Raw genomic sequence first — 72,089 nt, 5'->3', positions numbered from 1 at the left:
TTAAATAATAAAAATTTATTTTAGTTAATAGTAAATAGTAAATAATAAAAATTATTTTAGTTAATAAATTGTATTCTTTGAATTTCCTAATTCCTTCTAGTTTTGTAAGTATAGTCGACCACATACCAAGTTACACATAGAAAATACAATAACAACACAACAGGTAACTGGTATTCAGGGTACAATACAAGGTATAGGTAGGTACGTTTGATTTTTGGTACAAAGGTAGGTACCTAACTAAGGTTTGTTGTTTAGAGAGGTAACAGGTAAGTCTGTTAAAGAACACGGCAAAGTGCGCGTGAAGTCGTTACACTTGGTATGTGGTAGATCTATACATACTGACTTTTTAGAAGTATTAGGATTTCAAAGTAATTTTCCTAGTTTTTAGTATTAGTTATTTTAATAAGGAACTAACCTTAAAGAAATTTATTTCAGCATAAAGTAAAGTATATAAAAACCATGCCTTTTTGTACGGCTTGTTCAGCACGTGTAGACAATACGCATTGGGTAGGGCATTTGCGGAGTAACGCGCATAAGAACAAATGCGCAGCTCCGGTAGAGGACGGCGTAGTTAAGATCTCCTCTGCCTTCAGAGGCCGTATCGCTTCGTATAGGATACTAGCGAACGCGGGAAACGAGTCGACTTTACCTGAGATATTCTTAAATAGTATACGTTCTAAGTTGCTCGTTCTTATAGAAAAATCTTTAAAGCAATACATTAGTTTAAAAATTAATTTAGAGTATTTTGGTAATTTTATTTTGTTAAAAAGCGATACGCAAGATATAAAATCATTCGCGACTAAGAATATGATTATTCATCGCAACTTTAATTACGACCAAGTATTTAACTCCGTCGTCCGTACATTGTGTAAAAAAGTCGAAGAGTTTCAGGATCGTGACAGTGGCTGGGGATTTTTAAATAACATATATGTTGAAATCAATATTAACAAGTTTGATCCGTTAAGTGGAGCAGGTTCAACCTATGTGGATTTACCACTTCATTTAAAAAGGAAAAAAGCTTGTATCAACGTTAAAAACGCTGATAACTTTTGCTTTTTGTGGAGCATCATTGCAGCGCTTTATCCAGCTAAACGCAATACTGATCGTACAGGTTCGTACCCTCCTTTTGAAGACGTGTTAAACGTGCATGGGTTAAACTTTCCTGTCACTTTTACAGATATTAAAACATTTGAAAATAATAATAGATTTTTAAGCATCAATGTATATTCCGTAAAGAATAAGCGCATTGTGGGGCCAATTTATAGATCAGAATTTAAAAGGAAAACTAGGATTAATTTATTACTTCTTGAAAATGGAAACAAATCACACTATGTTTTGATAAAGAATTTGTCACGTCTTGTACGAGCTCAAATAACAAAACACCATAATAAGATATACTTCTGTGACGATTGTTTACTTTTCTTTGCATCTGAAGAAAAACTTGATGGTCACGTTTGTAGCGGCGTAACCACTGTGCTACCGGAACAAGGTAGTTATCTTAATTTTAAAAATTTTAATCGGAAACAAGATATTCCTTTCGTTGTGTATGCTGATTTTGAAACTCTTCTTAAACCGATAGCAACTTGTGAACCGAGTCCCTCTTGTAGTTTTACTTTAAATCAAAAACAACACATTCCAGCGGCGTTTGCTTATAACGTAGTGTGCTCGTTTGACGAAAATCTTAATAGTTTTGTTTCGTATCGCGGACTTGACTGTGTTCATAAATTTCTTAAAAGTCTTTACAAAGATATAGAAAAGATTTATGACATTTTGAGTGTCGATGTGCCAATGGTGTTCGATGAAAACGATGCTAAAATACATGCTGAAGCTGATGTGTGTCACATTTGTAATGGTTTAATACTGTTTGATAAAGTAAGGGACCACTGTCACTTGACAGGCCGCTACCGGGGTGCCGCTCACCAACACTGTAATTTACAGTACAGCCTGCCTAAATTAATTCCCGTCTTTTTTCATAACCTAGCGGGCTATGACTGTCATCTATTCATTAAAGAATTGGCTGAAAGTTCGGGTCCCATAAAAGTAATACCGAAGAACAAAGAGAATTACATTTCTTTTACAAAATTTTTAAAGATGTCTGATAGTAAATTTGCCCAAATAAGATTTGTAGACTCTTTTAAGTTTTTAGGGACAAGCTTAGAAAAATTGGGAAACGGTCTACACAAATCCGATTTTGTTCACTTAAAACGTTGTTTTACCGAAGATAGAGAATTTGAATTATTAACCCGTAAGGGTGTTTATCCTTACGATTATATGAAATCTTGGAAATCGTATTCTAAGAAACATCTGCCCTCTAAGGAAAGTTTTTATAATACTTTGACTGATGAGGGCATTAGCGATGAAGATTACATGCACGCGAAATTGGTCTGGAATACTTTTAATATTTCTAATTTGGGAGAATATACTGATCTTTATCTTAAAACCGATGTTTATTTGTTGACAGATATCTTTGAAAATTTTAGAGCGGTATGTAAAAGAAATTATCATCTAGATCCAGCTTTTTACTTAACAGCACCAAGTTTATCATTTGACGCGATGTTATTGAAAACGGGCGTAGAGTTGGAGCTACTGTCTGACTTAGAAATTATACGCCTCGTACAGAAAGGCGTGCGGGGTGGGATTTGTCTTTGTTCTACCAGGCTAGCTAGCGCGAACAACATTTACATGGATAATTACGATGAAACTAAACCAGATTCTTTTCTCTTATACATCGACTGTAATAATCTATACGGTTACAGCATGTGTCAGTCCTTGCCAGTAGCTAATTTTAAATTTCTTGAACAACACGAAATTGATAGATTACATATTACAAACGTTTCAGACGATGCAGAATATGGATTTATACTAGAAGTTGATTTGTTGTACCCCGAAGAGTTGCACTGTACTCATAACGACTATCCATTTTGCGCGGAGAAATTTATACCTCCAGGAGGTACAACTTCTAAATTAGTGCCGAATTTATACTCAAAATACAATTATGTAATTCATTACGTACATTTAAAAACGTGTTTAAATCATGGTTTGATTTTGAAAAAAATACATCGGGTAGTTACATTCAAGCAAAGTAAATTCTTAGCGGAATATATTAATCTTAACACCGAATTGAGAAAGAAAGCAGAAACACCATTTCAACAAGACTTATTTAAGCTCATGAATAATTCTGTCTTTGGAAAAACCTTAGAAGATACTGAGCGTAGAGTAAACGTAAAATTAGTGAATCAATGGCAGGACGATACCAATCGAACGAATCGATCTATCTCTGCGGCAAAGTTAATTTCACGACCAAATTTTCACAGCGCTACCATTTTTACTGAAAACTTAGTAGCCGTTCAAATGAAACCGGAAAGAATTATACTCGACAAGCCGATTTACGTAGGTTTTGCTGTTTTAGAGCTTTCAAAAAGCCATATGTATCAGTTTCATTACTCTGTCATAAAGCCTCACTACGGTCATAAAGTGCAATTATGTTACACGGACACTGATAGTTTTATCTATGAAATACAGACTAAAGATGTATACAGAGACATAAAACAAAATTTCTTGCGATATTTCGACACCAGTAATTACGCTTCGCAAAACCAGCACGATCTTCCGATTATGAACAAAAAAGTACCGGGTTTGTTCAAAGATGAACTTGGCGGACGTATTATGACTGAATTTGTAGGGCTAAGATCAAAACTGTACTGCATTAAAACTGAAACTGATGTAATCAAAAAGGCAAAAGGCATTAGAAAGAATGTTATCAAACATTTGAACGCATCCGATTACAATGATGTATTACTCAATGATAAAATAGTGCGCAGAAAAAATATTCTGTTTAAATGTATTAAGCATAATATTTTCACCCAGACAGTAAATAAAATTGCTTTATCAAATGCTGATGACAAACGTTTCATAATGCCCGACAAAGTTTCCACAAAGGCATGGGGTCATAGTTCCTTAATTTAATGCTTTACATTATGCTGAAATATATTATAATAATCATTTAGGCTAAACTAACTAACTATAGGTGTAAGGTTAATTTTAATTTATTTCATAAATATTGTAATTATTTATAAGTTAATAGAAATAAACATTTAATAATTTACACAATTTATGGTTTTATTTAAACTCATAAAAATCGTCAAATAAGCGTAATCACGCAATATTGTAATTTGCAATACGCTGATACAATACATCCGTTCAGTTTTGCAAATTCAGCGATTTCGTAATAAAGTATCTGTACTAAACATAATTTTTAATAAATATTTCAACACCACGAGAGCTCATTCACTCCATATTATTCCACACCTCCAGACAAGCGAGAGAATACATTTTCGGTAAGTATACAATTTCTAAGGTTTATTGGTATAGGTATTATTGTATTATAATACGAACACTAACAATTGTTTTACTTTTCAGATCATGGAAAACTCTGATGACACCAACATCATGCTGTCCCAGTACACCTGTGATCCCTGGGAAGGGCTCACTCAAGCCTGTCAGGAACTAATGGACAGGCCTGAGACGACCGAGCCCCAAGCCTTGCGGGAAAAGAAGGTTCGGCGGAAGGCTGAGGCCAAGAAAAAGCGACGTAGTTCTGCAAAGTCCTACGTTATCAACAGGGAACGCTCGAGAGGCATTCGGCTCATACAAATACGGGTGAGTGACCTAACCAGCGAGCCTTCCTGTTCGACGGCGCGGGACCCGGAGCACAGTGACAGTGAGGACAATGTGGTGCTGAGTGCGCAGTATGTGGTGACAGAACACAATGACGAAATAATGGATATGACTGATAGTGTTATAAGAAAAATTTCAAAAAAGTTGTGTAGTGATAATCTTTAGTTTTAAGTATAAATATGTACTTAGGTTAAATAATAGTTTTATAAGAAAGTAGCAATAAAGTCTAGAAACTAAACGTGTTTATTTTTTCACCACCTCAAATAGGAAACAATTACTTTTACTATTTAGACTTAATTATTTTTTACTTGAAGGATCGATAAATTAAAGACGGTAATGCCTTTTAATAAGTATAGTTTATTTAAAAATCATAAATTAACTTTATTTTCAACACACCATTTCTTTATGCATACTACATTTTTTAATGCACAAATTTTCTTATGATAAATACAATTATATAATGCAGTATTATCTGAACAATACATTTTATGAAGAGTATTTAAGTTAGGAGCACTTAAATTACTTATATCTACAATATTATTTTCTTTTCCACATAGATCCTGCACCCAATTGATCTTTTCGTCTCCTTTTACAAAAATCTTTTTGTCTTTTAAGTAAGGTTTAATAATTCTTTGAAATTCTCTATAGTCTACATATCCTTCACTCCAGCGGTAGCCTCTGTTTCTTTCGATCCAGCGAACCTGCTTTTTCTCTTCAGCGGTTAATGAATTGAACGGATATGGTGGTTTTACCAAAAATATGTAAGTATGCTCTTGGGTAGCCATAGCAAGTTCTTTAACTATAAATTCATTAACACTATTTTTGAACCCTTGAATATCCACAATTGCTGTGTTGATATTCATGATAATTTCTTTACTATATTGCTCAAAGGTTTGTACTCAAATATACAATCGTTTAAAATCAAACAGTAAGCAGCGGTCTGATCGGGTATTTCTTGATCTGTTTCGATTTCAACTCTTACATCGATCGATCCTTTCAAAGTTTCGTGTTGCCTCGAACAGTCGATAACAAATAAGGGAGCCACGTCTCTGAATTCCTTCAAGCTCATCAACGGCTCTGGTCGACGTCCGTGATACGACTGTTGAAATCTTGTGTACTGCTCATATAATAAAGTAATCTTGTCTTCGGAAAAACTAACATTTAGTCCTTCGTATGGGTAATATGACGAATTTAGAAAGACTCTTACATCACGTACATGACAGTGGTCAAACTCAGCCATTGACGAGTGAGCGTTATGTTTGCGGTTAGTTTGTAACGCGATTACAACAAATCGTGGTTTCTCTATTTGCGATGAAGTTTTAATAGACCACGTATGTTTACGAGTTTTAGGTAGTAGTGGATATTCATATAGGTCCCAATTACGATATGCTAATGGAATAGGTCGATCTTTTTCTAAATGTTTTAATAGATTAATTCTTTCTCTATCTGATACTTTAATGTGTGGAACTCGCCAAACTATTTTATTAATTATAATGTCATCTACTATTTCACCTGTATTAAGTTTGATTGCATTGAGATTAGTATTGCTTCTCAGCAATACTAACTCGTGTTTACAGTTAATGATAATTTTATCATAATCTTCTGCAAATCCTAATATCTTGTTTAGCGGAATAGATGCGGAAAATGATCCACCAGCTGCATTGTTTGTGCCCGTGGGCGACCAACCCCAAACTTTTGCACACTTAGACTCATTATCATTTAAGGATAGATAAGATTTTATTGTCGTCGTAATACCTGCATTCTTAACTTTATCTATTTCTACCCCATTTAGTTCGTATCGTATGTCTTGAAATAGAAACAACGCTGGATTATTGACAAAATGTACATTTGATACTTTTTCTTTAGTCGTGCTATTAAAGACGTTCACTTTACCCTCGATGTATAAACTACTGAGTGAAGGCAGCACGTACAGGTCCTGTTGATTGATAGGTATCCGTATTTCATCGTTCTTGTTGAAACTGGTTACGTATGGTTTGTATGAATGGTATTCAAAACTTTCAATACTATTATCGTATGGTGTTTGTTGAGATATATTTAAAATATTCATTTTATTAAACCAACTAGCTTAAGAAATGCTTTATTATTCTTGGTTAGCTTCTTTTTTACTTGAAGGGATGTGTCTTTATGAGGTGTTCTTTTAGAACTGACTTGAGTACTCGAGGTGATTGGGTTTTTATTGAAATTCAACATTTTTTTCTGAAGTGTAAGTACAGTTGAACTTCTTCTCCACGTAAATTTATTTCTTTATTTTCAGCGTCCAACAATCTTATGTTAATAGCACTTATGGAATCTTTGTTAACAGGAAAATAAATTAAGTTTTTAGGTATTTCAATTATTCGATAACCAGGTGGTACATTAGGTACAAACTCGTAAATAATATGACTTGCTTTCCCATTTACAAAAGAACCACTAACTACATCGCATTCGATCCGCACGATGGTTGTTGATACAATGCTGACGGGATACTCAGACTCAGTACTTATATTAGCATTTATCGTCCCCATACCAAATCCTAATATTTTACCAATTGATTCTTTCTTATTGAAGTGAACATCTTTGGAACAACATATATTTGTCTTCAAGGTATTGTTGTTGCAGGTTAGTTTTAATACGGTGTTCTTTATGTTACTTTTTAAATAATCACATATATCCTGAAGCTCGTAAGACCCTTCAGGAATTTTAATGACTTCGCTATCACCATAATAAAATTTATTGTTTCTTTCATCTATGTTAGGAATAGAATTGAAAGTTGAAAAATATATAAGACCGCATTCGTAGTCTCCTCGTAATTCCAACGTTGGTGAATAGTTTGTAATTAAACAGGCTCCTACCCCGGTTATGGACACAGTGAAAGACATTTTTATACTGACAATTTTATTTATTACATTTGTTATATAAATGCTTTATCCAATAGTTTCTTAAAAATTTTAGACATAAGTGACCACAGTTTGTGGTTCCAAACCTTTGATGTTGTACATAATTATAGTTTATTGGTAAGTTATGTAAATACTTAACTAATTCCAACGGCGGTTTTAAATTTCCAAAACTATCATAATATTCTGCGTAATCGTTTTGCTTTACAAAGGCTACCCAATGCGTTCCAGGATTTTTGCTGCTATCCAAATTTAGTATACCACACTCAATCTTTTTAGCCTTCAAAGGTAATTTATCTCTCATAAATACACCGCGAAAGAATGGTATATCACTAGCGTGTTCTAATATATCAAAATTTGTGAGAGCACGTCTGGGTAGCCGTTTGATTAGTTTTTTGAAGGATTTAAGTATAAACCAGCTCCTTTTTTATGCGGTTTTATATACAATCCTTTTCCAAGAGCTACCGCTTCCATCATTCTATTATGGCGTTCAGACTCCTGAAGACTCTTCTGTGCAGCTTTAGAATCATTAACAGCTTTCGCAATACCTGCTGCACCTCCCGCTAGAGAACCCAAGGCTGATAATCCCGCAAATATGGGAATGAGAGGTAAGAGTCCGCCATATTTTGGAATGGGAATACACCGTGGTAATTTTATTCCTTTTTTATTTGAAAATAGTTTTTTTGCAGCAGCATATGCATATTGTATAGTAGAATGTTTGTCCTTCGATTTTAGTTTTTTAATTTGTGTTCGTATTTTTTTAATACCCGACATAAATGATTTTACACCAGAGCCCGCCCTAATTTTAGCCTTCATTGCATTTTTTACTATCCACGATGCTATCTTTTCTCCGGTTCTGGCATCCTTCGATTTCATTCTCTTCTTAGCCATGTTTAAAAGTTCTACGTCAGCGTTGTGTCGAGCACTAGAATCTTTATTGTTGTAAGCAATATCGTGATACATGCAAGCTTCATCCAATTTGTTTACTCCTCTTTCGCCTCTAAGTAACCGTTTCTGAAGTTTTGTTCCAGGACCACAAAATTGATATCCAGGTAAATGTAACTCGAACGGTAAATTATCTATCAAAGTATTAATAATACCACTGCCTTCCTTCATCGATAAGCACAGAGTGATATGAGATAATAATTATCATCAGGTTTTATATACCTAGACTACTAATTCACTTTTGTCCACCCAGCTGTTCTCCTCATCACTTAAACCTAACCATTTTACCAATAGCTTATTTCCTTTCTTTTTTATTACCTTTTCAATGAGATAAATATCTGGAAACTTGGTTTTCTGTAATTCAAATCCGTAAAAAGAACCCAGAATATTTAGATTGTGTTTGTCTTCTATTTGATAAGTTTGAGGATTGGTTTTATTTACTTTAATAATGCGAAATATTTCGGTAGACCAATTAGGGGTATAACCTTTATAAAAATCTCCTTTGAATTTACTTATACGAACATAATCACCGACTTGAAACGATGACCTTTGACGTACATTCCGCTTTTGGGATTTAACAATGTTACACCTGACTAATGTCTCATTATTATTGTTAACATCAACCGGCTTGAATTTCGTGATTCGATGTAAAGTATTGTTATAGTAATGCACAGCTGAATTTAAATTATTATGGAACCATTCATATCGTCCGCACAAACTAAACATCTTGTAAAGGTGTGATTTTAAAGTTCTTATTACTCGTTCTACAATAGAAGCTTTTTTAACAGAGTATGTGGAATAATGATTTACGCCATGTTTTTTCATTAACTGCTTAAAAGAAGTATTATAAAACTCTGTCCCCAGGTCTGTTTGCAAGTTTGTAGGCTTTCTTGTCGATTTAGATAATATATTTTGCATTGCACTCGTAACACAATTTTTTGATTTGGATTTCAAAGGTCTAACCCATACATATTTTGAAAAAGCGTCAATAACTACTAAAACATATTTATATCCTTTATTAAATGACGAATATTTCTGTAAATCAATAAGATCAGCTTGCCATAAGTCGTCTATTCCTTTTATAATCGTGTGTCTACGAGAGAAATTTCTTCGTGCTGCTTTGTGAATCTCGTTTACTATATCTTGTTTACTCATTCTTATCAGGTTTAGCTCCAACCATGACATCAATTTCTTGTTTTGTGTAATACAATGTACTTAAATGGTTAGTAGTCAGTTTTTCCAAATTGTTTAAGTACTTTTTGACATTATTTTGTATTGTTTTCATTTCATTTTTCAGTTCTTGAACACACTTATCAACATAATCTTTATTCACAGCTTCATCGCTTTTTTCAGGAGATTGTACACCCAGTAATCTTGATGATTTTAAATCAAAATCACCAGAATTTGTTCTTACTAATGTATCGGTAAGAATGTCAGTAAATTCAGTTAGTCGTAAACGCTTATGAACGTGATGCCCGAATTTATCAATATTCATTGCCGTCTTGTCGGCTTCTGCAATGTAATGGTACTGCTCAATTTTCCTAAGGGAAGCTTATTATATTTGATGTCTTTTATGATACCAGCTTCGTGCAACTCTTCGATAATTGCATAAATTTCATTATGTACTCCAGTGTTACCAGCAGCCCATGATCCAAGTAGCAGTTTCAATCGTTCTACTAACTCATTTGGATCGTTCCAGTAAACTAAATCAGTATCCGTCTTCACTTTTTTTAGAATATCAATACCTTCTCCCTGATGAAGACTTTCTACACTACTTGTATGATTTCTTGAGAACTTAAATAGTGGTTTAATCACTCGCATATATTTTAATCCCTTGTTACTATTGATTGGTTTTGTTGGGTCGAAATTACGTTTATGTGCATTGGTATCGATAAGTAATAATTTATAATGTTGTAAGTCTTCCTGCGTAATAACATCTAAATCTGGTGTCTTGTTATACAATAATTGTTTTAAGCCTGGAGTTTTTTTCAAGGTCCGGTTTCCAATTTTCAGAATCCTATCGTCGTCATAAACACGGGTATTGCCTAGCAAAAGTTTTTTATTAACATGTCTTACACCGTAAGGTACATCTTTTATTGCTTCAGACGATACGGACCATGATAATGAATCGTTGGCAACACTTGGAGAAGACTGCAGAGATTTGAATGAGTTTTCGTGAACATCTTGAACATCAGATGGTAACGAAACGAGGGTTTCGTTAGGTGTTTTGCGATCATCATCATCTGAGACTGCTTCACTATCAATAGGTTCTTCGTAATCTCCAATAGACGTATTTGATGACTCGCTTTCACTGTATTTAGCTCTTTTTACTGTTTCAGTTTGCCTTGATTCATCATTTATTTGACGTTTTTTGTCTGATTCACTGGTTAACAACTTCAGTGGGTTAACGATAGGTTTAAATATAGTTTCTAATGCCATATCATTTTCATTTCTGAAATCTTTTATCATTTCTACTTTTCTTTTCACAGCCGCTGCAGATTTAATAATTTGCTCCTTGAGGTTTCGTTCCATTGTAAAGGATTCCACTCAGTTTGGCTTCCCTGGTGTGATTAATTCGTAAGTAACTCAACAGCTACTTTTATAAAAACTTAGTCCATTATTATGAATGTATCAAACTTCATTCTATAACAACCGTTGTTACGTTCACAGTCCTTATTAATAATAACATAATTATACGGCTTACTCCAAACAGTAGAACACATTTCACGGAACTGAGACCACGTCATGTCAGACCCTACATGTTCTTCGTAAACGTGTTTTAGATTAATGTCGTCTTGCTTAAACAATATTATAAGGTTCGCATTATCTCTTACAAGTTGTTTGGGTATTTTAGTGTAAGTTTGATTGATATAAAAACAATCAATATTCTTATGTCGACCCATCGCAAAATAGTCACGTATATTGTTTTGATTTTCACAAGCAACATCGTCAAATATAATAATCGAGTTAGGCAAAGCCTCTTGTGGACTTAGAACTTCACTATTATGGTTATACTTGTTATAGGTAGTGCCAGCAACGTTTTCTAATACCTTTTCTAAAAAAACGTATTTAGGTTGATATAATGACTTTGAATACACATACAAGTTGCGAAAACGCGGTCCCTTCTGGTGTAGCAGCAGGCTGATAACTAAGTTGGTCTTCCCGCAGTTCGAGGGACCGCAAACAATACTACGTATAGTATTTGGCAACAAGTTTCCATGACGCTTAACCATGTTCGGTGATGTTGGGCAGACACATTCTAATTTCAGAGATTCTTTTTGTTTAAGAAATTTCATATCAGATTTGAACTTGACCGCTGTGGTTGATGTATTACAACTAAATGACGATAATTCTGTCGTTCGATTAAATTAAAAGCTCAAAAATATTTCCTTATGGAATTGGGCCGTTCTAGATCATCTGGAGCGAGCAGCGCTAGCTGCGACGAGCGACGGATGATCTAGAATGCCCAATTCCATACTACTGACATTCCATACTGTGAAATTTCAACATTGTAAGGTACAGTCAAGCTCGTTTTTTTAATGTAAGGGACATGCTATCTTTTAAACTACCCATTTTTCGAAAATTTGGCGTTTATATTATGAAAGAACAGAAAATTCTAAGAAACTTTGCCATAGAAACTATTTAAATCGTAACATCACATAAAAAGATATTGAGGTATAAAGAAAAAAAAAATCGTTTTTTGGCTCTCCTGAAAAGTCGTGTTTTGTCCCTTACAGTAATTGATATTTCCACTATCGATATGTATTTCTACCTTTTTTAAGGTATATTCTAAGCACTAATGCACATTATACAGGGTGTTTCTTGTAAGGTGTCAAGCCGAAGGCAGGTGATAGGTGAGGACTAGACCTATCGATTTCACCCCCATGTATGTTCTACGATTTTTCATAGTTTAGAAGTTATCGTTAATTTTGTGATTTTTTCAAATTGTATGACCCAGTAGGCTTTAAATTTTTATATCTTTTTTTTGGGTCGACTTTTCTCAGATTTCTTTTTTTTGACAGATTCCCTATTAATTGCAGATTTTTGAAAAAAATTATCAACTTCCTACCTTTGATGCAAGATACAAAATTTTTGCTAGAAACATAAAAAAATATGCTTTTAGCGGAACATCCTAAAATTTTCAACTTAAAAGTTTAAAAAAAAAAAGAAATTCCGTAGGTCCAAAATAATTTTAAAAACTGCGCAGTTTTCTGAACTTTCATAATAACACAAAAAAACATGTACTTAATAGGCCATTATTTTCTGTAATCGCTCCACTAAAGTGGTAAGTCGGAGATTCCGTTACATGTTTTTGACTTTCTTAGGACTAACTAATGTTTGCAATTCTCTAAGTTTACGTTACGTAGAACACATTTAAAGACAATAACTGAACAGAACATTTTTTTATCCACAACGAGGAATCTCTTGCCATTCATCTGACCTGATGGAAACTGATGGATGATCAGCGAGCTTCACTCGGAATCCTAAACCACAGATGAATTGGCTGTCCTAAATAGGTGGCCTTACCACTAGACCACAGTGGTGGTTGTTACTTTACGATTAAATTCGATATACCTACATATTAGTGTGAGAGAAAGGGAAAGAGTTTGTGTGTGTGTGTGTGTGTGTGTGTGTGTGTGTGTGTGTGTGTGTGTGTGTGTGTGTGTGTGTGTGAGAGAGCAAAAATGGGTGTAATAATTTAATTTTTAAGTAAATGTTCAAAATGTCCGCCGTTGACCTGAATGCACATTCGACAACGACGCAAAAAAATTCTTCGTAAAACCTTCTTCATTTTAATTTGGTTTTGTGCTTCAGTCAGCTTTGTCCGCAGTTCATCAATATTTTCATATTCCCTATTGTATACCAGAAGAAGGGCAAGAGCTTCCTCGTTGTGGATAAAAAATGTTCTTTTCAGATATTGTCTCTAAATGTGTTCTACATAACGTAAACTTAAGGGATTGCAAATATTACTTAGTCCTAAGAAAGTCAAAAACATGTAACGGAATCTCCAACTTGCCACTTGAGTGGAGCGATTACAGAAAATAATGGCCTATTAAGTACATGTTTTTTTGTGTTATTATGAAAGTTCAGAAAACTGCGCAGTTTTTAAAATTATTTTGGACCTATGGAAGTTCTTTTTTTTTTCAAACCTTTAAGTTGAAAATTTTAGAATGTTCCGCTAAAAGCATATTTTTTATGTTTCTAGCAAAAATTTTGTATCTTGCATCAAAGATAGGAAGTTGATCATTTTTTTCAAAAATCTGCAATTAATAGGGAATCTGTCAAAAAAAAGAAATCTGAGAAAAGTCGACCCAAAAAAAAGATAAAAAAATTTAAAGCCTACTGGGTCATACAATTTGAAAAAATCACAAAATTAACGATAACTTCTAAACTATGAAAAATCGTAGAACATACATGGGGGTGAAATCGATAGGTCTAGTCCTCACCTATCACCTGCCTTCGGCTTGACACCTTACAAGAAACACCCTGTATGTTACTCCAGAAAAAATAACGCATCGTTTGATATACAAACCATTTGGATACGCCTCGTAGTTTAGTTAATATTCAAAAATTTCACTAAATCTCTTCTCCTGTAAAATTGTGTTTTGTCGATTGTGGCTTTATTCCCGGCACCCATCGAAATGATAAATCATCAAATCAGTATTTATTTCAATTAATGTCTCACCATACTTTGGACACAATTAGGAAAAAAAATATTATAAACAAAATAATTCTTAAAAATTAATCTCTTCATACCTATTAGGTTGTGATACCGGTGATATGGATTCATCAATCGGCAAATCGATTAAAACATCTGCTCTTTTGGTAAATGTTTCTACATTCACATTATTAATCTTGTCGTCCAAATCAAGTCCAACTTTTAGTATTCCAAGTGCCATCGCCGTCGTTTTTCTGAGCAAGTTCTTTGTCCCATTTGCCAAAACATAGAATGTAGCTTTATCTGCTTTTTTACCAACTTGTATAGATGCTTCGAAGGATCCTTTTACTACTAAAGGTTTGTTACTGCCGTATGCTATAAAGGTCACATCCGGGTTTTTGATTTGATTATACACGGTTGCATTGTTCTTTTTCATAATCTCCCAGCTATCTTCAGTAATAAGATTCTGTTTACAACCAGAATTTACTAACAATTTTGACTCCTCCAATCGTACAATCAAACTCCACGTCATCATCAATGTGAAAAACGTAATAGTTATTATTTGTTTTTTTTCTTCCTGTATATTTTCACGGTTTCGGTTTTCATTATTTCCCTTTTATCTTTCTCTTCAGGTGCATTATTTTTTCTTTCCCATTTCCTTTTATTTATATTTCTAGTTCGGCAGAATTGAGAATGTTACTAGGTATGCAAAATCACTTGAAACCTTTGTTACAGTTAAGCTTTTACATATACAAATACATTTGTTTTTATTTCATTCAAAAATACCAAGTAATTATAATTTTATAGGCATTCAAAGTTGACATCTGTTATGTAACAATTTAATTCAATAAAATTCATTTATTTTTGCAAATAGGCTTTTAAAAAGCACTTTTACACGTCCCAATATTAACCCTACCACTGCTTCGGGACAATAAATGGGATAGTGCTGAGAAGAAGCAGCGCAAGAAACTCAGTCACTATTGTCAGCCTCCTTTTCAAGGGTTTACAGTCTTTAAAATATACAAATTATAGTCATAAGCATCGATGCGAGCTAGTAGTAGTTAAACATTCCAATTTTTTTTATCTTTTATACAGTGTGTCCGGGCTTGTAGTGATCAAACTTTAAGGGCGTAATCTATGGACAATTTTATCAGTGAAAATACTTTAAATTTGGGGCTTGACCCATTTCTCGCATATTTACAAGGATTTAAGTTTTTAATTTTAACTTTTCACCTCTTCCTTCAAAAACAAGTGATAGCGTGGGTAACTTAACATTAATAACCAAATATTTTATATCATGTGATAGCCAATAAAATTATCTTTTAGTAGAAGTAGAAAACAGACACAAGTTTCATACATTTTAAGGGAGTAAGAATGGATTTAATTAGAAATAAACATGATTTTTTTCACACCTTTTTCAGTTATTTCCCAACACAAGAAAAACCAGGTCGTTAAGGTATGTTTTATTTGCATTGTATTATTAGTATTTGAGCTATTCTACAAAACGAATGTAAATTTATTAGTCTACGTCTATTAGTTTCGACGTAATTGTTGAACAAAGATACCCCTTCCCAGCGGTTTCCATAGCGCACGCGACATGCGAAAATGCACTGCCTGAAAGAATCACACAACCTATTCCGATTACTATGGAAACCGCTGGGAATGGGTATCTCTGTTCAACAATTACGTTGTGACAACCGGCTAGCCAGTCACTATCACAGAAGTAGGTCGTGAGTAAAAAGAGTGTATAAGATTACAAGATGTTTATTCTGTCTTATTCCTGGCACATAGCTGACCGAGAGATAGTCTAATGTGAGGGAGGACACTGGCCTGAGGATGATCCGCGAAGCTTCCGAGGGTCACAGCAGAGATACTATGTCGGGTAGTGTCTGAGGGTAGTTCTTGACAGCAGGGGTAGGTAGGTAACACGTTACTTCCCGTAGGTCTTCAGTCTTCTGAACTGGTAACGGTTGGGGTCAATCAGGTAGCTCTGATCCTGGAATCCGTAAGACAAGCGTTAGCGAGCTTGACTTGACATCTGCCTTGGCGAGCCCTAGGCCACGTCCAATACCTCACAACTATTACAATTTACGCGAAGCAGGTTTCGGTTAGGCAGCACTAAAAACTATAAAAACACTACAAATAAGCATGGTAATAAGAACTCACCCTAGCGGGATCCAAAAGTTATATAGATTATAGTGTTTAACTTCCAACGTATTTAAACGAGACGCGGAGGGCGCGTACGTAACGGTTTCGCTTAGGAGAACGGCACAGGTGTTGCGTAGTATAGCAAATTGCGGTCTGGCGCGGAGAAAACCGAGCGACTGCCAGTTCGTGTGATCGGCTGTTGTCGGAACCCATCGGCTCGTCGCGCGGGTTAGACACTCCCACCTTAGGGATGCGTGTGCGCTCCGCGCAGATTTAAAAACCAATTATGTGTGAGATTAAATTTAGGGTTCATTATATTAGTTAATTTAATTCTCTTGTAGCATTAAGATTTAGTTTTAAGTAAATTAGTATTAAGAGTTATTGTTAAGTTTTATATTATTAAATTAAGTATATTTTTAATTTATTACGTAGTTTTATTTTATTATGCTAATTTTATTTCTAATTTAAGATTAACGTTAGGACACGTCTCTGCGTAGTCCATAACGTTACAATACTCCGCCGCAAACGGTAGGATTTTGCGTATCTGACGAAAAATCCGTCTACTAAATCTAAACTAAGGTTGGTCTTAATTTGTTTCATTAACTAACTATTGTGCATAATTTATCAACTTTAAGTCTTTTATGTGCCAACATCCTATATTATTACCCACTTCATCAGACAGTTCATAGACGAGGGGGGATCTTTTACTAATAACTTTACATTTTATAAATTTTGGTGCTAGTTTCTTACTAAATCGTTTGTCTTTATCACTTTGATAAAACGTCCTCTTCCATACTACATCCCCTACATTAAACTCAGCAGGCAATCGTCGTAAATTATATGTTGTACTATTTCTGGAATGTGCCTGCAATAACAGAGACTGGACTTTGTTAAATATCCCCGAGAGGCAACCCAAATTTTCTGCGTAAGAATCGCGCGGCTGAAAAACTATATCGTCGCACTCGGCGTCAATGTAGTGTGACCCGCATGTGACTAGTTCACGCCCGTGCACGAGGAATGAAGGAGTGTAACCGGTTACTTCGTTCACCGAACTATTTATTGCGAATTGAATTTGGGGTATCAACTGATCCCAACTACGATGGTCATTGTTTTCAACAAACGTTGATACAGCAGTCATAATAGTTTTATTGTATCGTTCTACAGTGTTGACGTGAGGTGAATATTTTGGAGTAAAATGTAAGTTAGGTATATTATATTTATTAAGCATGTTTTTAAGAGTAACACTAACAAATTGTTTGCCATTATCTGAAATAACGGTAGACGGAATTCCGTGGACTAAAAATACACGTTCTTCTAGTAACTTAGTGACGATTTCAGCTGAAGCGCGTCTAATAGGAAATATTAGGCAGTACTTGCTAAAACAGCATGTCACCACAAATATGTGAGTGTTTTGCATTCTTGTAGGAGGCAAGGGTCCAACGAGGTCAATACTTATGGTTTGAAATGGTCTAGAACATACCTTAGGTCTACCCATTTCTCCTAAAGTGGCATGATTTTGATGCTTATGTGAAATACAGGTGTCGCAAGACGAAACATACTTAACGACATCCGAATGCATCCCTGGCCAAAAGTATCGTAGTGTTAGTCGTTTGTAAGTTTTATATATTCCTAAATGACCTGCTATTGGCTCAGCATGATTTTTGTCAATCACTAAGAGTCTATCTTCTTCCGGAACTACTTCCTTCCACTCAAATTCTTTACGAAGGGAGCATTTGCTTTTCATCAGTCTATAAAGGGTGTTATTTTTTATAGTATAATTTGGAAATGATGAAGGAGACGTTTGGCAATTTTTGTAAATGTTGAGATACCATTCATCAGTTGTATTTAGGGGATTGGTAACGTTAGAGTTGTTACCAATTGCAGAAATCGGACAAGCCCTAGATAATGCATCAGGAACTACATTATCCTTACCACGGCGATGTTTAATTTCGAAGTTGTAGCCTGATAGACGGACACCCCAACGAGCTAGACGTCCGGTAGGATTATTTAAATTCAAAAACCACTTTAAGGCAGAGTGATCTGTATGGACAGTGAACTTAAGGCCGTTGTCTAAGTAGCATCGCCAATGCTCGATAGCGACCAAAACAGCTAAAGCTTCTCTCTCCGTTATACTATAATTTCTTTCAGCTGCAGACAAGGACTTACTCATGTACGCTATAGGACGTTCAACACTATCAACGGTTTGAGTGAGCAGGGCTCCTATACCATAGTCACTCGCATCAGTGTGAACCTCAAATGGCTTGTCGAACTCTGGGCAAGATAAAGTTGGAGCAGATGTAAGACATTTCTTAAGTTTGTTAAAGGCCTCGTCTGCGTCTTTCGTCCAAACAAAAGAGGTGGCTTTCTTTTTACAAGTGGATGTTAACTTGTTCAGCGGGTCAGCGATGGAGCTGAAATTAGGCACAAATCGCCTGTACCATGAAGCAGTACCGAGGAACCTTTTAACTTCCTTTTTATTCGTTGGAGTTGGAAAGTTAAGGATTGCTTCTACTTTGCCTGGATCGACGTGTAATCCTTTTGAATTAACTATATAGCCCAAATATTTAAGTTCGTTCCGAAAGAATACTGACTTTTCTAGATTTATAGTTAGATTAGCTGATTTTAATTTATTATATACTTTTTCTAAAAGAGATATGTGGCTTTCGAATTCGCCAGAGACCAAAATAATATCGTCTAGGAATGCGAAGACAGAATTCTCGAATTCAGGTCCGTAAAACAGTTGGTCGACTAATCTTTGCTGTGTAGCTGGTGCATTAGTCAACCCGAATGGCATAGTAACAAATCTGAATGTTCCACGGGTGGGTACGTAGAATGCCGTCTTGTCCCGGTCACATTCAGCAATAGGAGTTTGCCAGAAAGCTTTTGAAAGGTCGACGCTACTCAAATATTTTGCGTTTTTTAAGTTATCTAATATTTCAGAAACATACGGTAGTTTGTACGCATCTTTTCGCGTGACGGAATTAAGTTTGCGGCTGTCTAAGCAAAACCGTAATTTACCATTCTTTTTTGGTGTTAATAGGACTGGAGATGACCAGGGACTCTCACATGGTTCCACGACCCCGAGTTGGACCATTTCATCCAGTTCTTGGCATATTATGCGTAGCTTTTCTGGGGGTAGCCTATAATATCGTTGACGTATAGGTGGTGAGTCTCCGGTATCGATACGATGTTCTGTCAAATGCGTTCGACCCAGACCAGCAACTTCCGAAGATATTGATTTATACTTATCAATGACGTCATTCGCGATTGTTTGTTGTGTATTTGATAGTTCATTAAAAGAATGTAACATAATCGTAGAATTCTCGACACTTGATATCTGTTGTGTAGAAAAATTGGTTAGAGATATAGATTTAGAAAATTTAGAAAGCAGTTGAAATTTCTTCCAAAAATCCACACCAAAAATCAGAGATGACGTCACCGATGGCATAATGTACATTTTTAATGTTTTAGTTTGGTTTTCAAATGAAATTGGTAGATTTACATAACCAGTAGTTTTAAGTTTATGACCACCGGCAGTTACAAAAGTTTCGTTGTCGCTTTCATGAATAGGTAGGCCAGTAGAGGCAATAACACTCAAATGAGAATTATTTCCCAATATGGAGACAGCAGATCCAGAGTCTAACAGTCCACACAGGTTCATGGAGCCCACTTTTACCGTGACATAAGGGCGAAGGTCACCTTCAGGTTTTTTGTCAAAGATTGTTGCAATAGAGTAACTAGAGAAATACATTTTAACTGTATTTAACCAGTTTAGCCAGTCATTTTTATCAAAGTTACTTGAATTTTTATTTTTGCAACAATCTTTGCTTATTAGTTTTTTGAACTAGAATTAGGGTGGCATCTAGGGCAGTTAGGGAAGATAAAATCCTTAAGACCACATTTAAAACAAATTGGATAGCGTTCCTTCTTGCATTGGTGCAATGAGTGACTATTAATGCGGCAGCGTGGACAAAAAATATGCTTGTTTACGGCATCGATAGGCGTAGCTTTTACCGCTGCTACAGTAGACCCATTTGAATAATTATTTTTAGAATTATTGTGGTTATTATACGATTTCGAGTAGTTTTCATAATTATTCTTATAAAATTGTGGTTTATATTCAGTTCTGACATATGCGAGGTCGGGAGCTAAAGTGCTGTTATTTATTTTAGGAGGGTCTCGAAACTGCGAAGATAGACATTGAATTTTTTCATAATTAAGGCATAATTTACGGAGCATAGAAATGGATTCAATCCCGGTGATACAAGAAGCCAAAACTGTTGAGTAACATGGGCGGATGTTATGTAATAGAATTTCTAACTGATCTTGTTCACTTAATTTTTTCGTTAAGCGTGAAAAAAGTTCTGACATTATAGCTAAATAGATGATAATATTTTCTTGATCACCCTGAGTCCTATTTCGTATTTCTGACATAAGCCTGTAGTCGTAGTCAACCGGGCTAAAATCCTCTATAAGCTGGGCTATTAACTCATCCCAATCATTAACAGAGTCACGCACACTGCGATACCAGTGAAGTGCATTTCCAGTAAAAATATCAGCTGCGTACATTAATAATTTATTTGAGGGTAGGTTACGAACGGTTTTATACTCATTCATTCTCTGCACAAACGCGTGAACGCAACTTTTACCGTCGTATTTAATTTTCAGATCTGTTGTGTTAGAATGATCGCAATGTACAGTAATAGTGGATGAATTGTCGCCTGATGAAGAAGGACTTGGCTCTGAAGTGGCACTTTGTGGTGAAACAGATTTGTTCATGGTCATTAATTTACCAGAAAGTAAATCAAATTCTTTGTTTAAAGATTTTATTTGAGAAGCAAATGATGAATCTGATTTATCGAGCCGCTTCAGCCGATAGTAAATGTGATTATGCAAATTCGTAGCTCTTTGAAACAAATTAAAATCATATTTTTCATGTAAACTATTCACTTTTGAACCTAATTCTTTAATAGAAGTAAAAACACCCTCACAGTCCTCAGAAATAGGTAAACCAGAATCTATGATTTCATCGTCTGGTACCGATAATATAATTTTATTTATTTGTTTACGCAACCCTAGAACAGTGCTAGCTGGTTCCTCTCCTCTAATAAGAACCTCGTATGATAATTCGTTTTTGTTAAGTAAGAAATATTTGATAGGGTGAGTTCCCATTTTACCTTTTAAAGCAGCTAAAGCAACCTACAAAATAATTCTAGTAACTACGATTAGGATGTCTACGTTGTGGGGTAATTAATTATATAACTACCTACGCTAGAAATAAAAATAAATCAGAAATAAAATGCAAAATCAACACTTTCAAATTGCGAACTGTTACGTACTCACTTAACAATAGTACTATGTATTACTAGATTTAAAATAGCACCCACAATACTGCACATTAAATTTACAATAGTATACGTAACAGTTAACACTATAATTGGTAAGGAATGAGACGTACCAGTTCACTGCTGTAGACACCTTCTCGTTCACAATTTGGAGACTGCCAACCTGAGACTGCTAGAAAAAAAAAGCTGACGTACTCGGAATAAGACAGACCACGTTAAAGGGCGCCACTGTGACAACCGGCTAGCCAGTCACTATCACAGAAGTAGGTCGTGAGTAAAAAGAGTGTATAAGATTACAAGATGTTTATTCTGTCTTATTCCTGGCACATAGCTGACCGAGAGATAGTCTAATGTGAGGGAGGACACTGGCCTGAGGATGATCCGCGAAGCTTCCGAGGGTCACAGCAGAGATACTATGTCGGGTAGTGTCTGAGGGTAGTTCTTGACAGCAGGGGTAGGTAGGTAACACGTTACTTCCCGTAGGTCTTCAGTCTTCTGAACTGGTAACGGTTGGGGTCAATCAGGTAGCTCTGATCCTGGAATCCGTAAGACAAGCGTTAGCGAGCTTGACTTGACATCTGCCTTGGCGAGCCCTAGGCCACGTCCAATACCTCACAACTATTACAATTTACGCGAAGCAGGTTTCGGTTAGGCAGCACTAAAAACTATAAAAACACTACAAATAAGCATGGTAATAAGAACTCACCCTAGCGGGATCCAAAAGTTATATAGATTATAGTGTTTAACTTCCAACGTATTTAAACGAGACGCGGAGGGCGCGTACGTAACGGTTTCGCTTAGGAGAACGGCACAGGTGTTGCGTAGTATAGCAAATTGCGGTCTGGCGCGGAGAAAACCGAGCGACTGCCAGTTCGTGTGATCGGCTGTTGTCGGAACCCATCGGCTCGTCGCGCGGGTTAGACACTCCCACCTTAGGGATGCGTGTGCGCTCCGCGCAGATTTAAAAACCAATTATGTGTGAGATTAAATTTAGGGTTCATTATATTAGTTAATTTAATTCTCTTGTAGCATTAAGATTTAGTTTTAAGTAAATTAGTATTAAGAGTTATTGTTAAGTTTTATATTATTAAATTAAGTATATTTTTAATTTATTACGTAGTTTTATTTTATTATGCTAATTTTATTTCTAATTTAAGATTAACGTTAGGACACGTCTCTGCGTAGTCCATAACGTTACAACGTCGAAACTAATAGACGTAGACTAATAAATTTACATTCGTTTTGTAGAATGGCTCAAATACTAATAATACAATGCAAATAAAACATACCTTAACGACCTGGTTTTTCTTGTGTTGGGAAATAACTGAAAAAGGTGTGAAAAAAATCATGTTTATTTCTAACTAGCGGCCGCCCGCGACTTCGTACGCGTGGATCCCGTTTTACCCCCTTCATCTATCTTACGCGGTTTAGATTTTTTCATACAAATGTTTTTTCCCGCTAACTCCCGTTCCCGTTGGAATTTCGCAATATCCTGTTGTAACTAAGCTTTAAGTTTACTAAGGTACCTGCATGCCAAATTTTAAGCGTCTAACTTACGCGGTTTAGATTTTTTCATACAAATGTTTTTTCCCGCTAACTCCCGTTCCCGTGAGAATTTTGCAATATCCTGTTGTAACTAAGCTTTAAGTTTACTAAGGTACCTGCATGCCAAATTTCACGCGTCTATCTTACGTGGCTTAGATTTTTTCATACAAATGTTTTTTCTCGCTAATTCCCGTTCCCGTAGGAATTTTGCAATATCCTGTTATAACTAAGCTTTAAGTTTACTAAGGTACCTGCTTGCCAAATTTCAAGCGTCTAACTTAAGCGGTTTAGATTTTTCATACAAAAGGATTTTCCCGCTAATGCCCGTTCCCGTAAGAATTTTGCAATATCCTGTTGTAACTAAGCTTTAAGTTTACTAAGGTACCTGCATGCCAAATTTCACGCGTCTATCTTACGTGGCTTAGATTTTTTCATACAAATGTTTTTTCTCGCTAATTCCCGTTCCCGTAGGAATTTTGCAATATCCTGTTATAACTAAGCTTTAAGTTTACTAAGGTACCTGCTTGCCAAATTTCAAGCGTCTAACTTAAGCAGTTTAGATTTTTCATACAAAAGGATTTTCCCGCTAATGCCCGTTCCCGTGGGAATTCCTAAGTATCCTATAACCTGCCCAGGAGTATGAAGAATAATTGTACCAAGTTTCGTTAAAATCCGTCGAGTAGTTTTTGTTTCTATAAGGAACATACAGACAGACAGACAGACAGACAGACAGACAGACAGACAGACAAAAATTTTACTGATTGCATTTTTGGCATCAGTATAGATCACTAATCACCCCCTGATAGTTATTTTGAAAATATATTTCATGTACAGAATTGACCTCTCTACAGATTTATTATAAGTATAGATTAAATCCATTCTTACTCCCTTAAAATGTATGAAACTTGTGTCTGTTTTCTACTTCTACTAAAAGATAATTTTATTGGCTATCACATGATATAAAATATTTGGTTATTAATGTTAAGTTACCCACGCTATCACTTGTTTTTGAAGGAAGAGGTGAAAACTTAAAATTAAAAACTTAAATCCTTGTAAATATGCGAGAAATGGGTCAAGCCCCAAATTTTAAGTATTTTCACCGATAAAATTGTCCACAGATTACGCCCTTAAAGTTTGGTCACTACATGCCCGGACACACTGTATAATTGTTACGGTTAATGTGATAAATTGAAAATTATGAATAATACCCGGTTATTATGAATAATTACCGACAGTCGCGGTAAAAGTGATAAAGTAATAACATTTAACAGTGATTATTTAATAATAATTCAACCTTAGTACTAACAAATACCATAAAAGAGAACAACATCTTCTGTACGTGCTCTTGTACAGCCAAAATTTTGGAACGTTTTGATATCATATATTAATATAATTTGGCAAAATGAGTTTGGAATGTTTCTTGCATAATATTACTTTTCCATGATGCCCATAACATAATGTTTTGATTTAAAGTGAAAAATAGGTTAAGGTGCGGCGGGGGTGGCCCAACGCCTATTTAATTTTATACACACATAAATGACCTCATATTAATCACATTTACCAAATAATGAGGTCATTATTCATAATAACCGGCGATTATTCATAATTTTCACATTTATCACATTGACCGTAACATAATCATCAACTTAGTAGACCTTTTTCATTAAGGTGCTTTTGAGATGTGCTTTAAATTTATGAATGGCCAATTCTACAACAGTTTGTGGTAATTTATTGAAAAGTTTAATACATTTCCCCATAAATGAATTACCAATCTTGTGCAGTCTTAAATTTGGAACGGCAAGTTTATTTTTGTTTCTTGTATTGAACTTGTGTAAATCACTCTTTCTAGTAAATTGCTCTATATTTTTTCGAACATATAAAAGGTTTTCATAAATGAACTGTGAAGCTACTGTCAGTATATTAATCTCCTTAAAGAATTCTCTCAAGGAAAATCGGGGTCCAAGGTTATAAATGGCCCGCACTGCTCTCTTCTGCAGAACAAACACAGTTTCAATGTCCGCAGCTGAGCCCCACAACAATATGCCGTATGACATTATACTGTGAAAATAGCTAAAATAAACTAGCCTTGTCGTTTCAATGTCAGTTAATTGCCTTATCTTTCTCACTGCAAAAGCAGCTGAACTGAGCCTTGCTGACAAGGTTTCAATATGAGGACCCCACTGAAGTTTAGAGTCTAAAGTGGGAAGAATGTTGTGGAACTTATGCTATTTCATTTCATTCTTCACCATCAATTGTGTGGGAACCTGCCTCATATTAGGTAAGGTAAATGGCAATGCCAGATTTTGTATGGAAGGTGGCGTCTTTTTTTTTCGCGCGGCCATCGACCAAACTTTGTTTTTTGATTACAAAATAGTGTAATAAACCAAACTTACTATGACATGTATACCCCTAAACTCAGTCTGAACTGAGTTACGAGCATTAGAAGTTTGATGATTTTACATACTAGATTTTCTTTTTGCCCGCAAGTTTTGTAAGAAATTGCAACAAAATTTTGCGCTATTTTTTTATTGCGCTGATTCTGCTGCATACTGATGTCTGGAGCCTTTAATGGATGGTATTGTTTGTTTTCACATACAATGTCACTATTTTGTTGCAATTTCTTACAAAACTTGCGGGCAAAAAGAAAATCTAGTATGTAAAATCATCAAACTTCTAATGCTCGTAACTCAGTTCAGACTGAGTTTAGGGGTATACATGTCATAGTAAGTTTGGTTTATTACACTATTTTGTAATCAAAAAACAAGGTTTGGTCGATGGCCGCGCGAAAAAAAAAAGACGCCAATTTCCGGCATTGTCTTTTAATGCACTTAGTTTTGTTTGCATTTAACAAGTTGTTAACAGTAAACCAATGCAAAACCTGTGAGAGTGTGTCATTTATATCATCAAGGTTTACTTTACCTCTATCAACTTTGAAAATGAGAGATGTGTCATCAGCAAATAACACAATATCACATAGATCTTTTACAAAGTAGGGAAGGTCATTAATATAAATAAGAAATAGCAAAGGTCCCAATATCGATCCCTGCGGCACACCCATGGTAAGAGGTGCTCCAGAAGACTCAGTTCCATCAATACAAACTTTTTGCTTTCTGCCTGTGAGATACGAGTTCAACAGATCAAGTGCCTTATCCGAAACATCATAATGTCGCAATTTTTTTAGTAAGGTTTGGTGGTCAACACAATCAAACGCTTTTGAAAGGTCACAAAAAATACCAACAGCGTCTTTTTTACTCTCCCAAGCATCAAAGACGTGTTTCAGTAGTGCTACTCCAGCGTCAGTAGTACTTCTACCTTTGGTAAAACCAAATTGTTTATTGTGAAGTAATTTGTTGAAAATAAAATGAGAAAGAAGTTGATGAAATATAATTTTCTCAAAAATGTCCAGTATACTACTTTAATCCAACAATTTAATGTCCAGTGTAATGATTTTAGAATTTATATTGTACAGGGTGGCCCAGAAGAAAGTTCACTTTTGAAAATTCAAGGAAACGTTAACTGAACATTTTTATAGAACTTTAACTATTGCATTTCAAAGGAAATTAAATGCAATTTATTTTAAAATGTACCTTTATTAAATTGCATCGCCCAGGAGATTACCTTGACGCTTACAACATTCGATCAACATACATCAAAATCTTGAAATGCGTTCGTTAGAATTACCTCGAAACCTATTTTCAATTTTTTGCCGAATGCTCAGCTTTAGTTGCTGCATGATTGTTGGATTATAAAAGTATACTCTATTTTTAATGTAACACCACAAAAATGAATTTACTGGAGTGAGATCAGGGCTTCCTGGTGGCCAGTAGATGTCACCTCTGCCTGAAAATATTTTTTTGTGGGAACATGTCTCTTACCATCTAAATGCTCTGATTTGAAGTGTGACACGTAGCCCCATCTTGATGAAACCAAGTGCTCCGGTCATAGCCTTGTGAATCTTGCAGCTTTGAAATCAAAAAGCTTTTCAGTCTACCAGTATAGCGCTTTCAAAAATTAATCATCCTTTCAATGCAACAAACCAATTAAGCAGGGGTGAAATCTCACTGCCTCTAAGAAGCGCTAATCTCATTCCAGCAGACTTATTTTTGTGGGGTTACCTTATGAGCAGAGTACACTCTCATAATCCAAAAACTCTGCAGCATTCATTCATCCTGAATCCATTTCGAGGTAACTCTAACGAAAGTTTTCCAAAATTTTTATGTATGTTGACCGAATGTTGTAAACGTCAAGGGAATCACGTGTACGATAAAATTTATAAAAGAAAGTAAATTTTAAAATAAATTGCACTAAATTTCCTTTAAATTGCAATAGTTAAAGTTCTACAAAAATGTACAGTTTTCGTTTCCTTGAATTTTCAAAAGTGAACTTTCTTCTGGGCCACCCTGTATTTTATACGATTATTGTACTGTAAAGTAGAACCTAAAAATCCATGATTAAATTAAAATACTTTATTTGATTACTTCCTGGACATGTTGCAGATATTAGAATGATTTTAAAATGTATTCTGTATTGAAAGGAGTCGCCGAAGAAAGAGACTTCGTTTGGTTATACCACACCTTTTATTTTCACAAAATCATACAATGCCACACAGTGTTTGACAGTATTTCACTAACGACCGTACTAATCGATCGCCAGTGATCGAATGCCCGAGCAGCCAGAGACTGTCGAGTCTAAAAAGTTATTGGGAGGGCGAAAGTGTTACCAGTAGTGAATTCCACAACACAACGCTATTTTGTTATAGTTGCCAGTAAAATAAATTGATAGTGGTATTTGGAATACTAATGGAATTTGACAACGATATTGAAAAAACTCGGACATCCGATCACCAACGAGTCCCTTCGTTGGTCATTAACCTTTAAATAAAAATAAAGATATCTATCTTCTATCTATCTATCTTCTATCTTCTATCTATGTATAATATACAGTGTGTCCGGGCATGTAGTGATCAAACTTTAAGAGCGTAATCTATGGACAATTTTATCGATGAAAATAATTCAAATTTAGAGCTTGACCCATTTCTCGCAAAATTACAAGGATTTAAGTTTTGAATTTTAAGTTTTCACCTCTTCCTTCAAAAACAAGTGATAGTGTGGGTAGCTTAACACTAATGAGCAAAAAATTTATATCATGCGATAGCCAATAAAATTATCTATTAGCAAAAGTAGAAAACAGATACAAGTTTTATACATTTTAAGGGAGTAAGAATGGATTTAATTAGAAAAAAATATGACTTTTATCACTTCTTTTTCAGTTATTTTCCAACACAAGAAAAACCAGGTCGTTAAGGTATGTTTTATTTATTAAAACACGAGATGCCGTTACAAGACTGACAGTTTTCATTTTTAATACTATAGACCACAGACAAAATCATAGAGCATCAATCTAAACTCTAAAGTATACTATGGAATGGAGATGTTATAGTATCTAATATTGTATTTTGATAATATTCTAACACCTCCACTTATCAAAATAATATCAACAAAGTAAACAAATTAAATAACACCTCTTTAGCATTAACACAACTTGGAAAAGTTAACTTTTTAAACAATACTTTTCAGACCTATTTTCCTAACAAAAACATTGTGCTTAGTGCCAGGTAAACCTTTTGTCAAAAGGTCAGCTGGCATTTCAGAAGTTGACAGATATACAATCTATCTATCTATCTATCTATCTATATTATATAAAGCTCGATTACCACTCACTGACTCACTGACTGATCAGGGGTATTTTTGGGGTATTTAAAGGGGAGATGGGTAAAATTTTTGGTGTTTGTTTTAAACTAGATTTTTCGACTGCCAGCTTTACTAGATTTTTTGAACCAAAAAACAAAATGGCGGCACTTTTTGAAACACCAACTTTTTTGTTTTCAGTCCTGAATTTTTTCTTTTTTGGGAGTTTGTTGGGGTTGCCAAGGTGTGTTAAAAAATTTGAGAAAAAAACGGAAAAACAAAATGGCCGCGCCGCCATCTTGGATTGAAAATGCGATTTCGAGGTGTTTTTAGGGAGGTGTCACTCCGAGATGCGCAATTGTTTTTGAAAATTTCTTTTGGGTGTTTGTGACATGTATAGTCTTCTTTAGAGCCACATGCACAGATTATCAAAAAACAAGATGGCGGCTGAGCTGTCGGCCATTTTGTTGCGATCAAAAAATTCCCAAAGTTTGACACGAATTTTCCGGTAGATGGCGACATCGGAGTGGGGTACAATGTTCCGGGCGATTGTTGGTCTGTTATTCGAGTGTTGCCATGAATCGGAAAAAACTACCATTTTGGAAGAAAATTTTCCACCATGGCCCCGGATAGTAGAAAATGGAAATTTCCAGAAATTCCAAAAACTTGGTATGCAGTCTGGTGACATTTGGGGACCCGAATGACATTTCACCATTTTTATCAAAAAAGTCTGGCAACACTGAAAGTTATGGGGAAAAGTTTTTTTTGCGACATGGGTGACTTTAAAGTTAGTGACAGACAGAAAGAATTATGGCAGAAAAAAAATAAAAATGACGTTTGGTCGGATATACGACCCAGATTATGGGAAAAATCCGAAATGTCAAAAAATCAAGATGGCGGTTGAGCAGGCGGCCATTTTGTAAAAAGTTGAAAATTTCGAATTTTTGGGATTCATTTTTCGAGTACATGGCAACATTTTGGAAAGTCGAGTTGTATGAGGCGGTTGTGTGTCCTGTCGAGAGGTTTCGCTTGGGTGAAGAAATTTTTCCAGTGTTGCCACACTTTGGGAGATTTGGTCCAAAAATGTCGAAAGTAGAAATAACGACTTCCGGTCAAAAATTTGGATGACGCCTCCTGCAAAGGGGTCGTGCAAATGACATTTGACCATTTTCATCTCGATCACCTGGCAACACTGGGAGCTACGGGGAAAAGTATTTTTTTCGACATGGGTGTCTTTAAAGTTAAGGACGGACAGAAGGAGATATGTCAGAAAAAATCCAAAAATGGGGTTTGGTCGGTTATACGACCCAGACTATGGGAAAAATCCGAAATGTCAGAAATTCAAGATGGCGGCTGAGCGGGCGGCCATTTTGTAAAAAGTTTCAGTTTTCTGATTTTTCAAATGCGTTTCTCGGGTAGTTGGCAACATTTGGAAAAGTCGAGTAGTATGGAGCGATTACGTAGTTTGTTAAGGAGTATCGCTTGGAAAAACGAAAATTTCCAGTGTTGCCATACTTTGAGAGATTTGGTCAAAAAATGTAAAAAATGGAAATAACGACTTCCGGTCAAAAATTTGGATGACGCCTCCTGCAAATAGGTCAAACTAATGACATTTGACCATTTTCAACTCGATCACCTGGCAACACTGGGAGTTAGGGGAACTCAAAGTTTTGGGACAACGGAGGAATAAGGAATTGTAGAAACAAATGAATTCGGGATTGGGTAAAGTTAGAAAAAAAGTAAAAATGGGGTTCGGCGCGGAAAATGGTACAGATTAAGGCAAAAATGCAAAATTTTGGAAATCCAAGATGGCCGCCAAGCGTTCACCCGTTTTCCTAAAGGGACTAAATTCTCCATACAAATTGTATGCAGGGGGGCTTAGCTAACGTAGAAAAAGGCGAGGACGGACAGAAGGAGATTTGGCAGGAAAAAACTAAAAATGGAGTTTAGTCGGTTATACGACCCAGATTATGGGAAAAATCCGAAATGTCAGAAAATCAAGATGGCGGCTGAGCGGGCGGCCATTTTGTAAAATGTTTTAGTTTTCTGATTTTTCAAATGCATTTTTCGGGCAGTTGGCAACATTTGCTAAAGTCGAGTTGTTTGGGGCGATTTCGTAGTTTGTTAAGGAGTGTCGTTTAGAAAAACAACAATTTCCAGTGTTGCCATACTTTGAGAGATTTGATCCAAAAATGAAAAAAATTGAAATAACGACTTTCGGTCAAAAATTTGGATGACGCCTCCTGCAAATAGATCAAACTAATGACATTTGACCATTTTCATCTCGATCACCTGGCAACACTGGGAATTACGGGAACACAAAATTTTGTGACATGGGTGTTTTTAAGGGCGTTGCTCCTCGGGACTGGGTGAGGATAGAAAAAAAGTAAAAATGGGGTTCGGCGCGGAAAATGGTCCAGATTAAGGGAAAAATGCAAAATTTTAAAAATCGTAGATGGCCGCCATATTTTCAGCCGTTTTCGTAATTGAACTAATCTCTCCATACAAATTGTATGCTTAGCACGATTACCACTCAATGACTGACTCACTGATCATGGCCATTTTTGGGGGGTTTAGAGAGGAGGAGGGTACGAGTAACAGCACTTGTTTCGAACTAGATTTTTCAACACGCAGCTTATCAGATTTTTTGGACTAAAAAACAAAATGGCGGCCCGTTTTGACACACCAACTTTTTCATTTTTTGTCCTGATTTTTTTATTTTTTGGGGGCCGGTTGAAGTTGTCATTTGGTGTTCGAAAATGTGAGAAAAAAACGGAAAAACAAAATGGCCGCGCCGCCATCTTGGATTGAAAATTAGATTTCAGGGGTGTGTTTAGGGAGTTGTCATTCTGAGTTGCGCAAGGTTTTTTGAAAATTTCTTTTGAATATTTGTGACATGTATAGTCTTCTTAAGAGCCACATTCACAGATTATCAAAAAACAAGATGGCGGCTGAGCCGTCGGCCATTTTGTTGCGATTATGAAATTCCATAAAGTTTCACACCAATTTTCCGGTAGATGGCGACACCGGAGTAGGGTACAATGTTCCGAGCGATTGTTGGTCTGTGCCTCGAGTATTGCTAAGAATCGGAAAAAACTGCCATTTTGGTAGAAATTTTTCCATCACGGCCTCGGATAGTAGAAAATGGAAATTTCTAGAAATTCCAAAAAGTAGGTATGCAGTTTGGTGACGATTGGGGACCCGAATGACATTTCACTATTTTTATCAAAAAAGTCTGGCAACACTGAAAGTTACGGGGAAAACAAATTTTCGCGACATGTCTGACTTTAAAGTTAAGGACAGACAGAAGGAGTTGTGGCAGAAAAAAACTAAAAATGAGGTTTTGTCGGATATACGATCTTAATTATGGGAAAAATCCGCAATGTAAAAAAATCAAGATGGCGGCTGAGCGGGCGGCCATTTTGTAAAAAGTTGAAAATTTCGAAATTTAGGAATTAATTTTTCGAGTAGTTGGCAACATTTTGGAAAGCCGAGTTGTATGAGGCGGTTGTGTGTCTTGTCAAGAGGTGTCGCTTGGGTGACAAAATTTCTCCAGTGTTGCCATACTTTGAGAGATTTGGTCCAAAAAACTGGTAGAAATAACGACTTCCGGTCAAAAATTTGGATGACGCCTCCTGCAAAGGGGTCGTGCAAATGACATTTGACCATTTTCATCTCGATCACCTGGCAACACTGGAAGTTATGGGGAAAAGTATTTTTTGCGACATGGGTGTCTTTAAAGTTAAGGACGGACAGAAGGAGTTATGGCAGAAAAAGTCTGAAAATGGGGTTTAGTCGGTTATACGACCCACATTATAGGAAAAATCCGAAATATCAGAAAATCAAAATGGCGAACGAGTGCGCGGCCATTTTGTAAAAAGTTTCAGATTTTTTATTTTTCCAATGCTTTTTTCAGGTAGTTGGTAACATCTGGGAAAGTCGAATTGTATGTGTGTTTTGTCAAGAGGTGTCGCTTGGGTAAAGAAGTTTCACCAGTGTTGCCATATTTTGGGAGATTTGGTCAAAAAAAATTTAAAAAATGCAAATAATGAGTTCCGGTCAAAAATTTGAACGTGAACTCGTGCAAAGTAATCCTAAAAAGGTTATTTGACCATTTTCTTCTCGATCACCTGGCAACACTGGAAGCTATGAGAAAGAGTATTTATTGCGACATGGGTAGGTATCTTTATAGTTAAGGAACGGACAGATGGAGATATGGCAGAAAAAATCTAAAAATGGTGTTTGGTCAGTTAAATGACCCTAATTATTAGAAAAATAAAAAATCATGGCAAATCAAGATGGCGGCGGAGCAAGCGGCCAACTGGTAAAAAGTTTCATTTTTCTGATTTTTAAAATGCATTATTAGGGTAGTTGGCAATATTCGCGAAAATTGGGTTGTATGAGGCGTTCATGTGTCTTGTCAAGAGGTATCGCTTGGGTAAAGAAATTTTTGCAATGTTGCCATATTGTTGGAGATTTGGTCCTTATATTTTATGAAAGAAATGGAAATAATGATTTCCGGTGATGATTTTTTTTACTGAAACGTGTGCAAATAAGTGAAACAAATGACATTTGACCATTTTTATCTCGATGACTTGGCAACACTTGGAGTTACGGGATTGCACAATTTTTGGACATGAGGTTTTTAAGGCATTGCTGTTCGGAACTCGGTAAACTTAGAGAAAAAGTAAAAATGGGGTTCGGTGCGGAAAGTAGTCCAGATCAAAGAAAAAATACAAAATTTTGAAAATCCAAGATGGCCGCCAAGCTGTCAATCGCTTTCGTAACCGAACTAAATTCTCGATACAAATTATATACAGGAGCTTACTAAGGCGAGACCCAAGGCCGAACGATAGTTCAAAGAACGAAAATCGCCACACTGAAAACCAGCGTCGTGGCCTCCCTCACCGGGGGCCACGGCATATGCTGAGTGGGGTCCCGTTGCGATGGACATCGCTGTGCGACAGGGTGGCACTGCTCAGTTTACTTTCACTTTCATTGTATGTTTTATGTCACCTATGTCTTATTTACTTTTTTTTCTATTATTTACATCTTTTGTCTTCTGTGATGTCCATGGCAATAAATGTTTCTTTCTTTCCATACATTTAATTTTAATATTTAAGACAGGACTGCAGCCCAGTGTTATAAGAATATTACTTGCGCATATAGCAGCTATTTCCACAAAGTTTTATTTCTATCTATAAATAAATATCAGTTAGGAGAAAAATTTCGAATGGAAAATGTCCACAGGAAATTAAATCGATTTCTTAAAAAATTTTAGTATTGTTAGTTAGGAGGTATTGCCACTTTACCATTTACCATTGGTATGTATTCTAATCATGCCGACAAAGTAATAAAACAAAATTTTTAAAAATATTTTTTAGGGTAGCTTCCCTATATAAAGTGGGGATTTTTTTTTCATCTTCTACCCCATTTGTGGGGTATCGTTGGATAGGTCTTTTATAATGGCTTAGGGGTTTCTAAGACTATTTTTTTATTTAAACGGTTCCCGTTTGCAAAATATTAAAGTACCTAGCACTTTATTGAAGCCAATTTTTGTTCGAGTAACTTAGTGCGTCCCCCCATTAAAAGTGTTAAGATGAAGTACTAATTGCTTGCTTCAGAAATATATTGCGGTAACGACGGGCAACTACGAAACCCTACACTGCGCGTGGCACGACACGCACTTGGTTAACTGGTTTATATCTATAGATTAGAGGGCAGTGCGTTTAATTACACTAAGGGTAGTTTCACAGGACGACTCCGGAGGTACCAGTGGCGAGTGGTAGAGGCTGTCTAGGCATAGTGACTGCGACATTGGGTAGCATGGTCATTTGCCAACCGGATGACACTAGCATTGACGGGCTACGGGTCATAATACCGCTCCAGAAAGCCCATTTAGGTAGGTAACGACCATTTTCTGCCGGCTGTAGTCTTCCACATGACCAATCGACTTCTTCATCCCCTGCCCTTTTAATAGGCCTCGAACAGTGGCCACCAGGACAATACATTCATGCCGCACACTGAAAGCCGAAAACGTAATGACGTTTTCCTTGTGTGAGACCGAATAGGGACCGCTGACGAATGTTTGAGGCACACGCCAATACTCCTGGTAATGTCCCGCGTTCTCAACTCATATAATCCTACCCATCTGGCAGAGTGATAAGCCCCACCACATGGGAGCAGCCCTTGTGGGTAGTTATATTCTACACATTTTTATAGATTTTAATTCTTATTATTTCTAAAGCAATAATCAGTAACTTGTACATACATAGGTTATACAGGGTGGAAACGATAAGTGATCTCATTCGATTATTTCTAAACTATACAAGATATCGAAAAGCTGGTTACTGATCCTGAAAGTGCTTCACTAGCTCTATCCAACGGTACCAATAATAGGTTACAGAATTAACTGGATCTATCAAAAAATTAAATGTTTCCAGCCTCCATACTAAATGTATGCCAGCCAAACAATATTGAAAGTATTAATTTTTTTTATTAAATAATAAACACTTAAAATGAACTCGTAAATTGCATTCTTATTCAAAATGATTCTTTGAAAACATTGGTTTAAGGCTTTACTTGCTATAATATTATCAAGACATGAGTGCCATGCCTGTTTCTGTACTAAATGTATCAAAAATCAAAATCAAAAGTATTTATTCAGTTTAGACCACAAGTGGCACTTATGAACGTCAAAATTATTATAGAAAATAATAAAAAAGAAAGCTGGAAACATAGAATTTTCGGATAGATCCAGTTTATTCTGTAACCTATTATTGGTACCGTTTGAAAGAGCTTGTGAAGCACTTTCAGATTCAGTAATCAGTTTTTCGATATCTTGTATAGTTTAGAAATAATCGAGTGAGATCACTTAACGTTTCCACCCTGTATAGGTACTTGTGCGAGGCAACGAGCGCGCATTATGAAATAACTAGCGGCCTCCCGCGACTTCGTACGCGTGGATCCCGTTTTACCCCCTTTACCGAAATTTCTTTCAACCATCTCACTAACTTTTGTGTGTTATAAATTGTAGTTATTAATTAAATAAATAAATATTATTGGATATACAGGGTGGAATTTTGTAATGCCACCTAGAGGGAAAGTTTTTTTTATGCTAGACAAGGCAGGTATTTGACCGCAATCGCACCTGGTGTTAAGTGAGATGCAGTCTAGGATGGTACATATCAGTAAGTACTCATAATACTAAGATAGAAAATTTTACTGAAAGAAAACATTTCTTTGTTTTTGAAAAGAAAGAGAACTGCATTGAAAGATTTTCGAAAATTGTCTACCATACCATACAATGTATTCTGTACATAAATAAAATAATTTAAGATTTCATGGTTTTCATTTCATTTGATTTATCAAGTTTGTTAAAGAGATTTCATCCTTATACTTAACCCTAACAATTGATGCAATAAAAGTACAGGTTGTAATTTTTAATAGATTTCAGTTGGTTTGATTCTGGGTGTGGCAAGAAAATGTTTGTAAATCTTTGAATGTAGTTCTATTTCTTTTCAAAAATAAAGGAATGTTTTCTTTGAGAAAAAGGTTCTATCTACAATATTAAAAGTACTTTCCCTCTAGGTGGCATTATAAAATTCCACCCTGTATTGCGCCATCCAGTCCCAAAATAATTTTTAAAAATATAAAGAACAGGACTTACTAAAGTACTTACTCGTATTATTATGACATTTGTTGAAACTAAATGTGGTAAGTATTGCCTACTTACTACTAAATTAAGTTAGTAGTACTTCATTACACAAAGAAAACATCTCTAATAAGAATAAATCTGGATATGAAAAACCTACACACAGCAAAATTCTAACAGTAAGAAGGATAAAAGTATTTACTTAATAATTTATTTGATGCATTTAGCTGCATACCATGCCTGTAAAAGTAAGATTTTATGCACAAGAGCCAAACAAACAAGTTTAAGCTTGTAAAGAACTTCCAAACCTATTATTATGTAGAATAAGTTCTTAAAAGTGACATAGTATTTAAAAGTTTTCATCTATTTTTATTTATGAAAATAGCCTTGTCTCCGTCTGTATCATTACCATCAAAATATTACTATTATCTTGAACTCCATTAACATTGATGATTGATTGATACTTTATTATAGTATATTTAGGTACTTAGTTCAGTTGATAACATTCCTATATCATTTTTATCTCAACTTATTAGATATTTAATATTAATTAAAACCCAATGAATTTTAAAACACTCATTTATTAAGAAGGCTTATTTAAAGATAATAATCAATTTATGTTCAATTAAATATTTTGGAATTATGAACAGTTTACTTTGGTTTGTTAAGATTTTATTAATTTTCATTAAATATTGGTTTTCCGGGACAAGTTGTACATCATTATTGATCACTTTAACATCTGAAAAGTAAAATATATAACTTTAATTAAATGGATAGATATTGTGCTTACATTTTGTTGTAAACATTAAGGCTCAGTTGCATTACCTAACTTTGACCGTTACTTTAACGATAACTGGTGTTTTCTGAATGAAGTTTGATAGATTTTTGATGTTTGTTAAAGTAAGATGGTGCAACCCAGCCTTATAGTTAAACAATTTCATCAAAACTGTACAATACTTTTAGAGTGCAAGAGTAAAAAACATTCATCCTCAAAAACTTTGACCTCTTAAATATTATTGAATAATTAATAGTGCCATCAATTATCAAACGTTTCATAGTTATCATCAAGCATTACCTTACGCTGCAATGAGAAGAGAATGGTGATTCTCTTTATTTTACACAGGCAAAATATGCATAGACTTAACGTAACAGTATCACATTGAAAACTCAGATATTGTTGCAATATTGTACAAGGCTTCTGTTACTATTATTTTTAAGATCACTTGTTTCAGCTATAGATTATTTCTTTGAGATATGTATGTAAGTAACTATTCTTATTAATTTCATTCGAACAAAACAACACCAACCAAATCAAAACAAACTTTTGTTTGACAGTTTGGCAAGAGGGGGGGGTGTAGGGACCATAGATTAGAGAGTGATAGGATGTTTCGTTCGGAAATTTAATCAAAAGATTTTGAAACGTCAAAGGACAAAAATGTGAATTTTAACCCGTGTAGCGCCCTTCTGTCAAATTTTGTTTTGTACGACTGAAAAATTAAGGTCTCTCGAAAGTAGGTAAAGCTCCAGTAGCGGCGTAAGGGGGGGGCGGTGGGGGCGGTCCGCCCCGGGTGCCAAGCATCAGGGGGTGACAAAGTCGCGCAGATTAGTACTCACTCACGCATCTGCATGGCAAGGACGGTCGTGATGTCATGACAGGGGGGGTGCCATTCTGAGGTGCCGTGCCTTAGGCTATAATTTATATTATGACGGGGGGGGGGGGGGGGTGCCGCCCCGGGTGCCAACCTATGCTACGCCGCCACTGAGTGGAGCAGGCATAATTTACTTTTATCTTTATGAGATAAAAATAATAATTTTTTAACGTTGTGAATGTCATCATCATGTTTTAAAAAAAAAACTTCTATTATGGATCGATCGAAAAGCGAAATTTTGGACAGCGTTTTTTTTTCACAACTTCTATTTTTTAAATTCATAATGATAGGTTACGTCACACTATGGATCGAAATTGCGATTTATGGACATAGCGATATTTTTAAAGCCTATATTTTTAGGGCCTAAAGTTGCCCGTTCACAAGTTATGTGGTTCTGAAAAATGAAAAAAAAGTTAGTAAAAGTGACTTTTTTTGGAATATCTTTAAAGATTCAACGAAAATATAAAGATTCCATACGTTAACAATTTAAATTAACCTTAAATTACTGACAAATATTTAACTCATGTAACGCGACCTCTGTGGTTAATGCTCGCATTCGAATTTGGCGGGCTTTATTTTGTAACTCACGGGCTCGCGCGCTCTGCCGGCGCGCTCTCACCAACGGTCGCCGGCGTTTTTTCTAAATTCGACCTTATTGCCAGTCCGCCCATGGCCGCGACGCTTGATTATTACTCTCTCAATATTTCGATGTTTGGATATTGTTTTGACTGATATAAGCAAAGTTTTATGTACATTTCGTTGTGTTAAATTGACAATATACTTGTTGATGATTGAATTGTGCCTTCAACATTATTTCACGACCCCGAGACCAACTTAACAAGTATTACACTCATATTTTGGAACCTTGTAACTTCTGAACGGGCAACTTTGGGCGCGCGCTGATAGTTTAGGATTATAGTCAACAAGCCATAGGCTTAGTCGAAATCGATCACTTTAAGTTTCATTCCATACAACGAAAATGGAAAAAGTTTTTTTCCAGCCAAACTATTGATTTTAGAGAAAAACTTTTAACGACATTTATTCATCAGAATAACGTAAGTTACGTTCGATAAGTATTTTTTTCAAATAGAAATTATGAAAGAAAAAAATCAATATGTCCATAAATCGCTATTTCGATCTTTAGTACGTCTTACTGATTAATTAATATCATTATCCCCTCAAGGATCAATAAGACCGGCGGCGGCTACGCTGTTCATTACTTACAGTCATATAGATGAACTAATTTAAACTGAACCGTGTCACCGAACACATTGACAGGGGGGCGCCACCATCATTTCAACTATATAGTTTCCAACGTGGCAAAAATCGGAACCAGCGATTCGGTATTGATGGTGGTGGCACCCCCCTGTCACTGTCATGGGTGGGACAGTTCGTTTTAATTTATGTATATTATGTTACTTACCAGTTATTAATAATAATTACCGACAGTCAAGGTAAAAGTAAGAAAGTAATCACATTAATTTATCACTTACAAATATCTTAAAAGAGAACACCGGCTCGTGTACAGCGTGTACAGCAACACATTTTGAACGTTTTGATATCTTAATATATTAATACTAGCTTTCCGCCCGCGGCTTCGCCCGCGTGGAATTTTGTCTGTCACAGAAAAACTTTATCGCGCGCGTCCCTGTTTCAAAAACCGGGATAAAAACTATCCTATGTTCTTTCCCGGGACTCAAACTATCTCTATGCCAAATTTCATCAAAATCGGTTGCGAGGTTTAAGCGGGAAAGCGTAACAGACAGACAGACAGACAGACAGACAGACAGAGTTACTTTCGCATTTATAATATTAGTTGGGATAAATTAGTGGTATCCTTCCGTTTGGCCAAATTACTTTTCGCCAAATTTCACTTCGCAAACAACTTATCGCCTAAGTTTCATTTCCCAAATGAACTTTTAGCAACTGTACTTTTCGCAACTAATTCATTTGGTCAAATTGTCATTTGGCAAAATTTTACTTGGCAAATGTTTATATAGCAAATGTTTTATTTCGTCAAATATTATGTCCCAAATAATTTGTTTGGTCAAATTGACACCTCAAATACTTACCCACCGTTACCCACAAATCAAAGCATAAGGCACATTATCATGGTTTTCACAAGAATTTTATGTAAAACAAAGAGACTGCAGAAAGTAGTATGGTTGCAAAAAGTAGGTTTTGCTGAAAATAGTAGGTTAGGTTAGGTTAGAACAGTGACCCTTAATGCGCGAAGGCGAGCGAAGCGTGCCGCGGTAGCGGCCGCCGAGCGCTAAAATCACCACTATTGTTAATGAATCATTTGAAATTTCGATAAAAAGAATGAAATAAGAAAATTATTTTAGAACAAATTTTATATTTACTACCCACTAAACAAAATAATAACCACAAGCTAATTTGTATTCCATTCTATGCACCAATCAAATTATTTTGTAAATAGTTTATCGTGAAATATTTTTGCCAAATGAAACATTTGGCAAAACATACTTTACCAAACAATAATTTGCTAAACAATAATATGCCAAAAACGACATTTGCGAATTAAAAGTTTGCAATAAGTTGTTTTGCCAAATGAGAATTTGCCAAATGAAAATTTGCGAAACGTTGTTTGCGATGTAATAATTTGGGAAACGTTTTTTGGCCAAACATTAGTAATCCATAAATTAGTATAATGAGATTGGAATGTTTAAAATTTAAACGAATTGTTTAAAATTTAATAAATAGGTTTAGATGCGGCGGGGGTGGACCTTGGGCCAACCCTAAGCAGTTTATTTAATTTTATACATACGTAAATGATTTCTTTAATCACTTTTACCAAATTATTCATAATAACCGATTGTTATTAATAATTCTTTTTCTATCATAATTAATCATCATAATCAAATCAGATTAAATAAAATCTGAGTTGCGTTCTATATCCATTAGAGCGCCATGGTCTTTTTTAAAATACAAAACGTTTAACATTTCCGTGCAATATTTCTTTGATAAAATACTTATAAAAATGCTTTAGTTATTTTATGCGTATTTTTGCGATTGCCTAAAACCCTAAATCTTTATTTTCAAAACAGAAATATATTTTTTTACTGTTCCAGGCGAAATAGGTTGGTGACCAATAGGTTAAACAAAAGTTGTCTATGGTCATAAGTTTTGTGGCCAAAAAAAGTTGAGTGAGACATTTCGCGCTCATTCACTTCCGCCTCCCTCTCGGTCGCAACTGTTTTGCATCTTGTTTCATCGCGGTAAGTTATGTGTAAATATTATTAAAATTATAATCCATTGATTTGTCAAATAATAAAAAACTATTGTACAAATCAATTTCGATGATATATCAACTTAATTGTTTCTTTTCATCGTTCCGTTAGTGTAGGCATCATTTTTGTTGAAGGGGACGCCATTGTAAAACAAATGAAATAATGTTAAACAAACAACTTTTTATGGTTTAAAACTTTTTAAAGTGTAATGATCGAAGTTTTAAGTGTATTTTAGGTTCTTCAGTGCCATAATTTGTGGTTCTTTAGTTCATTAAATGTGTATAATTGCAGTTTCACGATGCCCCGCTTCAACTACGATTCCACCACGGCCGTCTGCATCGCCACGGGTAAGTCTTTTATAGTCTTATTTGTTCTTCTTTCCATTATTTTCTGTGTTTAGGTCCTTTGGTTCGTTAAAAATATACTATGTTTGGCTTTGATGAATAGTTATGGACCGCCATTTTTCTTCTTTTTTAATTGACTTGGCAATGGTGTTGTAGGTAGTTCATAACTGCATAAGATCTAGCTTTTTCAAGTCAATAACTTCACACATTTTCTAAATATGGTTTACAAGGGCGTAGCCCCTTATTCTATTTGCCAAGTTATTTAAATTACTTACACCTACCTACAATCATGGACCTATAAAAAAGGTCCATGCCTAACAGTAAATAGTTAATAACACGTAAGAAATCTTTATATTTTGAAACATGTCAATTCCACACAAGGTACTTGTATTAATAATGTCCTAACAGGCAAGTTATAATTTCATTGTTGATGAACATAAATTCACATTATCTTTTTATTAATCTAAGCACATTATCTATCAATAAAAGTTACTTAGATCTTCTTACTCTGAGATGGTTTTCATATGAATAGTTATGTAAAATAATTTTACATGTAGGATTAGGTATTTACTGTTGAAATTGGTGTTACATTAGTTATTTAAAATACACAAGTAAGCATAACCTTAGTTCTTATTATAAACAAAGCATTTATTGAATCACATCTAATTTAATTAATGTTTCAGTGTAGTTAAAATAATTGATTTGCTCTGAAATCAAATCAATAATAAGAACTTGATTGAATCCTTCTCAAATATTGGTAGGTAATATCAATGCAGTTTAAATATTATTTGAAAACCTTCAGATTTGCAATAGGATTATTTGTATTTGATACTACTTACCTATATCCTGCGCTTGTTATATTTGTATTTATTTATCAATATTTTCAATTTAATGTATTGAATTCTGATTTGACATTCATCTTACTAGGTATAGGTACTTTTTTTTGAACTTGTATAAGTCTGGATCTGACCATAATATCTAGCCTTTTATAAATCAAGATTAATAAATAATTATACTAATTATAATTTACCTACTTGAATAGTGGTATTAATAACATTTAATTTTTATCTCTTGTCATAAATTAATTAAATTCAAATAGATGTGCACCAATTGATTGAAGTTATCAATATTCGTCATGTTTGAAATTGGTCCTATACCTACTTAGATTATTAATCTAAGGTCCTATAATATTTTTCATTTTTACAGAAACATAAATTCTAAATTTCTATTGATTCATATTATTACTAAATTAATTTAGGTATGTTTGATAAACAGAAATTAGGCAGGTAGGTACCTACTTATTGTCTCAATGGGGTTAGGTAAGCCTGTTATTTGAATTTGCATTAGTTTTATTTTAGGAAATATTGTATCAATGCAATGCATTTTTTAGGTAGGATTAGCCTAATAAAATTACTTGTTGTAATATGAACTTACTGCAAAATGGTACAGTTACAGTAAAATAGGTTAGTACTAATTTGTATAATCATTGATTTCCATCATTACATACCTTAACTGGTAGGCATTGGTTTTTAATACAATTTACTGTTTTCTTTAGTAATTTGAATACATTTACCTACCTACTTAAGTAGGTAATGTTATTATTTAATTATAATAAAATTTCAAACTTTTGTTTACATTAAACTTCTTATTACTATTAGCACTAGCTGCTATTAATTGTATGAGTTTGGATTTTCGGTTTAGGTAGGTCTCTATAGGTAGGTATATCTACTTTATAATTTAATTTAATTTCTTTTATTTATTAGTAAAAAACAAACTTAATTTCAATTACCAAAACAATAAAGGTAATTAATCAGGTAGGCATTGTAAAATTTATCACTTGTTCATTGCATAACCATTTATAACTGAATATGAATTTCTTGACGATTTATTTTCAGAAAATTTGTTGGCACTATAGTTTGTCATTTTGTTTTCTGTGTGTAGGTACCTCAAAATTAGCATGATTGATATTGCTTTAAGGTGATGTTCTAAGGCCTTGTCAAAATGCTTTAGATATTTTAGCGGAGAGTGTTAGAAGATAATGAAAGTATTTTTATAATATTACATAACAGAGTTGAAAATTAGCATTAATTATGTGACCAATCTTTTAATTATCTTCCCTGTGTCATATAAATCTATAACACTTTTTATCATTCAATTTAGATACTGAAGTTGCATTCTTTACACGTTTATATTTTATGACAATAATTTTAAGAGAAAATTGACTTGAATCTTTTTAGAGTTTTCGTTATTTTTGTCTTGATAAGGTATCAGCATATTATCTGAAAATAAAGAAACCACCTGCATTTTGTATTTCGAAGCAAATTACTTTCTTTTAAATTATGTATTCGTAATGCATAATAAGCGCGACTTCATTGTCAATCAGACTATTATTAATTATTAATTTCTGGTAAAGGATTGTCCCATCAAGGCGATGCACGGTATAAAGGTAATAATGCACAGTGTGTAGCCATGTCAGCATGTGCATCCGCTTTGTCAGTTATTAAAAATCGGGCCGTGTTTGATGTTGCGGATATCAATACTATTCTTCAGTACGGTGATTTACTTTACTTGCAGTGCAAACCTCGGGACCACGTTTTCTTATTACCAGACGAATTGCCAAATGATTATCGAGTAGGAAACTTCGCGATTAAAATTAATGCAATGGAACCCAACTGGATTGAAAACGGGCTTTTTCCAGCTTCACTGCGCGATGTTGATGTTGCAACATTGCAGTTAGTTCATATTTTGCGCGACCGTGTATTCACTCGCGAACGTAACGATACTCGGGATAGTTACTTGTTCACCGGGAACAATTATACGGTTTGTTTTTGGAAATTTGGCAACAAATTTTATTTATTTAATAGCCATGCGGTTGGCATCAATAATAAATTTAATCATCGGGACGAAACTCAAAATAAGGCGCGTTTGTTTTGTTGCCAAAATTTAGAAGATCTCGCAAAATTACTGTTCATAGGACATGCGTATACCTCGGCGCAATATTCTATACATAAATTAACTGTAGTAAATTTTGCGCTAAACTTAGATCCCGTCGTCCCACTCGAGCCACGCGACGCGAAATTAACAACGTTGAAACCTGTCGTAGTCCTTGAAAAAGTTGAGTTAGAATCAATAGACATTGCACCGGTGCAATCAACCAAACGAGGTCGACCCAAAAAAAAGAGATCATCTAAATCTAAAGTAGATTCTTCCGCACCGAAAAAATCTAAATTAATTAATGAAAAATTAAAACCAGTTGTGGTTCTTGAAAGAGTAGATTTAACTGCGTTAAAAATTGCCCATGATGCGAAACCTTTGTCCGTCAGTACTACACTTTCTGATGTCAAATTGAAATTAAAGCCAGTCGTTGTAATTGATCGGGTCGATTTAAATAGCGGTCGGGTTAGTAACGTAACGTCAACCAAAACCCTTAGACACCGAGAGGCTGTAAAACGTTATGCTACCCAGAACCCAACTATCCATAGGGACTCGGTAAAACGGTACTCACAAAAAAATCCCTCGGTTAATAGGGACGCGGTCAAACGATATACTGAACAAAATCCTACTATTCACAGAGATGCGGTTAAACGGTACGCGCAAAATAATCCCTCGGTTAATAGGGACGCGGTAAAACGTTATTCGCAGCAAAATCCGGAAGTTAATAAAGAAGCGTCACAACAATATAATGTAGTAAACAGAAATTTAGAACCCGCGTTGCGTAATTCCAATATTTTGATCGGGCAAAAACAAAACGACGACTTAGATTCACTTCAAACCCATTGTTTCAAAAAACTGTCTTTGAATGACAGTCATAGATGTCCTCAATGTCAGGCGCGAATTTTTATAGAGGAAAAAGGTAGAGTCAAGTGGTGTTGTGGTTCTGGAGCATATAATGTTCAAAATTTACCGCCGTTAACCGAAGAGTTCTATTCCCACCCAGCTTTCCTTCTAAGACCGCGAGCTTTCAATAATTTGTTTTCGTTTAGCGCATTAGGCGTTTCTCATGGTTTTCATCAACCAAATTCCGGTGTGTCTTTCTTAAAAATTCAGGGCCGAACTTACCATCGCGTTTTTGATTTAGCTTACACTGACACATATAATCCTATCGGTATGTACATTTACGACGAAAGGGAAAGGACAGCTGTAAGCCAAAATTTAGACATGGAGGTAGTTCGCTGCATTACCAATTTTATGCATAATGTTAGTCCGTATATAGATTGTTTTAAACGTTTAAGTCAGGAGCCTTCCGAGGAGGCACATTTGATATTTGAACCCACGTCGCGACGCTCCCATGGTAATATTTTAGGAGACATGCCAATCGGTTCGGAAATAGCCGCAATTCTGAGCACAGAACGCGAACGCTATATTCCTAAAGCTATAGTCATATGGCGCATAGGTGCTCGAAAACCGCACACTGTAGACATTTTACATCCGCTGTATGAAACTTTCCAATATCCTTTGCTGTATCCACACGGTAATCCCGGTTGGTTACCGAATAGACTCGATAACAACGGCGTAAAACTAACACAAAATAAATACGTCCGTTGTTTGTTGCTATCTGAGCCGCGGTTTTCAGAGTTGAGCAGACTTTCTGAGGAATGGATAGTAGATATGTTCTGTAGAATATCAGAGGAACGACTTAGGTACATTTTTAATATGCAGAATCATTCCTCAGATGCTGCTCTTAGATCTGCTCCCCTTCAGGAAGTAGAAAACTCAGTAGAGATTAGTAACCAGATAGCAGCAGATGAAACCATACGGGGAGAGGGCGGTGTTGTGCCGGGACGTGTCTATCTGCCCAATACATTTACTGGAGGTCCACGGTATATGAAAACTAAATATATGGATGCGATTGCACTGGTCAATAGACTGGGCACTCCATCATACTTTTTAACGATGACATGCAATCCAAAGTGGCCCGAGATCCAACAATCTACTCCACAAGGACAAAGGCCTAATCCTTTAATTTGTGCGAGAGTTTTTAACTTGAAACTCGCACAACTTTTAAAAGACCTTAGAACTGGTGCTTGGTTTGGTAGATGTATGTATATTATGCATGTCATAGAGTTTCAAAAACGAGGACTGCCCCATGCCCACATTTGTTTTAGAATCGAAGGGGGTGGTCCCATACAAAATTTTGAAATCGATCAATTTGTAAGGGCAGATATCCCTCCTCCTTCTGAGGCAGGTGGTAGATTACGCAAGGCTGTGCTTGATCACATGATACACGGCCCATGTGGACCTCCACATAGAACAGATTTGCCATGTTGGGATACTGAAAAAATGAAATGCACAAAGTATTTCCCTAAATCTGAAACGGCTGTAACTTACTGCGATGACAAAGGTTTTGTTCATTTACGCCGTGATAGTAAAAACCAAGCCACCATTAAATTTAGAAATAGAGACATAACGGTTAGTGATTTGTGGGTCGTTCCGTACAATGCCGCTCTTCTCCTCAAGTATGACTGTCACATAAATTTATTAGCATATTCCGCACGCGCGATCGTCAAATATCTATTCAAATACATGACCAAAGGTCCTGACGAATCGCGCGTTACTGTCGTTCCCGATTCAGATAAAAACAATGAAATCGAGCAGTATGTCACCAAACGTTACCTTGGTTCTTGCGAAGCGACGTGGCGCATTTTAGAGTTTGACGTAACAGCTCGCGAACCGAACGTAAAGCAGCTCGCCGTACACCTTGAGGGCCAACAATCCATCTTTTTCAAGCCGGGAACCGAAGCAGATGCCGCGCGCCGCGCTCATTCGGACTTAATAACTTATTTTAAAAGGCCTCTCGGTGAACAGTTTGATAACATAACGTATTTAGATTTTTACGAGCGGTTTATTGTACATTCACGACGTCCCACCACAAAAAATGTAGAAATCTTTGAATTGAGCAATAATAAATTCTTGACAAGACGGCAAAGGGGCGAATTAGTATCGCGTTTATTCTGGGTCGCGCCAAACAGAGGTGAATTATTTTACTTGCGTCTTCTTTTAGCGTCTCAGCCGTGTCGTAGTTACGACGATTTATATAAACTTGGTGGTCCATTGTGCAAAACTTTCCAGGAAGCTGCGAAAGCTCTCGGGATCGCGGACGATGAAGCGGAGTATGAGATTGCTATGCAGGAAGCATCTACATTTTTGACTGGACCACGGCTGCGTAGCTTTTTCGTACTCTTAGCTGTGAACGGGGTTAGGGTCGTTTCTTTGTGGGATAAGTACAAACATTTAATTGGTCAGGATTTTTTGCAGCGTTTATCCGATGACGCAGAAAAAGCGTACAAACTTTGTCTCGTCCAAATCGACCGGTTATTGCGTAAACATGGGACATCCCTTGTCGAGCAAGGGTTACCGGGCGTTATAGACGATTCGACCGAAGTAGGCCGCGAGCGCGTCGAATATAATCGCGACGAGTTAAACACGTTCGTGAGTAGCTGGCTACCAAAATTATCCCCCGACCAAAACCTCGTGTTTAGTTATATTCACACTCTCCTGAGTGACAGCGAGTTCCGAAACTCAAACAATACTGCCATTTTCATTGACGGGCCTGCCGGAACAGGTAAAACTTTGCTTTTAAATGTAATTACTGCACACGCACGCGGAAATTCAGGAATTGTCTTGTGTACGGCGAGTTCAGGTATCGCGGCGCAAAATTACGTAGGCGGCATTACGGCACATAGCATGTTTAAATTCCCCCTCAACCCCGTAGATGATCTTGGTTACTGGAGCATTACCAATGGTTCGCAGCGCGCTGAGCTTGTTCGACAAGCTGACGTTATTATTTACGACGAAGCCCCTATGGCTCACAAATATTTAATTCACCTGCTTGATAGGTCTCTCCGCGATTTGATGAAGTGTAACAGGCTTTTTGGTGGGAAAATCGTAATTTTCGCAGGAGATTTCCGTCAGATACCTCCTGTCGTAGTAAAAGCTAAAAGTAACTCTGACGTAATCAATTGTTCAGTCAAGTCCTCACCGATTTGGGAACAAATTAAAATTTTCAACTTGAGCACTTCCCAACGTAACAGAGACGACCCAGAGTATTCTGACTTTTTATTAAAACTGGGATCGAATCAATTGCCGGTTCAAACTGTAAAGGTGAATCGTTCAATTTTAAATTAAGTAGATTTAACTTCCCACCTTTCTTATGTTACAGATTTGAACGATTTAATAGATTTTGTTTTTTCACATGTTGTCATTATTGAACCGGACACGTGTGCTGGTCGAGCAATACTCACCACACACAATCAAAACGTTAGGGAAATTAATTCCATAGTATTAGATAGAGTAGAGTCGGAACCGTTACACTTTTATTCAATCGATAAAGTCCTTTCCGATAACGCGGACGATATATTTTTAGGCGCGGACGCGTTAAATAAACTGCAGCCAAAGGGTGTTCCAGAACATGATCTAACACTAAAAGTAGGATGCGTGTGCATGATAATCCGCAATCTTAGTTTTTCAGACCGACTGGTCAATGGCACAAAAGTTATCGTCGTGAAAACTACGCCGCGCATAATAACCGTTCGCAAGCCAGGCGAAACAAACGAATTTTTGATTCCGCGTATCTTGTTTAAAGCTCCAATCGAACCGGACAGCCCCATCGAAATGACGCGACGGCAATTCCCCTTAGCTCTGTGTTATGCCATGACTGTTCATAAGAGTCAGGGGCAGACTATAAATCGGGTAGGCGTAGACTTGCGGTCGGACGTGTTCAGTCATGGCCAATTGTACGTAGCGTTAGGTCGGGTCCAAGAAAAATCGGATATCAAAATTTTAGTTTCGCGCGATAAATTAGTCGACGATAAACTTTTGCTTAATAATGTAGTGTACCCGCAGCTTCTTTAGATTACTTTTTTTATATATTTTTTTATTTTTACGCAGTTTCTCGGAAAGTGTAAATATAATTCACCTCATCAATCAATTGACAATTCTTTTGTGTAAATATATTTTAAAATCAATTAAAATCAAGCTGACACGCCTATACACGTGCATTATTTATTTATTTTTGCTTTTTTATACTCATTTCGCATGAATTCAAAATTTGGTGGTTTTTGTTTGGGCATGTTGGTTTTGTGTATATGAGTTATGCGTGTGTGGTGGTGTGAGTGGAGATAGTGAAGTATCGGGGGAATGGGCTATGTTAAATATCATCTCTACACTGTAGGGGTGGATCGGTATAGCGTCGTCACTTGGAGTATAAATCCATTTACATTGGTGTTTGATTTTAGAATAGGAGCTTTCTCGGTCAACCAAATTGAAGAAGAGATGTTATGATATCGCTGAAGGGCGAACTGAAGGATAGACGTGGACGACTGTTGGGGGGACACGCCAGCCTGTGGGCTGATGTTGCTGATGCTGTGGGAAACACCGGCGGACGTCTTGGGGAAGGTAACGACATCGAAGCGAAGAGTGTGGAGTTCGACAGCCGCATGGCTGCGGGCGTGAAGTTGAGGGGGAAGAGACCGGAGAGAAGATGCAGGGGTGACGAATCAAGGTAAGGTTAATGACCGCTTGATAATGTCCCACTTGTGCCAATTGAATGCCTCAGCGTCGACGGAATGTCAGGAAGTCTAGGTACAAGTACGAGTATGCCAATATAACAAACATATGCATGGTTCCGGAGGCAACGAGCAATGGGTGTGTTGATTTTTTGTTAGTTATATGCCGTTTTAAGCGTAACTGAACGGAATTGTTCTTACCAGCATATAATGGATATCGTATAATTGTCATTTTGTAAAAGTAAGCTTCAACCAAACCAACGCGTGCAAATCACCATCGCCGACGCGATCATAGGCGAATGACAGGTCGCACGACCAGTCATTGGCCTATGATCGCGCCGGCGATGGCAATCTGCACGCGTTGGTTTGGTTGAAGCTGAAATAATGTACAGGGGTAGCCTTTTTTTTCGCATTACTTGAATAAGCAATGCACGCTGCGTCGTAGGTTACACTGAAAAACATAGGTACTTTTATAGATATATAAAGTGCTTTAAACGGTTATGTTGAGAGTAGGTTTTCGTGGGAGCACATATAATATTTGAACCCATGCAATGACCGTGACGTAATGAATATGTCCGTTTGTTTCTTGCTATCTAAACCGCGGTTTTCCGATTTTTTTTATATTGTATGTAAAAAAATACAGTTGGCTTTAGGGATGGCCAAGGGGCCACTCCCGCCGCAACTTGACCTATTTTTAATACTATGTTGCATAAATTAATATCATAAATTAGTAATAAAACATTATGACAATAAAGTGATCCCCTCCATTGTCAAGATTATCTTCAGTCTGAATTGTTATTTTTATTAAATTAAAAAGAAAGATTTTGAATTTGTCATTCTCACTAAAATGTCTCTAAAATATGATCGAGTGAAGCGATGGCTGGCTCATCCGTCATGTCTGTGAACAGGCGCTGCCTTCGGGGACTGGTCAAACCAAGTTGTCCAGATTTTTACGCTTTTAATTTTGGATGGGGTGATGTTATAGCATTACTTTGCCACAGTTCCCATAGATAGTCAAAAATATTTTTGGTTACTTTAGTGTCAAAACAGTCACATTATTGGTAATAACACATTACACGATTGAAAGGGATCCTCTTCAATCTTATTGTGTTTAAGTTTTTTCAGTCTGAAGTATTACTATCATTAGAATATGAAAAAAGATGTCTTGGATTTGTCATTCTCACTAAAATGTCTTTGGGGTGGTGGCGTGGTGAGGCGGGTCGTTACATTCTCTAAAATATGATCGAGTGAAGCGATGGCTGGCTCATCCGTCATGTCTGTGAACAGGCGCTGCCTTCGGGGACTGGTCAAACCAAGTTGTCCAGATTTTTACGCTTTTAATTTTGGATGGGGTGATGTTATAGCATTACTTTGCCACAGTTCCCATAGATAGTCAAAAATATTTTTGGTTAATTAAGTGTCAAAACGGTCACAGTATTGGTAATAAAACATTACACGATTGGAAGGGATCCTCTTCAATCTTATTGTGTTTAAGTTTTTTCAGTCTGAATTATTACTATCATTAGAATATGAAAAAAGATATCTTGGATTTGTCATTCTCACTAAAATGTCTCTGGGGTGGTGGCGTGGTGAGGCGGGTCGTTACATTCTCTAAAATATGATCGAGTGAAGCGATGGCTGGCTCATCCGTCATGTCTGTGAACAGGCGCTGCCTTCGGGGACTGGTCAAACCAAGTTGTCCAGATTTTTACGCTTTTAATTTTGGATGGGGTGATGTTATAGTATTACTTTGCCACAGTTCCCATAGCATAGATAGTCAAAAATATTTTTGGTTACTTTAGTGTCAAAATGGTCACAGTATTGGTAATAACACATTACACGATTGGAAGGGATCCTCTTCAATCTTATTGTATTTAAGTTTTTTCAGTCTGAATTATTACTATCATTAGAGTATGAAAAAAGATATCTTGGATTTGTCATTCTCACTAAAATGTCTCTGGGGTGGTGGCGTGGTGAGGCGGGTCGTTACATTCTCTAAAATATGATCGAGTGAAGCGATGGCTGGCTCATCCGTCATGTCTGTGAACAGGCGCTGCCTTCGGGGACTGGTCAAACCAAGTTGTCCAGATTTTTACGCTTTTAATTTTGGATGGGGTGATGTTATAGCATTACTTTGCCACAGTTCCCATAGATAGTCAAAAATATTTTTGGTTACTTTAGTGTCAAAACAGTCACATTATTGGTAATAACACATTACACGATTGAAAGGGATCCTCTTCAATCTTATTGTGTTTAAGGTTTTTCAGTCTGAATTATTACTATCATTAGAATATGAAAAAAGATATCTTGGATTTGTCATTCTCACTAAAATGTCTCTGGGGTGGTGGCGTGGTGAGGCGGGTCGTTACATTCTCTAAAATATGATCGAGTGAAGCGATGGCTGGCTCATCCGTCATGTCTGTGAACAGGCGCTGCCTTCGGGGACTGGTCAAACCAAGTTGTCCAGATTTTTACGCTTTTAATTTTGAATGGGGTGATGTTAGCATTACTTTGCCACAGTTCCCACGGATAGTCAAAAATATTTTTGGTTACTTTAGTGTCAAAACAGTCACATTATTGGTAATAACACATTACACGATTGAAAGGGATCCTCTTCGATCTTATTGTGTTTAAGTTTTTTCAGTCTGAATTATTACTATCATTAGAATATGAAAAAAGATATCTTGGATTTGTCATTCTCACTAAAATGGCTCTGGGGTGGTGGCGTGGTGAGGCGGGTCGTTACATTCTCTAAAATATGATCGAGTGAAGCGATGGCTGGCTCATCCGTCATGTCTGTGAACAGGCGCTGCCTTCGGGGACTGGTCAAACCAAGTTGTCCAGATTTTTACGCTTTTAATTTTGAATGGGGTGACGTTATAGCATTACTTTGCCACAGTTCCCATAGATAGTCAAAAATATTTTTGGTTACTTTAGTGTCAAAACAGTCACATTATTGGTAATAAAACATTACACGATTGAAAGGGATCCTCTTCGATCTTATTGTGTTTAAGTATTTTCAGTCTGAATTATTACTATCATTAGAATATGAAAAAAGATATCTTGGATTTGTCATTCTCACTAAAATGGCTCTGGGGTGGTGGCGTGGTGAGGCGGGTCGTTACATTCTCTAAAATATGATCGAGTGAAGCGATGGCTGGCTCATCCGTCATGTCTGTGAACAGGCGCTGCCTTCGGGGACTGGTCAAACCAAGTTGTCCAGATTCCTATGCTTTTAATTTTTAATAGGGTGATGTTATAATATTACTTTGCCACAGTTCCCATAGATAGTCAAAAATATTTTTGGTTACTTTAGTGTCAAAACAGTCACATTATTGGTAATAACACATTACACGATTGAAAGGGATCCTCTTCGATCTTATTGTGTTTAAGTTTTTTCAGTCTGAATTATTACTATCATTAGAATATGAAAAAAGATATCTTGGATTTGTCATTCTCACTAAAATGGCTCTGGGGTGGTGGCGTGGTGAGGCGGGTCGTTACATTCTCTAAAATATGATCGAGTGAAGCGATGGCTGGCTCATCCGTCATGTCTGTGAACAGGCGCTGCCTTCGGGGACTGGTCAAACCAAGTTGTCCAGATTCCTATGCTTTTAATTTTTAATAGGGTGATGTTATAATATTACTTTGCCACAGTTCCCATAGATAGTCAAAAATATTTTTGGTTACTTTAGTGTCAAAACAGTCACATTATTGGTAATAACACATTACACGATTGAAAGGGATCCTCTTCGATCTTATTGTGTTTAAGTTTTTTCAGTCTGAATTATTACTATCATTAGAATATGAAAAAAGATGTCTTGGATTTGTCATTCTCACTAAAATGTCTCTGGGGTGGTGGCGTGGTGAGGCGGGTCGTTACATTCTCTAAAATATGATCGAGTGAAGCGATGGCTGGCTCATCCGTCATGTCTGTGAACAGGCGCTGCCTTCGGGGACTGGTCAAACCAAGTTGTCCAGATTTTTACGCTTTTAATTTTGAATGGGGTGATGTTATAGCATTACTTTGCCACAGTTCCCATAGATAGTCAAAAATATTTTTGGTTACTTTAGTGTCAAAACAGTCACATTATTGGTAATAAAACATTACACGATTGGAAGGGATCCTCTTCAATCTTATTGTGTTTAAGTTTTTTCAGTCTGAATTATTACTATCATTAGAATATGAAAAAAGATATCTTGGATTTGTCATTCTCACTAAAATGGCTCTGGGGTGGTGGCGTGGTGAGGCGGGTCGTTACATTCTCTAAAATATGATCGAGTGAAGCGATGGCTGGCTCATCCGTCATGTCTGTGAACAGGCGCTGCCTTCGGGGACTGGTCAAACCAAGTTGTCCAGATTTTTACGCTTTTAATTTTGAATGGGGTGATGTTATAGCATTACTTTGCCACAGTTCCCATAGATAGTCAAAAATATTTTTGGTTACTTTAGTGTCAAAACAGTCACATTATTGGTAATAAAACATTACACGATTGAAAGGGATCCTCTTCAATCTTATTGTGTTTAAGTTTTTTCAGTCTGAATTATTACTATCATTAGAATATGAAAAAAGATATCTTGGATTTGTCATTCTCACTAAAATGGCTCTGGGGTGGTGGCGTGGTGAGGCGGGTCGTTACATTCTCTAAAATATGATCGAGTGAAGCGATGGCTGGCTCATCCGTCATGTCTGTGAACAGGCGCTGCCTTCGGGGACTGGTCAAACCAAGTTGTCCAGATTCCTATGCTTTTAATTTTTAATAGGGTGATGTTATAATATTACTTTGCCACAGTTCCCATAGATAGTCAAAAATATTTTTGGTTACTTTAGTGTCAAAACAGTCACATTATTGGTAATAACACATTACACGATTGAAAGGGATCCTCTTCGATCTTATTGTGTTTAAGTTTTTTCAGTCTGAATTATTACTATCATTAGAATATGAAAAAAGATGTCTTGGATTTGTCATTCTCACTAAAATGTCTCTGGGGTGGTGGCGTGGTGAGGCGGGTCGTTACATTCTCTAAAATATGATCGAGTGAAGCGATGGCTGGCTCATCCGTCATGTCTGTGAACAGGCGCTGCCTTCGGGGACTGGTCAAACCAAGTTGTCCAGATTCCTATGCTTTTAATTTTTAATAGGGTGATGTTATAATATTACTTTGCCACAGTTCCCATAGATAGTCAAAAATATTTTTGGTAACTTAGTGTCAAAACAGGCACATTATTGGTAATAACACATTACACGATTGAAAGGGATCCTCTTCAATCTTATTGTGTTTAAGTTTTTTCAGTCTCAATTATTACTATCATTAGAGTATGAAAAAAGATATCTTGGATTTGTCATTCTCACTAAAATGTCTCTGGGGTGGTGGCGTGGTGAGGCGGGTCGTTACATTCTCTAAAATATGATCGAGTGAAGCGATGGCTGGCTCATCCGTCATGTCTGTGAACAGGCGCTGCCTTCGGGGACTGGTCAAACCAAGTTGTCCAGATTTTTACGCTTTTAATTTTGGATGGGGTGATGTTATAGCATTACTTTGCCACAATTCCCATAGGTAGTCAAAAATATTTTTGGTTACTTTAGTGTCAAAACAATCACATTATTGGTAATAACACATTACACGATTGGAAGGGATCCTCTTCAATCTTATTGTGTTTAAGTTTTTTCAGTCTGAATTATTACTATCATTAGAGTATGAAAAAAGATATCTTGGATTTGTCATTCTCACTAAAATGTCTCTGGGGTGGTGGCGTGGTGAGGCGGGTCGTTACATTCTCTAAAATATGATCGAGTGAAGCGATGGCTGGCTCATCCGTCATGTCTGTGAACAGGCGCTGCCTTCGGGGACTGGTCAAACCAAGTTGTCCAGATTTTTACGCTTTTAATTTTGGATGGGGTGATGTTATAGCATTACTTTGCCACAGTTCCCATAGTCAAAAATATTTTTGGTTGCTTTAGTGTCAAAACAGTCACATTATTGGTAATAACACATTAGGACGATTGAAAGGGATCCTCTTCAATCTTATTGTGTTAAAGTATTTTCAGTCTGAATTATTACTAATATTAGAATATGAAAAAAGATATCTTGGATTTGTCATTCTCACTAAAATGTCTCTGGGGTGGTGGCGTGGTGAGGCGGGTCGTTACATTCTCTAAAATATGATCGAGTGAAGCGATGGCTGGCTCATCCGTCATGTCTGTGAACAGGCGCTGCCTTCGGGGACTGGTCAAACCAAGTTGTCCAGATTCCTATGCTTTTAATTTTTAATAGGGTGATGTTATAATATTACTTTGCCACAGTTCCCATAGATAGTCAAAAATATTTTTGGTTACTTTAGTGTCAAAACAGTCACATTATTGGTAATAACACATTACACGATTGAAAGGGATCCTCTTCGATCTTATTGTGTTTAAGTTTTTTCAGTCTGAATTATCACTATCATCAGAATAAAAAGAAAGATATCTTGGATTTGTCATTCTCACTAAAATGTCTCTGGGGTGGTGGCGTGGTGAGGCGGGTCGTTAAATTCTCTAAAATATGATCGAGTGAAGCGATGGCTGGCTCATCCGTCATGTCTGTGAACAGGCGCTGCCTTCGGGGACTGGTCAAACCAAGTTGTCCAGATTTTTACGCTTTTAATTTTGAATGGGGTGATGTTATAGTATTACTTTGCAACAGTTCCCATAGATAGTCAAAAATATTTTTGGTTACTTTAGTGTCAAAACAGTCACATTATTGGTAATAAAACATTACACGATTGGAAGGGATCCTCTTCAATCTTATTGTGTTTAAGTTTTTTCAGTCTCAATTATTACTATCATTAGAATAAGAAAAAAGATATCTTGGATTTGTCATTCTCACTAAAATGTCTCTGGGGTGGTGGCGTGGTGAGGCGGGTCGTTACATTCTCTAAAATATGATCGAGTGAAGCGATGGCTGGCTCATCCGTCATGTCTGTGAACAGGCGCTGCCTTCGGGGACTGGTCAAACCAAGTTGTCCAGATTCCTATGCTTTTAATTTTTAATAGGGTGATGTTATAATATTACTTTGCCACAGTTCCCATAGATAGTCAAAAATATTTTTGGTAACTTAGTGTCAAAACAGGCACATTATTGGTAATAACACATTACACGATTGAAAGGGATCCTCTTCAATCTTATTGTGTTTAAGTTTTTTCAGTCTCAATTATTACTATCACTAGCTTTCCGCCCGCGGCTTCGCCCGCGTGGAATTTTGTCTGTCACAGAAAAACTTTATCGCGCACATCCCTGTTTCAAAAACCGGGATAAAAACTATCCTATGTTCTTTCCCGGGACTCAAACTATCTCTATGCCAAATTTCATCAAAATCGGTTGCGAGGTTTAAGCGGGAAAGCGTAACAGACAGACAGACAGACAGAGTTACTTTCGCATTTATAATATTAGTTGGGATTAGAGTATGAAAAAAGATATCTTGGATTTGTCATTCTCACTAAAATGTCTCTGGGGTGGTGGCGTGGTGAGGCGGGTCGTTACATTCTCTAAAATATGATCGAGTGAAGCGATGGCTGGCTCATCCGTCATGTCTGTGAACAGGCGCTGCCTTCGGGGACTGGTCAAACCAAGTTGTCCAGATTTTTACGCTTTTAATTTTGAATGGGGTGATGTTATAGCATTACTTTGCCACAGTTCCCATAGATAGTCAAAAATATTTTTGGTTACTTTAGTGTCAAAACAGTCACATTATTGGTAATAAAACATTACACGATTGGAAGGGATCCTCTTCAATCTTATTGTGTTTAAGTTTTTTCAGTCTGAATTATTACTATCATTAGAATATGAAAAAAGATATCTTGGATTTGTCATTCTCACTAAAATGGCTCTGGGGTGGTGGCGTGGTGAGGCGGGTCGTTACATTCTCTAAAATATGATCGAGTGAAGCGATGGCTGGCTCATCCGTCATGTCTGTGAACAGGCGCTGCCTTCGGGGACTGGTCAAACCAAGTTGTCCAGATTTTTACGCTTTTAATTTTGAATGGGGTGATGTTATAGCATTACTTTGCCACAGTTCCCATAGATAGTCAAAAATATTTTTGGTTACTTTAGTGTCAAAACAGTCACATTATTGGTAATAAAACATTACACGATTGAAAGGGATCCTCTTCAATCTTATTGTGTTTAAGTTTTTTCAGTCTGAATTATTACTATCATTAGAATATGAAAAAAGATATCTTGGATTTGTCATTCTCACTAAAATGTCTCTGGGGTGGTGGCGTGGTGAGGCGGGTCGTTACATTCTCTAAAATATGATCGAGTGAAGCGATGGCTGGCTCATCCGTCATGTCTGTGAACAGGCGCTGCCTTCGGGGACTGGTCAAACCAAGTTGTCCAGATTCCTATGCTTTTAATTTTTAATAGGGTGATGTTATAATATTACTTTGCCACAGTTCCCATAGATAGTCAAAAATATTTTTGGTTACTTTAGTGTCAAAACAGTCACATTATTGGTAATAACACATTACACGATTGAAAGGGATCCTCTTCGATCTTATTGTGTTTAAGTTTTTTCAGTCTGAATTATTACTATCATTAGAATATGAAAAAAGATGTCTTGGATTTGTCATTCTCACTAAAATGTCTCTGGGGTGGTGGCGTGGTGAGGCGGGTCGTTACATTCTCTAAAATATGATCGAGTGAAGCGATGGCTGGCTCATCCGTCATGTCTGTGAACAGGCGCTGCCTTCGGGGACTGGTCAAACCAAGTTGTCCAGATTCCTATGCTTTTAATTTTTAATAGGGTGATGTTATAATATTACTTTGCCACAGTTCCCATAGATAGTCAAAAATATTTTTGGTAACTTAGTGTCAAAACAGGCACATTATTGGTAATAACACATTACACGATTGAAAGGGATCCTCTTCAATCTTATTGTGTTTAAGTTTTTTCAGTCTCAATTATTACTATCATTAGAGTATGAAAAAAGATATCTTGGATTTGTCATTCTCACTAAAATGTCTCTGGGGTGGTGGCGTGGTGAGGCGGGTCGTTACATTCTCTAAAATATGATCGAGTGAAGCGATGGCTGGCTCATCCGTCATGTCTGTGAACAGGCGCTGCCTTCGGGGACTGGTCAAACCAAGTTGTCCAGATTTTTACGCTTTTAATTTTGGATGGGGTGATGTTATAGCATTACTTTGCCACAATTCCCATAGGTAGTCAAAAATATTTTTGGTTACTTTAGTGTCAAAACAATCACATTATTGGTAATAACACATTACACGATTGGAAGGGATCCTCTTCAATCTTATTGTGTTTAAGTTTTTTCAGTCTGAATTATTACTATCATTAGAGTATGAAAAAAGATATCTTGGATTTGTCATTCTCACTAAAATGTCTCTGGGGTGGTGGCGTGGTGAGGCGGGTCGTTACATTCTCTAAAATATGATCGAGTGAAGCGATGGCTGGCTCATCCGTCATGTCTGTGAACAGGCGCTGCCTTCGGGGACTGGTCAAACCAAGTTGTCCAGATTTTTACGCTTTTAATTTTGGATGGGGTGATGTTATAGCATTACTTTGCCACAGTTCCCATAGTCAAAAATATTTTTGGTTGCTTTAGTGTCAAAACAGTCACATTATTGGTAATAACACATTAGGACGATTGAAAGGGATCCTCTTCAATCTTATTGTGTTAAAGTATTTTCAGTCTGAATTATTACTAATATTAGAATATGAAAAAAGATATCTTGGATTTGTCATTCTCACTAAAATGTCTCTGGGGTGGTGGCGTGGTGAGGCGGGTCGTTACATTCTCTAAAATATGATCGAGTGAAGCGATGGCTGGCTCATCCGTCATGTCTGTGAACAGGCGCTGCCTTCGGGGACTGGTCAAACCAAGTTGTCCAGATTCCTATGCTTTTAATTTTTAATAGGGTGATGTTATAATATTACTTTGCCACAGTTCCCATAGATAGTCAAAAATATTTTTGGTTACTTTAGTGTCAAAACAGTCACATTATTGGTAATAACACATTACACGATTGAAAGGGATCCTCTTCGATCTTATTGTGTTTAAGTTTTTTCAGTCTGAATTATCACTATCATCAGAATAAAAAGAAAGATATCTTGGATTTGTCATTCTCACTAAAATGTCTCTGGGGTGGTGGCGTGGTGAGGCGGGTCGTTAAATTCTCTAAAATATGATCGAGTGAAGCGATGGCTGGCTCATCCGTCATGTCTGTGAACAGGCGCTGCCTTCGGGGACTGGTCAAACCAAGTTGTCCAGATTTTTACGCTTTTAATTTTGAATGGGGTGATGTTATAGTATTACTTTGCAACAGTTCCCATAGATAGTCAAAAATATTTTTGGTTACTTTAGTGTCAAAACAGTCACATTATTGGTAATAAAACATTACACGATTGGAAGGGATCCTCTTCAATCTTATTGTGTTTAAGTTTTTTCAGTCTCAATTATTACTATCATTAGAATAAGAAAAAAGATATCTTGGATTTGTCATTCTCACTAAAATGTCTCTGGGGTGGTGGCGTGGTGAGGCGGGTCGTTACATTCTCTAAAATATGATCGAGTGAAGCGATGGCTGGCTCATCCGTCATGTCTGTGAACAGGCGCTGCCTTCGGGGACTGGTCAAACCAAGTTGTCCAGATTCCTATGCTTTTAATTTTTAATAGGGTGATGTTATAATATTACTTTGCCACAGTTCCCATAGATAGTCAAAAATATTTTTGGTAACTTAGTGTCAAAACAGGCACATTATTGGTAATAACACATTACACGATTGAAAGGGATCCTCTTCAATCTTATTGTGTTTAAGTTTTTTCAGTCTCAATTATTACTATCACTAGCTTTCCGCCCGCGGCTTCGCCCGCGTGGAATTTTGTCTGTCACAGAAAAACTTTATCGCGCACATCCCTGTTTCAAAAACCGGGATAAAAACTATCCTATGTTCTTTCCCGGGACTCAAACTATCTCTATGCCAAATTTCATCAAAATCGGTTGCGAGGTTTAAGCGGGAAAGCGTAACAGACAGACAGACAGACAGAGTTACTTTCGCATTTATAATATTAGTTGGGATTAGAGTATGAAAAAAGATATCTTGGATTTGTCATTCTCACTAAAATGTCTCTGGGGTGGTGGCGTGGTGAGGCGGGTCGTTACATTCTCTAAAATATGATCGAGTGAAGCGATGGCTGGCTCATCCGTCATGTCTGTGAACAGGCGCTGCCTTCGGGGACTGGTCAAACCAAGTTGTCCAGATTTTTACGCTTTTAATTTTGGATGGGGTGATGTTATAGCATTACTTTGCCACAATTCCCATAGGTAGTCAAAAATATTTTTGGTTACTTTAGTGTCAAAACAATCACATTATTGGTAATAACACATTACACGATTGGAAGGGATCCTCTTCAATCTTATTGTGTTTAAGTTTTTTCAGTCTGAATTATTACTATCATTAGAGTATGAAAAAAGATATCTTGGATTTGTCATTCTCACTAAAATGTCTCTGGGGTGGTGGCGTGGTGAGGCGGGTCGTTACATTCTCTAAAATATGATCGAGTGAAGCGATGGCTGGCTCATCCGTCATGTCTGTGAACAGGCGCTGCCTTCGGGGACTGGTCAAACCAAGTTGTCCAGATTTTTACGCTTTTAATTTTGGATGGGGTGATGTTATAGCATTACTTTGCCACAGTTCCCATAGTCAAAAATATTTTTGGTTGCTTTAGTGTCAAAACAGTCACATTATTGGTAATAACACATTAGGACGATTGAAAGGGATCCTCTTCAATCTTATTGTGTTAAAGTATTTTCAGTCTCAATTATTACTATCATTAGAATAAGAAAAAAGATATCTTGGATTTGTCATTCTCACTAAAATGTCTCTGGGGTGGTGGCGTGGTGAGGCGGGTCGTTACATTCTCTAAAATATGATCGAGTGAAGCGATGGCTGGCTCATCCGTCATGTCTGTGAACAGGCGCTGCCTTCGGGGACTGGTCAAACCAAGTTGTCCAGATTCCTATGCTTTTAATTTTTAATAGGGTGATGTTATAATATTACTTTGCCACAGTTCCCATAGATAGTCAAAAATATTTTTGGTTACTTAGTGTCAAAACAGTCACATTATTGGTAATAACACATTACACGATTGGAAGGGATCCTCTTCAATCTTATTGTGTTTAAGTTTTTTCAGTCTGAATTATTACTATCAGTAGAATATGAAAAAAGATATCTTGGATTTGTCATTCTCACTAAAATGTCTCTGGGGTGGTGGCGTGGTGAGGCGGGTCGTTACATTCTCTAAAATATGATCGAGTGAAGCGATGGCTGGCTCATCCGTCATGTCTGTGAACAGGCGCTGCCTTCGGGGACTGGTCAAACCAAGTTGTCCAGATTCCTATGCTTTTAATTTTTAATAGGGTGATGTTATAATATTACTTTGCCACAGTTCCCATAGATAGTCAAAAATATTTTTGGTAACTTAGTGTCAAAACAGGCACATTATTGGTAATAACACATTACACGATTGAAAGGGATCCTCTTCAATCTTATTGTGTTTAAGTTTTTTCAGTCTCAATTATTACTATCATTAGAGTATGAAAAAAGATATCTTGGATTTGTCATTCTCACTAAAATGTCTCTGGGGTGGTGGCGTGGTGAGGCGGGTCGTTACATTCTCTAAAATATGATCGAGTGAAGCGATGGCTGGCTCATCCGTCATGTCTGTGAACAGGCGCTGCCTTCGGGGACTGGTCAAACCAAGTTGTCCAGATTTTTACGCTTTTAATTTTGAATGGGGTGATGTTATAGCATTACTTTGCCACAGTTCCCATAGTCAAAAATATTTTTGGTTACTTTAGTGTCAAAACAGTCACATTATTGGTAATAACACATTACACGATTGAAAGGGATCCTCTTCAATCTTATTGTGTTTAAGTTTTTTCAGTCTGAATTATTACTATCATTGGAATATGATAAAAGATATCTTGGATTTGTCATTCTCACTAAAATGTCTCTGGGGTGGTGGGTTACTAATATTAGTAATTTACCAGTATAATTTAAGTTCTTGCAGTGTAATAAACAGGTTAAGGTGCGGTGAGGCTGGCGCTCGGGCCCCTATGCCGCCTTTTTTTTTCAACGGACTTCAAAAAAAGGAGGAGGTTCTCAATTCGACCCGTATGTTTTTTTTTTTCTATGTTTGTTACGCGATAACTTTGCCAATTATGAACCGATTTGAACAAATATTTTTTCGGCGTATAGGTAATACCTCAAGGGTGGTCCCATTTAAATTTAATAATAAAAAAAATAACCCCCAAGGGTGGAAAATTGGGGATGAACTTTTTTATACGCAATATCTCCGCCGATTATAAACCAATTTGAACGATTATTTTTTGTTGAATAGGTATTATCAAAAGGGTGGTTTCATGCAAATTTAAAGAAAATATTTCACCTCCAAGGGTGGAAAATTGGGGATGAACTTTTTTATACGCAATATCCCCGCCGATTATGAACCAATTTGAACGATTATTTTTTTGTTGAATAGGTATTATTTGTGTTCACGCATTTGAAGTCAGTTTTTTTTTTAAGGTTATATTGATATTATTACATTTAGAAATAAACATTTCATAAACTTATTTATTACGATTTAATAGTAATCGCGTCGGTATCCTTCCGTTAGGCCAAATTACTTTTCGCCAAATTTCGCTTCGCAAATAGCTTATCGCCAATGTTTCATTTCCCAAATAAACTTTTAGCAACTGTTACTTTTCGCACCACCTTTGCTGAAGGTTCTTTTACAGACATCTGGAAGGTAGGTAGACTATTGGTCCTCCCGAAGGGAAACGGTAAGCCTCTCTCTGACCCGAAGGCCTATAGGTCTATTACTCTTTTGCCAATCCTGGGTAAGATCCTGGAGCGCGTCATCATCTCCTGCGCTCCCTGCTTGCACCGACATATATCTGACGCTCAGCACGGTTTCACCCGTGGCCGGTCTACGGTCACGGCGCTCAAGTTCATTAACTCGATCACCGAGAACAGTACTGCGTCATACGTGCAGCTGATCTTCCTGGACATCTCCGGTGCTTTTGACAACGCGTGGTGGCCGATGATTTTGTTGAAGGCCAAACAGACCGGAGCTCTACCTAATATCTTCAGGTCATTGGTTAGTTACTTTACAGACCGGCGTGTGGGCCTCTATGTAGGAGCTCAAACGTCGTGGAAGCGCAGTACCATGGGATGTCCTTAGGGATCAGTGTTGGGCCCGACACTTTGGAACCTCCTGCTCAACGAACTCCTGCTGCTGCCGTGTCCTGAGTGGGTACACGTAATAGCGTACGCAGACGATGTGACGATCGCAATCGCTTGGTGTGACCCTCGACGAGGCTAGGTCCTATGTGCCGCATGCGAAATTGATTGATTTACAAGCTGCCAATGGTTTTGGCAAGACGTCATGGGGCGTGAGATACCCCGCCCTAAGTGTGCTGTACGCAGGCATTTATGTGGCCACGATGACATACGCTGTGGCCGTATGGTACCGATGCTCGTCGATTTTTGTGATGATAAAGGTGGTTGGAGGGAGTATCGATTTTTGTGATGATAAAGGTGGTTGGAGGGAGTACTCAGCGACCGGCGCTCATTTTACTCACGAAGGCTTACAGGTCGTGCAGCACGGCAGCGTTACCTGTAAGTCTCTCGTGCAGGACGACTTGCGGAGGAGGGAATCCAACTGGCCCCCAGGGAGCGCCGGGAATTGAAGCGCACCATTAGAGAGGATGCCGTGGCCTTTTGGCAGGAGCGGTGGGATGCGATAATTCATTTGGTCAAATTGTCATTTGGCAAAATTTTACTTGGTCAAGTTTTTTTATGGCAAATTTTTGTATAGCAAATGTTTTTGCCAAATATCCAAATAATTTGATTGATCAAATTAACACTTCATATACTTACCCACAAATCAAAGCATAAGGCACATGATCATGGTTTTCTTAACAATATTTTTTAAATAATAAAATTGTATGTTTGCAACAAGTAGGTATTGCAGAAAATAGTGGGTTAGGTTAGGTTAGAACAGTGACCATTAACGCGCGAAGGCGAGCGAAGCGTGCCGCGGTAGCGGCCGCCGAGCGCCAGAATCAACTCTTGTTAATGAATATTTCGATAAAAATAATGAAATAAGTTGTTTGCGATGTGATAATTTGGGAAACGTTTTTGGCCAAACATTAGTAATCCAATCACGTCATATTATTAGTTACTGCACGCTATGGCTGTAGAAGATTTAAACAAGATTTTTGGCGAGAAAATCAATTTTCGCAGGACATATCCGGTTAAATATCCGTGTTATAGTTAAAGCTAGAACTAACTCTGACATTAAACTGTTAATAATTAAAATCCTAAACACTTCTTAACGTATTTTGTTGCATGGAGTATTCAGTTTTTTTATGAATAGGTACTGGGTTTTAATCAATATTTAACGAATACATAATAGTCCAAAACCAAATGATTAAAGATTTTTTAACAATTTTACAAGAAATTGTTTTTTTTTTTATAACTCTAAAAACATTTAAAACATAACGTTACTTTTCTTGTTATACATTTAGGACATACTTTTTTAATTCGAATCGACACTATACGAATAGTTAAAAGGAATTCATATTTTTAATCACATTTAAGTCATAAATGTTGCTACACAACAAATAATATTTTTTATTAATTAGTACCTGTCTTTGTTAATAATATTAAAATTTGCAATAACTTAATATAGAACCAAAAACTTTTTTCTCTTAATTAACTATAAATTAATAATAAATATTGACTACCACCTACCTATAATGTTTTTATTGTAATTCAGTTTGTTATGTTTGTTAGCTTATTCACATATTACAGAATAGTACTTTTTAATAATTTCATTTATTTAAACAATAAGAATTTTGTTTTTGGTGCACTGTTTTTAATGTCCTACGTAGGTACATATTTTATGTTCGTCCATTTTAACCTAACAATGAAATTGTGATAAAAATGGGTCCCATTTTGAGAACTGCTGTCTGTTCCCTCGCTAAATATTATCCTAATTACCTCTTGTCTTTGAAGTTAAAATTAATCATTTATCAGTTTCAACTACTCTGTTCAATATTTTCCTCCTTCTTCTCTCGTTGATGAGATAGATGTGCGACGGATCTCGAGCACAGTAGGTCGTAGGAGTTAAAACATCCTATCGCTTGTCTTGCTGAAGACAAGTGAGCATTGGATATCGACTACACCGTTTGTTTTTATTTGGACTTTCACTTCTTTTGTAATGTTTACTATATTTTCAGTTTAGAATTTTCTTATGGTATTGTTATTTTATTACCATTATTCTTTCACATTCTTAATATTAAAGTTACTCCTTTTATTTACAAGTTTGTTGTTGCTATCATGCATGAGGTAATTTTATTGTTGAGAGGGTTTTCATAATGGACGTGACATTTTCTTTCTTTGCCAGGAATTGCTACTTGATCAATTTCATAAAATTAACAATAACTAAAAGTTTTTTTACTAAACATTTTATGAAAATTACCTAATGGTTGTTAAAATTTGAGTATTCTTGAAATAAATAACTAATTAAATAAGTAACGTTATGTTTTAAGTGTAACTTGCTATTTTTTAGAATGTTTATTCTTGTTAATTAATATTTAAGTACTATTTAAAATTACAAATAAATAAATTTTGACTTTGTTTTTGTAACCGTTTATAACACTTTATATACCTTTAAAAGTACCTGTTTTTAAGTGAGACCTATGATGTATTTGCAATGTTTATTTAAGAAATGCGAAAAAAGGCGACAGTTACATTATTAATTTTACAAAATGACAATTATACGACGATCCTTATTTTGCTGGTGAGAACAATTTCGTTCAGTTTCGCTTATGACGGCATTAACTAACTACATTTGAACACATCCATTGCTCATTGCTTTCTGAACCACGTGTTGTTTGTTATATTGACATACTCGTACTTGTACCTGGACACCCTGATATTCCGTCGACGCTGAGGTGTTTGATTGACACCCGGGACATTATCGACCGGTTATTTTCTCTGCCCTGATTCGTTAACCCTGCATCTTCCCTCCGCTCGACCTCTTCAACTTTATGCTCGTGCTGTGTTGGCTGTCGCCTTCACACTCTTCGCTTCGATGGCGTCACCCTCTCTGAGGCGTCTGCCTGTGTCACCCACGTGGATCAGTGACGTCCCCTGCAGGCTGGGGGTGTCGTCCTAACAGTCTTCCCCTGTCAATCAGTTCGTTCAGTCAGCGGTATCATTCTCTCTTCCTTCGTTTGGTTGGCTGAGGAGGCTCCTGTTCCGAATCAGGCGCTAATGTCATGGTGATTCCAAAGTGATTACGTTATATTCCGATATACCACTCTTACAGTAATGGGGCGATATTTTTCATATTCCATTTCACTTTGCTTTCCCATCTTCTCTTACATTACTGCACACGTAAACACTCATCATATACAATATCGGCTTACCCAGGCAAATCTATCAAATTTTGGATTCATTTCAGTAGCTGCTTTGCAATTGCTTGCTGCTTTAAAATGCTTGCGCTGCTTGGGCTTAGAATTCATTCATATTCATATTATTTATTTGCTAACTAATTGTAGCTAGAAGATCGAATTCGCCCAGTAGGGCGATCTAACTACATGAAATGGTTTTTATTTAAAATAGAAAGACCCGTGTCTTTCTATGTGTCTAGGTATGTCTTGACGCGATATTTATGAATGAGTTACATTATGTACTCACTGCTTGACGTTTAGTTATAATGGGTGGGACGCGAATGATTAAAATCTGTTTTTAATGTTATACATTTCATGTAGGTAGATGGGGAGTAGAAGGGAGAGTGCATAACAAAACTAATCTTACTAACCATTGGCTTGCCTTTAATATAATTATAAGATCAAATTAATGTTATGGTACTATCCCATGTGCCAACCTCACCTGCTCGCGCCAACAGCCGGCTGTTGGCGGCAGCGGCGTGGCTCACCGCGAGAGTGAGACGCTCCGCTGCGGTGCTCCCTGCTGTCTTACTGACGAGGCTCTGGCTTTAACTAATATTTATGGCTGTCTTTTACTAACATTGTATGTCATGTTATAGAGCTTGCAGATGGACTAACCAGGCTGGCAGTGCGTGGCAGCTAACTTGTTTATAAATGTGGAAACATCTCATTCACACAAAACACAGATGAGCCGTGCAATGCTTTGATGTGTCTCTAATTATACATCGATGTAAACTCTAACAATGCATAGCCAAATATAAATCTAATTTTAATATGTTTTATATTACAGATGACAAACGATTTATTAGTAATATCACTGTTTATATCTTATCTGGATAAGATACTCAATTAGACATCAAGATGACTGTCACTCGTACACTCAAAAGATACTAAGAGTAAGTATTAAAAATATTAATAAAATTATTATTTAATTTATAAAAAGACTAGCTTTTGCCCACGGCTTCACCGGCGTGAAATTTTGTTTGTCACAGATCGTCATAAATTATAGCCTATGTGTTATTCTGGGTTATAAACAATAATACTGTAAAGTTTCGTCAAAATCCGTTCAGTAGTTTTTGCGTGAAAAAGTAACAGACATCCAAATTTTCGCATTTCTAATATGTATTAGTATTTTAATCTGTACTACATATTTTATATTAATTATTTCAGGTATAGAAGCCAAAAGAGAAACTTGAGTGATGCAAAAGTTAAAATTGCTACGATGGTGCTCACCACATCTACTCGCAAGTCAAGTTCCTCAAGATGAAGCATTAATAACGCAGCCCTGACAAAATAATGCAAATTTGAAGAATTCATAAACATAAAAAGAACTAACTACTAATTAAGGTAAACGCAACTTCAATCTTCAGATTTATATTTATATAAATTATACAATTATAATTGTCTTATTACATTTCACTATTAATAATATTAATATGCCATCTATTTCAGGTATAGACTAGAAGAAATAATAAAAATTAAAATGTAATATAATACTTAGCTACCTACGTTTCGCTACTTCATACTGAACTGAACCGGAGCCTGACAATGCACCACACGACCTTTTGATTATGTAAGTAAAACAATTTTACAACTCAATCGCAATAATCAATAGTAAGTGTTAAGATACCATAAACATTAAGCTTGGACATATCTTTGGAGTACTCAGCCAGTGTTCTTTTTTCTTTTCACCAACTGTCGTTAGGTCATATAACCTCTCTACTGGCAAGTGTTCACGCGCGCCTACTACCTTTGTTTAAAGGCATTTTTTTTTTATAAAAAATACTTTTAACAAAATTTTACCAACAGGTAAAACGCCATGAATAGAATAGAATTGATCACATCTCACAAGGAAGGAGGAGTGATATGGCGATATCATATTTTCTTGGCGAAGAAGAAATTACTGTCTCAATGCGTAAAATATTACTCTACGAAGCAAGAAGGCTAAGAATGAAGAAAGAAAAGAAGGCAAAACATAAACGCAAGACGCAAATAGTAGTTCACGACACGACAAGTAAGTGTACCTACCTAACATTATTACGTTAAACGACCAAGAAATATGAGATAAGTAATAGGCTAGATGACAAAATTTCAATTATTTGTCCGTCAGACAGATAATTAGAAAACATTAGACTCATATTTTTTATTTTCTTTTATAATTAAATAATAACAGTGCTACATCGAGTTGAAATGGCGCGATACGTCACGCTTGAGTAGAATTTTACTCAAAAGTGACGTCACGCGACATTTCAACTCAATTTAATACTGTATATTCGATTATAGAAAAAAAAATACGAGTCTAATATTTTCTATCTGTCTGACGGACTAAATATAATTTTGATTTCATTACCCAGTCATCATCCCTATTGTATATTATTGCAAATCCATTTCCGAGACATGTTCAATATTATTCTTATAAAATGAATTCTATGCATAATTTCATACCCATAACACAAGCATATTAATTGCTTACTTTGGGGCTAGATGGCGCTGTGTGAGATTGTCCAAAGATATTTATTTATTTAAAGATATTTATACTTAATTTGAAATCTTATTTTAAACGCAAATGTCACACAATAAATGCTTGCCGCATTTTATTTAGATGCCACTTTAACTAATAATTAGGTATTATGTGATAATACTACCACGCATCCACTCACCTCTATGTTGTCATTTCTTAATTACCTATAGTCCTTTTTTGCGAATAAAATATAAGAGAATGAAATCATTAAAACGAAATAATTACAACTGTCTTTTTATTTCCAGGTTCATCAGTATCATGGAATTACCGACATTGGACTTGAAATCTCAGTTGAAGTTCCGGTATTGGATTGACGACAGCAGTCAACTATCGATGAACACTGATTTGAAGATGCTTGACGTTCTACAGAGGAAGCAAGAAAATAATAATTAGAGATATTTACAGATTAAAACATAGTAGTTATGCACTTTTATTCAAATTAATATTGTTTACTGATCAGTAATAATACCATAACCCAATACTTGTAGCGGCTTATGCTGAACCTCATCATGGCCCTTTTGTTTTTTTTTCTTTATTTTTCATTTTCTAATATTAATTTAGTGAACATAAAATGCCAGCTACTCGGATATCTAGGTGACTTAGGACTGATTTTTTAATCGTTGAATATCTGCTGAAGAATAAACATTTTGACATATACTATTCTTCAGTTAAAAGTTATACGAAGATTGAGAAATCAGCCCACAAGTTTTTTTTAAAACTGAGGTGGAATTGTGTAAAGCAATCGTTATCATTTGACAGTTAACGTACGTAACATAACGTACGATTATTCTGTCAAACTCTTTAACTGATTTTATCGTACCTACGTTATGAACTGTCAAATGATTACGATTGCTATACACAATTCCATCTCTGATCCAGATTCTTTTTTATATTTTCATTTGTATAGGAAAATGTAACATAATAATTTATCCAATGTCAATTTGCATTCATATTATAAATATTGCACTTGAAATGATGATTATTATGATTACATAATATTTTGGAATTAAACATGTCTTAGCTAAGTAAAACTACTCGAATTTCACTATCATTGGAATTTAATATTTTTCGCTTATATTAAAATCGCAGCTTGATCCAGTCATTCTAGATAACTTAGATTTTTAAATCCGACTGTCAGCACTGAAGCTACATGTAGCACTTTTTTCACTTATAAGCTTATGTCTTTTTATTTAATGTACTAAATGATAGATCAATTACGATGCTCCTTTACAAAAACATAGTATTATTACAGTCAAATGTATGCTTTCAAAAGTTGTAGAATAATTGTTTAATCATTATAAATATACTATTTATACCAATTTTTTGTTTTTTTCTTCATTAATTAATTAATAAGCACAATGTAGGTTGAGTTATAATAACACACAGGCTTAAATATCTCACACACAGGCTTAACTATCTCGCACACATACTTAAATATCTTTGATATCTGTTTCCTAAACAACTTTCATTTAGGTACATACATAAGATAATTAAATTTTAATAATATGACTAAACTAAACTGCACTCAAACTTTCATGTAACATAGCACTCCATTAACAACGGTAACTAGAGAATGCTTGAAAATAAAATCGATAGGTGGCGCATTGTTAAATAGTGATCAATTATTCCTAAAGCATTCTGTAATTTCAGCACATCATGATAGACTACATTCATTCTTAATGACAATAAAATTAATAAACAAGTACACTAGCTATTACTTTTATTATTATGAATGCATAAGT

General features: G+C 36.2%; 2 long non-coding RNA genes across 4 annotated transcripts; one reads left to right on the top strand and one right to left on the bottom strand.

Annotated features, from left to right (window-relative positions):
- Positions 1-37,117: 37,117 nt before the first annotated feature.
- Positions 37,118-38,028, bottom strand: LOC135086341 (uncharacterized). The gene is made up of 2 exons (XR_010260423.1): positions 37,630-38,028; positions 37,118-37,293 (listed from the first exon to the last, which is right to left on the bottom strand). It is a non-coding gene; the product is annotated as an uncharacterized LOC135086341 (long non-coding RNA).
- A 3,323-nt stretch (positions 38,029-41,351) lies between these two features.
- Positions 41,352-71,666, top strand: LOC135086441 (uncharacterized). 3 transcript variants are annotated; one of them, XR_010260478.1, is made up of 7 exons: positions 41,352-41,442; positions 41,746-41,801; positions 68,617-68,722; positions 68,997-69,173; positions 69,279-69,399; positions 69,636-69,840; positions 70,593-71,666. It is a non-coding gene; the product is annotated as an uncharacterized LOC135086441 (long non-coding RNA). The 3 variants fall into 3 exon arrangements; XR_010260479.1 differs by lacking the exon at positions 41,352-41,442 and adding an exon at positions 41,645-41,659; XR_010260477.1 differs by lacking the exons at positions 41,352-41,442; positions 41,746-41,801 and having other exon boundaries at positions 68,193-68,722.
- The last annotated feature ends 423 nt before the right edge of the window (positions 71,667-72,089 follow it).

Source organism: Ostrinia nubilalis, chromosome W, assembly GCF_963855985.1.
Source record: "Ostrinia nubilalis chromosome W, ilOstNubi1.1, whole genome shotgun sequence".
NCBI lineage: Eukaryota > Metazoa > Arthropoda > Insecta > Lepidoptera > Crambidae > Ostrinia > Ostrinia nubilalis.
Note: the sequence above shows the minus strand (reverse complement) of the source record. Positions and strands in the feature narration are given on the sequence as shown.